The sequence below is a fragment of the Eublepharis macularius genome, chromosome 2, assembly GCF_028583425.1.
Source record: "Eublepharis macularius isolate TG4126 chromosome 2, MPM_Emac_v1.0, whole genome shotgun sequence".
In the NCBI taxonomy this organism is placed as follows: domain Eukaryota; kingdom Metazoa; phylum Chordata; class Lepidosauria; order Squamata; family Eublepharidae; genus Eublepharis; species Eublepharis macularius.
Genome location: NC_072791.1, coordinates 211,334,602 through 211,395,549, shown reverse-complemented (window position 1 = coordinate 211,395,549; position 60,948 = coordinate 211,334,602). Strand labels below are relative to the sequence as shown.

The following is a 60,948-nucleotide window of genomic DNA, read 5'->3' as shown; positions in this document are numbered from 1 at the left end:
ACCATGGTGGGGAAACTCATAGATTAATAAATCATCCAGATGTTCAGGGCTCTACTCTCACTCATACCTGCCTCTAGCATTGCTGCGCTCTTACGCTACACAAATTGTCTAAGTGGTTCTGTAAGACAACTCAGGAAGCAGCTGTGGAGCTATTCTTGCCATGTCCTGCTACAAGTCACAGACCTAAAAGAAATCCAGAGAGTAACTAGCAGACAGACAGATTCTCCATTTCCAACTCCATGACACGTTATGGACATGCCTTGTGCCAAGCCAATAGCATTATATTGATTTATGGGATTCACATATAACATGGGAGCTCGTAAAGAACACCCTGCCATGGTCCAATTGACAATTAGGCACCACACACCATGAATTCACTATAAAGAAATAATTTTTAATTGCAAAACCTTGCATTGAAAATGGCTGTTTAAGATATAGGCAAGATTCAAGAGTAATTCATTCACTGGACAAGTGTTCAAAAAAAGTTTAAACCAACATTTGCAGTAAACTACAATCTTAACAGAGGCTGTGGTGCTGAAATGCAACTGAATGTTTCCCCAATATTCAGTGTACTTTGAGTCCATGAAGGTATGGGGTGGGGAGAGACTAATAATCAGCTGGCTACCCGGCATAACTTGGTTGTACTGCCGTAAAGTTTCTTTACCAATGTTGCTTTCTTCAGTGCCTTCAACTGTGCCTCACGGAAGAGCTACTTTCACAGCAGTGTGTAGCCATTTTGAATGGGCACTGCTGAATGTGAACGGTAAGCCTGTACGACATCGTCTACTGTATCACCAGAGGATGCAAATAACATTCCAAACACTGTTATTTGGAATTTGGAGTATGCAAATATTTTTTCTTTAATGTATCTAAAATCGTCTTGTTTGTAATGTTGACTTGTTAATTAAATTTCTACTTCTCTATATTATGTACTGCCGGGTATGGAACAGACACTCGTGCTGCTCAGCTATAACCAAGTACACAGTTTTACATGTGTATAAGGCTTGGGGAAAGGTTTAAGCAAGTGGTGGCTTCCTCAATAACCTGTAATTGAGTGATAAAAATAAATTTTAAATTTAATATATATTTCAGAATAGCAGCTCCACCAGCATAGGATTTGGATGTCTCAATCCTTTCCGTTGTGAAATAAAGGGGAAAAATTATTTATGTTGATTTTCTGCTGCTCTGTGTAAAATGTTTAGGCTTTCCCTAGTGAGAGAATTCAGTAACTTTATGGTGCATCTCAGATGTGCAAAGGTTGATTCCTCACAAGGTAAAAAGCTTTACTTAAAGGGGGCAGTGTTTGGAGGCTACACAAGCTTACCAGCAACCCCAGCGCAATGCTGCGCAGCTTTTCTGAGGTCAGTTGAAATTGTTGCTTCACTAAATAGGAAAGCATTCTTTGCTACACTACATATGCTTGAACATCTGAAAAAAAGTGACGATTTTAAGATGCTGCTATAAGCGGTGGTTGCAGTTTAGGATCATCCATTTTTGACACAGAAGTGTTAGATTTCCAGACTGGAAGTATTTTCCTTGTGGTTCAGGAAAAAAAAGAAACTGCCCTTGTGGTCTTGTTCTGCCTGTCAAAAAAAAAAAAGACAAAACACGTGTGTGATAAGTATCCATATTCTGAGTCAGGCTGCTATTGCTTGTTTGGACAGGAAAATATTATACCTTGCGCATCCTTTGTCCAGACTGGCTTTCTCAATCAGCCCCATTCTTTTGGGTCACCTGGGTTTTCTTGTGCTGCTAATTCCCAAGGAAATGTGGTTGCAGTCTGCCACCTCATCAGCAGACCTTTTCTTGTGCAGTTCGTGGTGGTTCGGCAAGCAGAAGGCAGAGTGTAAAGGACAGTTCGAGTCACTGCGGGTGGTCACGGCATAACTTCCTTGATGAACTGAAATTCGCTCTTGGCTTATTAAAGCTTCTGCTTCTTTCTCCTTGAGTGGAAAAGTCCGATGTTCCCACAAAAGAGGCTGACGGGAACAAGAGAGAAGAGACTGAAGATGTTTACTAGGTAGAAAATGGTGATCACATACCATTCCTAACAATAAAAAGTAGGTGTGTGCAGCCCCCCCCCAAAAAAATCCCAATTAGGAATGTTGACAAACTAATTTTATGCAATTTTTATGGGTTTTCTCTGCTTACTTCTATTGCTTCTTTTTTTCTGACCCTAGTTTTACATTTTAAGCTTTATCTTGCCATGTAAATATATACTTAAGTTTAAACTCTTTTGATACGGCGTATTGCTACGTGGTAGGGCTGTGCTATTCGGGTTTCGCTTCGGGTAAAGATACCCGAAGCCGACCCAATTCGGCAAGCTTCAGTATTCCCGAAGTGGGGCCAGCACCAAATACCAAAGCAAAGCTTTCTGAAGCATTCGGAGATGTTTTGGAAAGCTTCGGGGTTTGTTTAAAGGGCCCTGCCGCTGCTTGCAAGCAGCGGCGGGGCCCTTTAAACATCAGCCCCCCCCCACCTACCTTGCAGTGGCTCTGGCCTGACTCCTTTGCTGCGCCGCCACCCGAGCTTGCGGAGTGGTGGGGAAGGCCGGAGCTGCCTCCTCCGGCTCTTCCTGCCCCTCAAATGGCCGCGGTGCACCAGCAGTGCAGCGGCCATTTGAGGGGCAGGAAGGGCCGGAGGAGGTGGAGAAAGCCCTTCCTGCCCCTCAAATGGCCGCCACGCCGCTACTGCGCCATGGCGATTTGAGGGGCAGGAAGGGCCGGAGGTGGCAGCTCCGGCCTTCCCCACCACCTCGCAGGCTTGGACGGCGGCGGCAGAGGAGCCAGGTGGCTCCAGGCTGCGCTGCCTTTTGCAGCAGCGGCGGCCCGCTGCCCAGCTGATGACCCGCCACCAGGTAAGTGGGTGGGGGTTGGAGGGGTCTACCCAGGGTTGAGTGGGGGTCTCCCCAGGGTTAGGTGGGGGGTGGAGGGGTCTCCCCAGGAGGGTGGGGGGTAGAAGGGATGCCCCAGGGAGGGTGGGTGGGGGTGGTGGGGAGTCCCCCCCCCTCACTTCAGTATGCTCCAAATCTTCACGGAGCATACCAAAGCGATTCCCGAACCCCGAATCCGAAGCAGCTTGCCACTTCGTATTTGTGGGTATTCCGAATCGGTTTCCCACTTTGGGTAAACCTGAAGCAGGAATACCGAATCTCCCCACCCGTGCACAGCCCTACTACGTGGTGTATATGCTGGTATGTTATGGCCTATAACTACAACAATAACAAACTATTACTACTGACTGTCCTCCAAATTTCAGGAAGAAATTTGACCCCCCAAATTTCAGGAAGATTGGACCCCATGGGCCAATTCTATGGACCCCCAAAGAAGGTGCCCTCATCAGCTGCTCTCCATTATTCTCTATGGGGGAAACTATCTGGGGGCTATCCATGGGGCTGAAAGGTGGTTTTTCAAGCAAACAAGGGAGTGGTTGGGGTCACCTTCTTTGGGGGGACCACAGAATTGGTGCCCAGGGTCCAATCTTCCTGAAACTTGGGGGCTCTTTAGAGGACAGTCAGGAGTAGGCAAATTTTGTGGAGTTTGGTTGAAAAATGACCCCCCCCCATCCCTCTCTGCAAAAAAGGCAGGAACTGCTGTTTCTTTGCAGAAGAGCCAAACCTTGTTTACTGAATTTTACAGGATAAATTTGTTTTAAAAAATGAGAACACTGAATCTAGTTCAGTATTCATTGTTTTGATCCAGACTACCTGGATTTCACCGAATCAGCCAAAATTTAGCATTTTAATCCGAATACTGAACCACATTACACACTCCTAATAGGTCTTCCTATGCCATTTGGCAACAAACTGGCTTGTGTAGCACATCCTCAAACGGACACATTCTAATCCCACCCTTTGAAGAATCACACCATTCTTGCTTCCCTTCTCTATCCTTGTGATAACCCTGTGTGGTTAGGCTGAGAGCAGAGGACTAGCCCAAGGTCACCAGGGAGCTTTATGGCCGAGTGGGGATCTGAACCTGGATCTCGCCACTCCCAGTTCAACAGACACTGTTACACTAAGTCATCAAACGTCTGCTTTGAAACCACCTGTTCCCAGTATGTTATATAGAGAACTCTGAGTGGCGGCTGAAACCGAGCGAAAGCAGCCTGCTGCAGCACTTTCGCAGTGGAGGCAAGTGCAGCCAGCTGATGCTCTTAGGGCCGAACTAGATGTAACAGTGATGCTGCTGCCATTTTAAAGTCGTTTAAAAATGCCACAATGGCTCAAGCCTGCCAAGCAGCATTCTTGAACACACCTTTTAAGTGCAAGAATGGGGGGGAGGGGGGGCTTTCAGCACTTGATAAGGCATGGGGGGGTATCAAGATCAGGCCCTTGCAGCATTCTTAAATCACTACATTTGGCCAACTCCTCTCCTTGCTAAGGTGTCAGCAGAGCTTAATAAACGCTTCCCAGCGAACATCGACTTCAATTTGTTAAGAATATGTTTAACATGCCACATTGTAGAACTTAAATTGATGCAATCAAAAACAGCTTGGCAAGACATTAAATCAATACATTTATTTTTCTTATGCCAAAAGGAATCTTCAGCCATCCACACAAACCCCACTATTATAAAATACATTTTTATTCTTACTTCTTGGTTTCTTTCTAATGACCGTGATACAGTCGAGCAGAGAGAACTGTCCATTTCTGAAGCGTCGACAGTATTTTCACCAAAACAGTGTGTGAAATCAGAGAGATCATGTTTCAGCGCTGTATCGTATCCCTCTGAACTTCTGCTGTATGTTCTAGAATGAAACAAAATAGAGCTCTAGTTTCTTCCAAACTAGATGGAGAATGAAAGTACGATACTCAACTATTTTAGGGGTAAAATACGTTTTTGAAAGACTGGCCAATACTGAAAGGCTCCTTTAGAAAAATGAAAGGAAGTCTCCCTATTTACATAAGACCTCTAAACAAAAGGAAAGCGTTTCCCTCACTGGAGGAGGTTCTACTGGCAAGGGTTGCTTCTATCAGTCAAGGCCACAGCCATTAAGAACAGCAAGATCTGACTCCAGTGATACCTTAAAGACCATCTGCACTCAAATCCTGCAGTTCTACTGCAGACCAACGCGGCTACTCTCTGAAGCCATTAAGAGGAGTCTCTTCCCCTTTCAGCAGAAAACTTAGACTCCCTGTAGTTAGCCAACTGCGATACTGGTTAATGATACCAAAGGTCTTGCTTACCTGCCAAAGTAAACTGAGAAAGCGCTCCCCTAGAGTTGATCTCTGGTTAATAACTACTTCAACAGTATCCCACAAATAAATATCTTCCTTTTGTATTGCCCAGACAGAAGTGAACATACATACGACGGGACAAAGAACAGAATGTCCATATTCCTCCTGAAACCTGAATACGAATGGGACTGAATTTGCTGTCAGCATGCCCTTAAACCACAACTTGAAATTGGAGCATTTGTGAAGGCAGGATGTTTGGCCCAGAGACCATGAGCCTTTAATAACGAGTGCAGATACAGAAAGAGACTGTTGAAAATACAGGGGACAAAACGAAATAGTTGCCCTTTTCCTAGGAACTGAGCAGTCTATGGGCAATGTGTGTGCCAGCAGGGGAAATGTGATTACCGGAGGAAGAACTGCAAAATGCCACGCTACAATCTTTATATATTTTCAACAATGGCTGTCAATCCAGCAGCAGTTGGGATAACAATGACCATTCTCTTATTAATATAGTCTCTTGTTGCGTGCACCCTTTCCCCCCAGACAAGCTGAACCATATTCTGCTATAAATTACTTTCTTTGTTCAGTTACTTGTTACTGGTTTTTGGTTCCTACAGTTGTTAAAGTAATAGATTTGACAGCATGGTGTTCATTCATTCTGTTCTCAAGTACTGAATGGTGACATTCCTTTCATAGGCCTCAATCCAAAGAGTGGTTTAAGCCTGAGTTTGTGCTAACCCACCAGAAATGCTGATTTTTATTTGTGAGATGATCTGTTTCAAATTCTGCTGAAGCTGCCTTTGTTTCAGCCATTCGTTTCAAATAGACAACAGTCTAAGGCCTGCTTGGGCTTCCCCAATTATTTAGAATCCGATTACAGCGACATCTAATTCTGAAGCCCTGGCCCCATATGGATAATAGAAAGGCAACAAAAGCCTCTGCATATGTGGGCACCCTCACATATGCAGAAAAATAGATTTGTGTGCCCAAATACAAAGAAAAAAACCCCTCAAAAAGTGTGATTGCTTTGGCAATCAAAATGGCAACTGAAATCTCGTGAGGCCATCTTGCAAGATCTTTGATGCCATTTTGGATTGCCCCCTCTCCCCACCAGCTCCTGCTTCACCTTCCCAGGTGACAGAAATTGGGAGAGAGGAAAATGGAGCTGGCAGAGGATTCTAGATTCCAAAATGCCTTGGGGGATCTTAGAATTCCAGATGCATGCTCCATGGAAGTTGCTGTAGGAATGGGGAATGCAAAGCTCCTTGAAGCTATTGACACCTCTGCACCTTGTCGACCCCTCTGGGACAGAAGCCAGCCCTGTGGTTTACCATAGAGCTGGCTGACCTAAAGAGGGTTGGAAGGCATCGAGAAAGACCCCGGTGAAAAACTTGCGCGGAAACTGATAGAGCGTGTTACGGGGCCGACTGGAGGACCTATGAAGTGGAAATGAAGACGGCAAAGAAACAGTATTTCTCAGCAGTTGTGTCAGCTAGTTCACGACCATCCCAATTGTTCAACATATCCAGACACCTTCTAACTCCTAAATGTGAACCTTTACAGTTCAAGGGACAGACAATTGCTAAGTTTTTCGCTGATAAAATAGCACAAATACGCTCTGATCTAGCTGCTAGCTGCAATGCAGACGAGATAGAAGAAATGCTTAATACACCATCTGCCTTACATTTGGACTCTCTGTTGTGGAGGCACATGTAGTCAAACAAGCAAAGCTTCCTTGGGCACTGTCTTATTTCCCTGTGACAGCTAGGGAATTGTGTGCTGGTACTCCTGGACCAGTTTTGGGTAAGAGAGGCGGCTAAGCTGAGGGTGCAGCCAAGGGGAAAGATGATGATGGGTTTTGGTTCTGAGTCACTGTTGCCAGTCTTCTCTGTAGCAAGAGGAGCACAAATGGTGGCGCCAAGGATTGAGCCTAGATGTCCATGTTCGCAAAACCACAGCTGAAACTAATTGTGGCTAGTCATCCAATTTAGGATTGAGAAGTTCACATTTCCCATTCATTACGATGCTGGGGCAGTTCAGCTTTACTGCATGTGCAGCTGCCGCCAGTACTGAAGGCAACGGGAAAACGTGCTCAGGCAGGCACGCTGCGTGAACAGTGAAACTCACCGGCACTGAATCCACAAGTTGGCACTGGTAAAATGACACAGCGACTGCCTCACAATTCGCAGAACCTGAGTCTTTGTTCTTGAAGGAACAAAGCAACACCCTCTCCTCAGCCCATAAGCAGTGAACAAGAACGGTTATACAGATCTGAAATTCAACCTGCCTGTTCCTTTTGGGCCACTGGCACTGCTCCCAGAGCGACCACCGTGCTCTCTCTTTCTCTTCATATTTTGCATGCCGTGAAGAATAGACGTCATCAGACACATCTTCCACCTGTATTTTAAGAGTCCAGATAGCAAATGTTATTAAAAGTGAAAAAGCAGTTTAAAAGGAAGACCACGGACAAGTTACCAGTGCAATACACGAATATGATATATATGGAAACATCTAGATAAAATCAAATCAAATGAATCCATTTTTGACCAATTAAGAACTCCCCAGAACACTGAGACATGACAAAAGATGACCAAGTATATTTTGTCCTTTAAAACAACATAAAAGCAGAACTGGCTGTTAAGACTCCAAGGGGAAGGAAAATGGGAAAGAACCCATAAAAGCAAAGTCCACGAGGTGATCAAATATATGGCTTAAATCTCCTCATGCAAACAGGAAAGAAATGAGGCAACAAAATGGTCGGAGATGTTTAGAAAAACAAGTAATAAAATAAGGTGCAATGTTAAGCAGTAATTGCCAGACGCATTAAGAAAAAATCTAAAATGCCATGCTGAAAGGTGTTTCCAGCTGAAAGATTTAAGAATGCATTTTGCAAAATTCCGCACATATATCTTACTTTGATCTTATCTCTGAAACCAAGAGCAATCAGAAATTATTCAGACTGCTAGATGAGGGCACATCTTCACTTTGACACCGTTACCTTCAAATTACTGAAGACCTTACAGTTCAACCTGTCAGTTTGGTGTAGTGGTTAAGAGTGACAGGACTCTAATCTGGACAACCGGGTTTGATTCCCCACTCCTCCACCTGAAGCCAGCTGGGTGACCTTGGGTCAGTCAAAGCTCTCTCAGCCCTACCCACCTCATAGGGTGATTGTTGTGGGATAACAACAACACACTTTGTAAACCGCTCTGAGTGGATGTTAAGTTGCCCTGAAGGGTGGTATATAAATTGAATGTTATTATTATTATAGGGTGTTGGGGCACTTCTGTTTGGGGCTTTCTAGACTTAGCCCAGAAGTTCTGAAAAGCACCCCTGATCAGCATTCTGGCAAGTTCTAAACAAAAGTTGCATACAGTGGTCCCTCGGTGCGGCCAGCTCCAAACCGTGGTCCTATAGTGCCTAGTGGCTGTGCTGTAGTGCTTCTTCTTGAGGGCTTGACTGCCTGAAACCTTTAACTTCACAGAGGTGGAGGGGAGTGGCACTAACCTGTTAAATGACATTTAAGAGGCTGCCCTGAATCCAAGCACTTTAATTACCTGAGCTGGTAATGGTATTCCTTCCTGACCAGGTTAAATTTCCCTATTTCCCTTATATTTCTCAATACACAGATGTCCCCCTCCCCAGGTATGCAGAAAACATACACCTTGTTTTTGAGCGGTCATCTTTCGTTGTGCTGCTATCCAGCATGAGAACATCCATTAGTGATAACTAAGAGTGCATCTTTTAATCGTCCCTCTAATGGCAATTTGTCACGCTGCAAGTTCTCACAAGCAGAGCCAAAGAACAATGGAAATTCTGATCTGACCATTTCATGAGAGAGGGAATTTTAAACTGTGCAGCCACCTTAGAGGGACAAATAGGCAAACGGGCACCTGAGTCTACTGCAGTGTTGTGCTTGCCAATTCCCACAAGCTGACAGTGTATCAGGCTTGCAGGCTCTGTACAGTATGGGCATCTGCCTGGCATCCGAGTACACTGAAGGCTAAGTTGGATTCTTCCTATCGTCAATCTTACATTTCCAGATTGTGAAATCTTTGGCACATCAATCCTTTCTGAATGCAAGCCATTCGACTGATTACACTCTCCTTCAGCTGAAGCAGAAACGATGGCAACATCAAGGCATGAGCCCATGAAGCTGCCTTACCCTGAACCAGACTCCTGGTCTATCAAGGTCAATACTGTCTGCTTAGACCGGCAGCGGCTCTCCAGGCTCTCCAGCAGAGGACTTTCACACAACCTCTCACCTGATCCTTTTAGCTGGAGATGCTGAGGACTGTACCTGGGGCCTTCTGCATGCCAAGTAGATGCTCTACCAATGAGCCATGCACCCCCCTCTAATCCTGCACCACAGGCATCATCTGATTTTGACCCCCCCTTTTGTTTATATTGTGGCTGGGGAAAAAGGAGGGGGCCACCTTCTTGAGACTCTGTGTATGAACTGTTGTTTGGTTATATGTATTTAAACGTTTTACTCATTGTATTAATTACTTTATTGTAACCTGCCCTGAGCCAGCCTGCAGGGAGGGTGGTCTAAAAATCAATACACACATACATAACCCTCCCTGAGAACCCAGAAATAACACTTAATAAGCCTGGCCAAGTGTTCGGTACAGATATTTCAGCCAAATTTTATGGCAAGTGTATTTGAAAGTAGCTTCTGAGAAGGGACGGGAAGCTCTGTGACTGTTTAAAAGTGAATTTATCTGCAAAATATATTATGCACAGTTGTCCAGGTTCAAAGTGCCACTTCAAGTCATTTCAAGCGACTGTGCATAACTTGTCTCAAATGTCATCATCAAACTTAATTGATGTTAGTATGAGAATTGGCCATTGGAGCTCCTCCTCGTCACTGGAGGAGTGAACCTGGGCCAGGTTCCTCCTCCCAATTGCAATGTAGAGGGGACCATGCAGATGAGCTGTTTGTTCTGCCGCTGGGAAGAGGGAGCTCACAGCAGGACTTGAGATGGCAGTGACAGAAAAGATTGCTTAGAAAAGGGCACATTTTAATATGGAAACACAGCAGGCCAGCACTATGAGAATACAGAAAACAGAGGAGATGCCAATCCTCCGGCACTGGTCCTAGAAGCAGTATCTGAGCAGGGGCTGCTCCTCTTGAAGAAACCAGCATGTGATTCAAGAAGGGGAGTTGGAGGAAATGTGTTCAGTAGCCTTGGAGGCCAGTCCTGGGTATCAGTCCGCACGGCTCCCCGAAATGGAAAACAGGAGAAGAACCTCTGAACTTTGTTCTAGTCTGGAGATGTCCAAAAGGGAGAGGGAGCTGGATCTCTTCTGTATAGGCTGTGTACACCAGAGTGTTGAGGTCCCATTCTACCTTTCTGTGCTGATTTAGCTAGTCTGCTATGGAGCAGAGAATTCTCTGACTCTTGTTGCCGTCTGTGTTTACAAAACTGAAAAAATATATTCCCGTCTACTAGCTCCATTCTATGAAGCATTTACTGTGATATTTTGTTCTCTGTAAGGCATGCTGCTGATGTTTTAGGCACTTCAGAGCTACTAGTGATGGGCAGAGCAGAGAAGCCAAGAGAGTTTCCATAATGACTTAATGAGATATCTCCTCTTCTTCTCATTTCCTTTAATTTTCTGATATTCCAGCCAAGGAAAGCAGGCGGAGGAGGAAAAGGAAGGAGGTATAGAAAAGAAAAATAGGAGGCAAGAATCTAGAAGGTAGAAATGAAAATCTGGGAGGGTTAAGGGGAACAGCAGGCAGGAGAAGAACAGAGAGGTCCCTAATCCCACTGGCGGACACGATAAACTCCCTTTTCATTTGTATGGACCTGCCTAGGGCGCAAGGAAAGGAATAACCCAGCCTAGACTCCCTCCTCCACAGACAGGGAAAAACAATAGTTATGTCATCTGATAACCATAACACTCTCTCTTGGTAATTTAAATGTATTTCAAGCTAGAACGAAAGAAAATACGGAAGCTTTGAGAACAGCATTGTAAGCAAGCACTAAAGTGTCCAATGTTCACACGCTGAGACCGCTAGCCTGCATAACTTCTATACTTGGGACACAAACTAGAAATAAAAGAGAACTACTATACAGATGCTATTAAATTTTATTTTGTGAAATCAGACTGCAGGAATTAAGATTAGAAGAATAAAGATGTATGCTTCAGCCAACCAGAATGCAAAAGAAACATGTATAGATGTACTATATGATTACTACAACATAATTAGGGATCAGGGACCTATCAGCCATTGCTTTAGGATGGTATACATGGCAGGCATAACACATGCTTGTATTTTGTTAAGTATGTTCTAAACATATAATACAGAAGTATTACCTAAACCATCACCTTTCACTTGCTAAGGGATATATTGACTACAAAATGGAAGCAAAGTTATAAATCATCCAAGAAAAAAAAAATCCAGCCTACCTTTTCATCTTCACGGAGACTTCCCAAAGGTGCAAAGCTCACAGTCCTCCAGCTGTTGGCGAGAAAAGCATCTTTAGTGCAGGGGGATCTGACTAGAATTCATTTCCTTTTGCAGTGTGAAGAATGAGTTCTCGCAACAAATGCACTTATTTGGCAAATGGACTAATTAAATCCGCTTGCGCAGCTAAAACTTGTGTAATTCAGAGCCACTGGCTGAAAGTGAACATGAATTTCTCTTTGGCCCCTAGCAAGGCAGCATTTTGCTTGTGAGCATGCTTACCTGTGATGACTTTTGGCGCATGTCCCAAAGGCAGGGGTGAGCAAGTGCCTTTCTGCACACATGCAGCTCCCCCCCCCCGCCCCAAAGTGTTGGCAGCAGGGAAGGCAGGCAGGTGGTAACTGCTGATCTGCCTCTTCCTAGTGCCACACAAACGGTTTCATAGCTTTTCTGAATTACAGAGTTCAGGGAAGGGCTCATAGCCCTCGTGTCCCTTGTTTTATCCTCACAACAATCCTGAGAGGTAAGCTGGGCTGAGAAGAAGTGACTGCCTGTGAGTGTCATGGCTGAGTGGGAATCTAAACCCAGATCTCTCCCAGTCCTAGCCTGGCATTCTAACTATTGTACCACACTCCCCCTGCATAATAATGGTTAGTGACAGACTCAGGGCCACAAATAGCCAGAACTATACGTTGGGCTGGGCCACAGAGCTCAGACCCAATAATGGGATCTCTCTCTCTTCAAAGATCTCTTTCAGAATCCAAGTGCTACTGCCTCCTTTTCTACTGTAATCTGCTCTGGCTTTAAAAAAGTTCAGAGCTCTCGGTCACTGACAGGATGTCAGAGAGGGATGGACAATTATTGAGGACCCAAAAGTAGACTGTGCACCAGCTGCGAGAGAGGACAAAGAAGATTTCTGTCTCCGGGAGCTGATATCAGGTGTGAAACTGACATTGATATCAAAGCCGATGGGATGGGATCCAAGCTCCTTTGACAGAGCAAGGCCTGGAGCTGAGAAATGCAATTTCCAGAACCTTACTTCTTAAATGGAGGGCAGCAAGGACAACATTTTGGGTTCCTCAACTAAGCAAAGGCACAAACCCATGGCTATCAGGAAGTTTGTGTCCTATCTCTGGGATTGCAAAGCAATCACGAAAAAGAAATACTTATTTGTGGGCATTCATAAAATTAATATAGGATTATGAAAATTATAATTTACCAAATGTTGGGCCACTTATAGTTACGACTATATCTGAGTTATCTTTATGGAATATCAGTGTAAATTTATTGAATATCAGCCTAATTTATTAATCCTTTGCTCATGTCCGTGGGACTAAGCTCCCACCGAACATAATGGGTTATTTTAAAAACAAGCTTAGAGAAGATCAAGCTGTATGAATCAGTCAGCGATGTTTTTATTGTTGTTTTCTTCAGCACTATGTCAACAGATTTTGCCACTCTTCTCACCTTCCGATGCAACAGAATAGCAAGATCTGCAGCATTTCACTGACGAAGATTAACATCACACCTACTGTGAACATGGAGAACTGAGGTTGAGAAACAAAGGGATGGAGCAAGAGTACATTTCCCACCAGTGGAAGAGAACTTTCTTGCTTCTCCCCTCCCACTGCAGCCCACTGATCTCCACAAAATTCTGCCCCTGGGGAAGAGGAGACCCTGATGGATATCATGAAGGGGGTCGGCAGCAGGAAGGGGGAATCGGTGGAAACTGCCAGTTAGATCCAACCCAATAAGCTTGCAAGGTCAACTGAAGAGCCAAGTCACACATTATCTTCTTAACAAGGGAATACACAGGAGGCCAGAATGAAGCGATGGAAACAGTCCCTGCATTCCCTCCCTGAGGAAAGTGCCGAGACCCAATCCCAGCAGTAATTTCTGGTTGCCAAAGGAAGGCAGCTTTACAAAAGATGGCTCTAGCCAAGGGCCAATCTGTGAAGCAGCCCTCCTTTCCCCAGACTTACATGCTATCAGGTGCCAATTACTTTTTACTATCAAAATATTCTGTTAATATATTTAGTTGAGGCTTTAAAATAGAGCGACAACCCATTTTTGCCCATAAATGGGTTGGGCGGGGGGGCAATTTGTTCAAGGGAGGCAAAACGTACCCTGAACAGCCCTATTCTCTTTTGGACATTGTGTCTCTGCTCTACTGCTGTTTCAGTGCCTTCCCCCCCACAAAACAAAACAGGCAGTGAAATCCTAAGCAGAGTTACTCCAGTCTAAGCCCACTGGGGTAACTCTGCTTAATATTTCACTGAGAGGGTCCTTTTTTTCCATGACACGAACTCAGCTACTCACAGATCACATGGCAAAGATGGTGACATCACAGAATCAACAAGGTATCTCCGTGTGGTGACATTAGTCAGGGCAAGCAAAGCCAAGCTGCCCTTGTTCTGAAGTCGAGCTCTGGCTCTAAGGCCCAGATGTGCACTTTGATGTCTCTCCAACCCCATGCCCCACGGAGATCGATATAGCACAGACAGGCATCATCTGCACTCAGTCATGCCAAACTTCATCCCCTCCGATTCTTCCTGTTTGCTGTGCTGTCCTGAGGCAGCCCCATCTCAGCACGACGGCAGGGCAAAACAGGGAGCGCTGGCCTAGCTGCCGAGGCAATAGCAATGCAGTCCTCCTCTTTGTTGCACCCTTTTGGGTCCACCCTACCTCCAATTATCAAAAATATGGGGCATTTTTCCAGAGGTAGGGTGAAAGCCTCCACGATGACACGGCCTCCCTCGCCCCACTCAGCTTGACTTTAAAACAGAATGTGCTTCTTGCAATAGCCCAGTGAATGAAAACTAAACAAACTAAATGTACCTTGGAGTGAGAATCTCTTTATACTGCAGCTTCTCCAATTTAGATGGTGCAACCAGCGACATCGGGATAACTATGTTATCTATGTCATAGGAACTCTCACTTCTTAGTCTCCGTCTTGAATTGAGCTGTTTAACAATTTGGGGAGATTTCGTGAGCTTATGGTATGTATAAAGTTAAAAGGATATTTTGATGCCTTAGAAGTAGTGAACAAACCAGCTTTTAAAATGTCAAAAAATCATTATGTTTATTGGACAGAATATTTTCACTATATCACAATATAATAAACTCTTTTTAACAATGTGTCACTTCTTTTTCTGTACAGCATAACATCAGTTGCTAGTTTGTTTCTTAAAATGTGATCTTAATGTCATCTTAAAATTCATCATTCTAATTACATCTCATACTTTCATTAAACCATCTGTCTTATTGGGGAGGGGAGCCCTGACCTGGACAGCCCAGGTGAGTCTGATCTCAGAAGCTAAGCAGGGTCAGCCTTGGTTAGTAATTGGATGGAAGACCTCCAAGGAAGATCAAGCTTGCAGAGGCAGGCAATAGCAAACCACCTCTGTTAGTCTCTTGCCATGGAAGCCCCACCAAGCCATAAGTCAGCTATGACTTGAGGGCACTCTCCACCACCACCTTATTAGGGGTGTATTTTGACTTCCAGTGACATGCCAAAGACAGACATTCTTGCTGCCATTAATAAGTTTGGTATCACTTCCCAGAGTTGTATATAAACCATTCTAAGAAAGTTCAGTTTTTAAAAAATTAGCTTTAATGTATAGTTCAGTTCTCAGTACATTTAATATAATGCTTGAGATCATTTTCCAAAACATCGAGGCTTTTTCACAAGATCACCACTTATGGCAGAAGTCTCCATTCTTCTTAGAACAAAACCAACACCCACATTATGATAAATTCTGAATGTATTCTTTTTAGGCTATACAGTCTGTTCTCATTTGTATTAGACTTGCTGATTTAAACTAACTTCTCCTTTTCACCAGTGCAATTCATAGATATAGGGTTTCCTCATTTAACGTATACAAAATATCCTTGGTCAAATATGGCCAAATGATTGTCAAGTATTTGAGCCCAAATTTGATTAGAACAAAAGAAATCTTGGAATTACATGGTTAGCCTAAGCAGCAAAAACGGTTAAAATGCCCTTTCTCTTCCCTGTAGTTGCTATCAGATGATACTATAATGCGATAAAAAGAAAAGTTGCCACCATGGAATCTTTGAATGGCATCCCAAACCCCAAGTGGAATTTTGACAAATGTAAATACGTCTATCACAGGGAAGGATCCTGAAAAGTTAGTCCTTGTTTTGAAGGTTTTTTTTAAAAAGTGTATAGAAATTGTCCAGATGTTTCATTTGTGCTGGAAAAAAATGCCATCTTCATATACATAGGTTCTTGTTTTTAAGGTAGTTTATCTTTTTCATTTAAATATGACCTCATCCATTTAAGAAACATAAAATATTGCACACTACAGTAGCAAAACTAAATGCAGACTTTGTTACTGACAGGCTTTCTTGTAGTTGAATCGTTTTAAATTATGCTTACCCCATCTAAGTCTTAAAGCCAACAGGCTGTTAGACCAGAATAATTTTAAATAGCGACAAGCTTTTTTTTGTGCGGTTATACTCTGAAGGTTTAGCAGAAGGGCCCTAGCTCCTCTCCAAAGCAAAATGTGTGTCACTTTTGCTGCAGCTGTTATGCAACTCAAATCCTAGAGCAGCAACTCCTGGCAGTGCTATGAAAAACACTGCGCTGGTCAAGGCAGGTATGGGGGTGTGAGAGACTCAGGAATGCCATCTCGCAGCACAATTCTAAGCAGACTGCACTCATCCTCCTCTTGAATTCTATTCAATGGTGCTCAGTCCTAAGAAAACTGTTCTTAGGATGGTATCGCTGGTCATGTACAAAGCTTTCACATAGGTGGGGCGCCTAAGTGGAGGGAGCATTGCCCTGGAGCAGAATGTTCTACCCCTACGTGCCAGGGTTGGTTAGCGGACTGCTATATCTGTGGGCCTTGAGGCCACACTTTGTGTCACATCGCTTGACTGGGCTGTCAATCACCAAGAGCACTAGTCTCAACATACCTGTGATGATACACTGTCACTAGACCGACACATGTCGCCAATGGCAGCTCCTGGAAAATGGTTGTGGGATTCCTGTTGTTGCTGGAAGGAAAACGTTTCAAATCTATTGTGGCTTTCTCCTGTCATTAAAAGAAAAATTCGATTCCTTTATTCAGGGCTTTTTTTCTGGGAAAAGAGGTGGTGGAACTTAGTGGCGGAACTCAGGACCGCACAATGACGTCACTTTTGGTCAGCTGGAACAAGGGGGCAGTTTTTAAAAGTTTATATCGCCCTTGGTGAAAATGGTTACATGGTCAGTGGCCCCACCCCCTGATCTCCAGACAGAGGAGAGTGTAGATCGCCCTCCGTGCCGCTCCAGCCGTGTGGAGGGTGATCTAAACTCCCCTCTGTCTGGAGATCAGGGGGCAGGGCCACCAACCATGTGACCATTTTCAAGAGGTGCCAGAACTCCATTCCACTGCCTTTATTTATCGGTAAGTGAAATTCTAAGTAACCAATCAATTATATATATTTAAAAAAATGAGAGCCTATATGGTGAAGTGGTTAGTGTCAGAATAGGATCTGGTGGACTCAGGTTTGAATTTTGCCGTGGACGGTTGCTGGGTGACCTTGGATCCACCCCTCTCTCACAGCTTAATCTAACTCACAAGGGTGCTGTTGTAAGCATGCAATGGAAGAAAGGTGAATGATGTCGTAAAAGGTTTTTGGTCCCAACTGGAAACTCTGTTTCCCTTTAACATTCGTATGTGAGATGACTCTATTCTGAACAGGCCACAGCATGACTGGAGGGAGGATTTCAAGTTGGCCATGACTGAATTTACTTTTTCATTCTAGAGTCCCAAATAAGATGAGAGTCCAACGGAGCAGGCTTTTGAGTCCATTATCTTGATTTTGGTCCATCTTATATCTATGGGACTGAATAGTTCTCACGTTTGAGACAAAATGGAGGAAAACATCAATATAAAATTTTCAACATGGCCCCATCTGTAGATACCTAAAGCTGGAGATTGGGGCCATGAACAGACAGGTGTTTCTACAAACATTATAAATACCTCTGTTTTGCAGAAAATTCTGAAATGAAAAAAGGGTGGTTCGATCCCCTCTCAAAATTATAAAAGGAGTGCCAGTAGCTTTAAGAAACAAATGCTCTCTGTGGCTGTTGTTAGGAAACCACAACAGTATTGTCAAGCCTTGGTTTCCGGCAGAAAACGGCAGGGTGAGGGGGCAGGACCCTTTCTAGGGCTGCTTTGGCCTTTGAGGGAGGATTCATCTGGGCCAGGCCAGGCAGCAACCATTGGGAGACTTGATACCACCCGAACTGCATGACTCCCCAAGGCCCAGCTACTTGCTCCTCTTCAACAGCAGCCACTCGACAAAAGTCGAGTACAAAGACACTTTGCACCAACTTAATTGTAGAAAACCCCTTGATTTAAGCTGAGTTATTCACACAGAAGTGATGATGACAACAGTCAAGTGCAGCGATTCAGATAATCTCTGATGCACGTAAGTGGGACGACTCCTGTGCAGGTATGTGAGGATTCTGATTAAACTACATTACAATTAGCTTTTCAGTGGAAAGATGACTGGTGATGTAGAAGACTGATTTTTTTAAAAAAAATGTTAGAATGTGTGGTAGTTGGAGCCATGCACTGTAAATCACTAGCTCCAAATATTTAAATCCTTCTTGAACTTTCAGTGTCATGCAGGCTGCAGCCATTATTTAGCTTCTTTTGTATACGGGGAAGGATCAACTGAAAAAGGGAAACGTTTATTAGCACGCAGTGCTTCACAGCTGGAAAAGAGGCTGTTTTATATGAAATGATCCACTTTGAGCCGTAGCCTGTTCATAAGAACCATCTCATTATGAATAGTGTTTTGCTTTAACATATCGCTTATTTCTTAGACAAAAAAAGCTCACCAATCGCTGTTTCGCTTAAATGTCTTTTCTTTCTGCCTTCTGGTATTAGCGCAGGTATTTCCAATGAAGCCTGATGGTTGGAACTGGGCTGATATCCACAGCTCCACTGCCGAAGAGAGGCTTTGTACTGACTACATTCTACAAGGGAATAAGCATTCTTTTATTACTCTTTCTTCTCTACTAAAAATAAGAACACAAAAAGGCTAAATACATGCTTGTGAAATTTCAAGCTACTGGCAGTCAGAAACACAAACACACCAAAGTGGTATGTGGATGATTTTTCAAAGTGGATAGATTTAATTCATTCTGTTACCACTTTTATGACACACATTCTGTAATTTTTATAACAGCATATGTACATCTCCAACAGTGACTTACGGTGAATGTGTACAAACAGCTACATCAGAAACATAAGATAAACCATAAAAGCCATGATTAGTTTTTATTTTAAATAAGACATGAATTAATATGATTTTTTAAAAAGCATTAAATCAGGAGCTATCTGCCATCGACAGATGGGATAAGTTTAGGATTGGTAAAAAACATCAAGAGTTTGGATGTGTTCTCGGACCCAGATTTATGATTAGAGAAAGCAGGTTGGCGCAGTGGATAAAGTGTGCCTTCCTTCTATTAATTCTTGCTTGCATGTTGTCAGCATTGCCCTTTGTGGATGTCTCTGATGTAGCCAAACTGATCCATGCTACTGTAAATTTCTAGGTCGAACAGTTGTAACAAACTGTATGTGGGGCTGCCATTGAAGACAAACTGGAAACCCCAATTCACAAAGAATGCAGCTGTCATTCTTTTAATTGGGGCGAGCGGCTGTGAACGCATCGTGCCTGATTCTGAAATATTCAGTCATTGCTTATCTGCTTTCAGGCTCAACTCAGAATATTTAAAACCCTTCATGATCTGCAACCGACACTTCTAAAGGATAACATCTCCCCTCCGGGTGCCAAATTAAGCTCTTCTAGTCAAGTCCGGCTCGTGGTGCCCTCCTGTGGATTTGTGTTCTCCTCTGTTCAATTCAGCTTATTGAGACCTCTGCCTGCTGGAAGAAGTTAGGTGTGTTCCATTGTTGCTGAACTGCATAGCTGTCCTATTTCAGCGTGTTTGGATTTAGACAATAGTCAGGATTGGGCAAGAATGGTTATACATTTTACCGTACACTTTTGCTTGTTGGTTACGTGTTCTCTAATTGTATTGTATTTAAATTTTTAATTAAAGATACAGCTTTTTTATCTTTAAGATTGACAGGCCCCTGCACAAAAATGGAAAAGTACAGTATTGCCTTCAATAGAGGACTGGATTGTGAATATGATGGAGTTAGCAGAGATGGCTAAACTTACAGCTCTGATCAGAGATAAAACAATGTCTACTTTTATGGTTAACCAGAAACCCCTTACTAACTTTCTGCATGAGATGAGAAAAAACAAACTGATGATTTGTGGATCTGATTTCTAAGAAGATAAATTTGGGAAAAATAAACAGAAAGGGGGCAGTATCAAAAAGGTAAATTTTCACAGTATCAGAACTACAAGCGTAATGTTTGTGAAGATATGACAGGTGTAGAGAAAAATGGGAAAATATGTATTGTTTTTCTTTTTTTCTCTTTAATTTTTGTTCTCTTTTCTCCTTTTCTTCTCTTTTTATGCTTTCTTTTCTTTGCCCTTTTATTGGGCTTTTAATTTTATCAATAAAATAAAAAGTATTCAGATCAAAGACTGACAGGCCCCAACTTCTGGGTATTCTGAAGAACAAAGAGGAAAAATGAGCTTCAGTCATTTGTTTCAGCTGCCAACTTTTACTCTCACATTTACAAACACAAAATCGACTAGGTCCCTTCCTTTTAAGAATGAAAGCTGCATGTCACCCTCAGGTTATGTACCCTATGAATTCTCACCAGTTAAGAATGTACATACACAGGAGAGAAACAGCATAAAAAGGGGAAATGAAAACACTGTATTGCATACCATTAGATGGAGACATTTCACACTCCAAGCTAAGGGCAGAAGTTTCAAAAGGGTCACTTTTGATATCACGCTTCTGAAGCAGGGCTTTCAAATGTACATGAAGAGGAATATCTGAAAAAGAGAGAGATAAGTTACACACAAATAAATAAAATTTCATACCAAAGTCTGTCTACAGCAACTTGTATGTGCTTTGAATGTGCATTTCATAGCTTATCCCAAGTACTAATTCACAGATTAAGAGCCTGATAGCCAGGTTGTATACAGCCATAATCTGCAGGAATTTCTGCAGTTGTGGCAGGATTTCTTCTCTTCACCTGATGGTGGGAATCAATCGGCTGTAACAGAGACAAATTCCAAGAGTTCCAACCTGTAACAAAGTTGCATATGAACCATGTCACTATTAAATTAGACATCTTCACAATAAGTTTATGAATTGCCAAGCTCTGAATTTTCCTTTGTATTAACACCTTGTTTCTTGCTCTCGCGTTGCTGAATGGCTGAGGAAGTTAAAAGATTTTGCAATTTCTTTTTTAAATTCATTCTCTCTTCTCATGTACCTGCTCTATCAATCTGACAATTCAATATGGCTTATCATCTCACATAAGCCAGAGGGTTATCCCTTCAAATGCAGTAAAAAATTATTCGTAACCCCAGAAAATATTTCAAATTTCTGGACGTCAGCAGTGAAGTGGAGGTGAGGTTCCACTAGAATTTTGTGAATGCATAAGGATGGATAAAACTGCACTTATGAAAAACAGGATGAGATTTCTTCTTTGTAGTCTCTGTGCACCGCACAAACGGAAACAGATTAGCAACCTCACCAACATGACAGTAGAGAAAAATACCCTGAATGGCCTTACTCTGCCATTCAGGATACAGTGCCTTACAAAGGGGGAACGTTAAGACCACACGATTACCTTGCACAATTTTGGTATCAGGACCTGTCTGCTGAAGGATGTGGCCATTGTTTTGACCCTAGTGCAATGGTTCTCAAACTTTTTCTGGCCACTGCCCCCTTGCTACCATAAACTCATCCCTAGTGTCTCCTACCCTACCCTATACAAAAACCATTATTCAGAATAGCAGTTTGCATGACCCACTGAGGAAGATGATAATAAAATTCAAAAAAGTAACAATTGATCGCACATCTAAAATTGTCCATGATGATAGTTTCTCAAGACATGGTATACTGGTCTGACTAGAGCACTGGTGTCAAGTTTACTAAAAATTCTAACAGTTTCTACCAGATTTCATCACCATGCTGCCCACGTCTCTACTGGGAATTTGAAGAATGTCATGGTGGAGAACAGGACCTCTTATGCAGTATCGTCTTATGTATCTGTGACTCCACAGCCATGCATGATAAATCAATGCCAGTATTCACTGGAATATCATGGCGCTGAACCGCCATGACACATGAGCTCTCTGATTTCTTCTATTATGAACCAGCCCCTTGGGACTAACCCGTAGCTGTTGCATCACACAAGGCCACTTCATCAACCACAATATTTCACATGCAGCAGGAGGCTAGGCAGCTGTGGCATCTTGGGGCTTCTTTCCTTGGTCCTGTGGTCTATCAGCCCCCTTCACCTGCTGCACCTTACATAGCTATACAATAACAGATCGGGGAGAAGAGCAGACAGAACTAGAAAGAAATAGTTGGAAGGAGCCACAGTGGTCCTTATTTCAATGGGTGATTTATAGTGCTATCCAAAGTAGGGGTACACCTTTCTATATCTGTTGACATTAATGGACTTAGGGTGTAGCTCTGCTTAGAATGGCACTATTTCAAGTCTATGTCAAGACTGCCTCTCTTAGCAGGTTTGAGCAATGTGGCAGAGGCAACAAAAAGTCTTTGCTGACTTTTCAGACAGTAGTTCCACATCATATGCTAATGGAGAAGCAGACTGTTGCTCGTGCTAGGGGTGCCTCCTTTCAGTTACATCGAGTTTGTTAGCTGGCCCCCTACCAACCCACCTATGCCAATTCATGCCACTGTAACCTCCAGATTGGACTGTTACAATGTGCTCTATGTGAGGTTGCCTTTTGAAGACATCTTGGAAGCTCCAACTGGGGGGAGGATGCAGTAACAAGGGATCAGCCACTCGGAACACACCGCTCCAGTGCTGTGTTACCTATTTACTTCTGGGCCCAATTCAGACTGTTGGTTATTATCTTTTCTGGCCTCAGACCCTCATACTTATTGAACGGCATCCTTCAGTATATTCTCCTGCACCATTTAAGCTCTTCGGACAGCTTCCTCCTTGTGAAGCCCTCCCTTAGACTGTCTGCACAGCCACAGATAACTCAATGGCCTTTTCCTTGGTGGGCCTAGTCTTTTCAAATGACCTGCCAGAGCAGGACATGAGGAGTCCTTCCCTTGCTCCAGTTAGGATGGCTTCTAAGGCAGTCCTCTTCCAGAAAGCATTTGGTGCTGGGTGAACTTTTCCAGCAGATCTGGCTGTAAGTTTGTTGGTCCTGTGTATTCTAACTCTTGGGTATGCAAAGTCTGAATGCTTTTAAATGAGTAAATTGTGTGTTTTAATCTGTTTCAAATTTGTTATTTTATGCCTTTGCAACCTGATTGCTATGTTGTACACTGCCTTGAGCCCAAGGAGATAAAGTGGGATAAAAATCTTTTTAAAAATACAATAAATAATGTTTATTCAACATACGCGTTACGTGGTTTTTCTCAAAGAAAACAGAAACAGCACAGACTCTGGTGACCCCGGTTGGGGTAAGGATATACAGGTGTTTGAAGCTGTTCACACATCACACATTTAAGAAACACCAATGTAAAACCAGCATACCTGTTGTATCTGTGTTTGCCACGTTATATACACAGGGCTAAATAGCACACAACATTTTTTATATGTGCCTGAGATGTTTTCTGTATATACATTAAAACGTGAAGTCCACAAACTTCTGCTTGTATTTATCAGGGAAATGTGACTGACTCTGCCTCATCTGACTTTGCTGCCATATAATGTGTGAAATAACCCTTAATGTGAATATTATTTATTCAGAATTCAGAGACTTCAGCAAGCCACCTCATCCTAACAGGAAGTCTGCCATATTGAATTATGCTGAAGGCCATATTCTAAATTTCCATAGGCTGCTTCACTGACAAACTCTCTTTCATACATGGACCAACCATGCATACAAGAGCCAACTTTCTGATGTCTCTTCCTTTTTTCCCATCTGCCAGTGAATCTAGGATCAAAGTGCAGCAACCATTTTCTGTTTTAGAACAAGATGTGGGTCCAGTAGCACCTTAAAGACCAACTAGATTTTGAGGGTATGAGCTTTTTAGAGTCAAAGGAGCTCTTCTACTACAGACCAACAAGGCTACCCACCTGAAACCATTTTCTGTGTGGATTATACATAAGGAAAGTTCAACAAATCAAATAAATGCTATCTTCTGCAACTCATTTTGTAATATTTTCCTTACACTATTTAAAGATTTCTTAAATATTATTTCACTGTTTCAAAACATTATCAGTGCCACAACCTATTATTAAGTAAAGATCCTATATATAGCAAGGACTCCCTTTACCTGATGGGAATGATAAGATAGGATGGAATGAAGAGTCAAGTTCTAACATAAACTGCTTGCTGAGGCGTTCGTAACTGTTCCAAGTGCAGGCTGGGACCACCTGGTCTGCGTTAGAATGAAGCAAAGCATCTCTCAATGGCATAGCCTGCAAGAAGTCGTATAGTTCATTTAAAACCAGACTAGACAGACAGACAGAAGAGGAAAACATATTTTATTTTCACATATAAAATCTGGTAATATGGTCAAGGGAACAAGTCTCATCTTTCATCACATCCTTTCTTGGTCTCAACTGAGCTACAGGAACTTCTGTTAGTTAAGATTTTAAAAACTATTTACCTCAGAACGGGAAGAAATGTTTACCAAACCATCAGGAGAAAAGTAGCACGATGGCTGCCAAGGCTACAGCAAGTGGCTGAAGCTTTAGTTTTCTAATTTTAAGCATACAGAAGTCTTTTTCAATCACTTGCCTCAAGTGCTGCAGAAAAATCAGCAAACACACTTAGTATGTACTGTTATTTCCAAAGACTCTCTTACCCTTCTCTGCAATTGAGTCCAGTATTTTAAGTAAAGTGACAAGTTCATACATTAATTTCACATATAAATTATGAAGAAAATTGATACGAACCAGTGTGAGAAACTAAATTTAGGTTTAATCGGCTAGCCTTAAAGCATAATTACCTGGCCTTAATGATTATCGTAGTGTAATACATTCTAAATTAAATATTAAAGACTATACTAGTAAGCCATGGGAATCGACAGTATCATTCCTCATGCAGTCCAATGCAGATCCTCACTGCATAATCAAAAATATTCTGAGATTCTGGCTTTCAAAACTAGCATACTTAGTGTCATATTATGATTGCATGTACAGAACTGATTTCTCTGATGAACAAGACATGTTGCAATTCAGGAGCAGCAACACAATTCAGAAATAATAATAATGATGGTGATGATAACGATGATAACAACAACAACATTCAATTTATATATCGCTCTTCAGGATGACTTAACACCCACTTAGAGTGGTTTACAAACTATGCCATTATTATCCCCACAACAAAACACCCTGTGAGGTGAGTAGCCAAGCGGAGTAGACAAGGATTGTGTTATTTATACTAACAGCACAAAACTTTCATTATATATCTACTCTCAGGGGAAAAAAAGACACTGGAAACATTTGCTCTAGAGATAAATTAGCACAAACAAGAAACGATCCTGCCATACTTTCTGCCATAGCGTAGCCACCTTCTACAATTCATACCCGATTTACTATGCAGTGCCTGAGCTTTTCCAACTGTTTACCCAAAGCCCCCTCCAAAGATATCTGTTGCCTCAGAAGCAACTTTCTTCAAGAGGCAGGCAGAAGGCAGACTCAAAGGGTACTGGCTGTTCAGAGATTAGGGTTGCCACACTCCAGGCGGGGAACTGGTAATCACTCAGAATTACAACTGTCCTCCAGACTACAGAGACCAGCTCTTCAGAAACCACGGCTGTGTCGGAGGGTGGACTCTATGGTGTTATACTCTGAGGAGGTCCCTCCAGGTTCCACCACCAAATCTCCAGGAATTTCCCCCTCTGGAGCTGGCAATCGTACTAGATACTGAGCAGGGAATCTCCATTTTGGAGGCTGGTGATTCAGATTTTGTTTTTAGTTGAAAGAAAGCTGGAATTTCATGGGTTGAGAGTAAGGCTGGATCTTCTTATCGAAATCAGTACCCCTAGAGAAAATGGCTGCTTTGGAGCGTGGACTATATGGCATAATACCCTACTGAGGTCCCTCCCTTCCTCTCCCCAAGCCCCAGCCTTCCCATGCTCCATCGCCAAAATCTCCAGGAATTTCCTAACCTGGAGCTGGCAACCCTTGCTGAGAGGCCTCTGTATGGAGTGGGGGTCTGAGTCAGTCATAATTCTCCCAGTGAAAGTAATTTTTTTTAAATTTACAAAAAATGTGAGGAGGATTAGTAAGGGATGGGATAACCGAAGTGGAGACAATATCTATATATGGGACAGGGCTGAGGATGGTTGAAGACGGAAACTGAATGTGACAAATTTTGTTAAAAGTATCTCAGTTGGTTTATACTTAACAATGTAGCCCTTAGTTAATACTGCTGATTTACATTTATTACTACTACTGGTATGTAATCCACAACACAAATCCAAAAGTCTTCGTATTGACAGAAATCTACGATGCTTATATTAAAATCTTTAATTTTCAATCAAACATTCAGTAATCTCACTAAAAAAAAGTCAGCCAGTCATTGAGAAAAGGCAATATACTAACTTATTTTGAGGGAGAGGAAGAAATAAAATAGGAGAATAAATTAAGGATCTGGAGAACATGAAAGGAAAATAGTTTTATATACAAGGCATTTATTACAGATGCTGTAAAGAAGCAGGTCAGGTTTATATTACTGGGAAACCTTCACTCATAGATTGATTTGCTGGCTAAAACTGCTGTATGAACAATCTTCTGCTGGCGGCAGTTTTATTCCTGTAGTGAAAACCATGTATTAACTTAGTGAAAATCATAAAACTGATGAGACTGGTATTGTTTTCTGCCTCAGGTTCTTTTATGTTTACAGAAAGAAAACTGCCAGTAGTGATTTGCTTGACTTTGGGGGGCTGTGTTTACCAATGTGTCAATGACTTAAAAGGACAATGTCACATTCTGCCAAAAAAAAAAAGAGCAACTGGGGTGGTCATTTATCACCAATGTAGTTCTTTTTTCAATAGAAACCTGAAACATAAATCCAGTGGCAATGTAATGTAAGTGTCACAGATCCTTTGTTGCGAAGAAGTTTATTGCTACGGATAGACACTGGTTATTTCCAGCCTCACAGCACAGAAACTTTGTCAGCTCATACTGTTACTTTCTCATTAACAACCAAGGAACATCACAGACAAACAGGAAACATTTGACATTTTCAGGGTGAAAAAATCCAAATTTTTTTCACAGAGGTAAAATAGAATATGTCACATCAACATTTACTTGAAACAAAAACTTGAACTAAAAAAAAAAGCAATGGCATTCCTCACAATCACAGCTTTTTCAAATTTCCTGTGCTACAATTCTGTTGCTGCCCCTGGATACATGACAACAGAATCGCTGAATAGAAATAGATGTTGGAGGGAGGAGGGGAAGCTTGCTGTGAAGGGGACAAGAGGCATCTCTGTAACATTTTTTATTCGAATGAAAAAATGTACTACACTAGCTGCGGTTTTAAATGATGTTTGTAAACAGTTTGAATAGTTTGAGAATAAGTGGCTTGAGACAACAAGCAGCCGCTGATACGCTACACATTTTTTAAAAAAAAACGTGAATTACATTATAAGCAAAACTCTTATAAGCTTATATGAAGAAAAAACAGTGACCTTTTAAATGCACGCACATCATGTTCCTTGGTTACCTTTTTTCTGATTCTGTTACTTCATCTTAATTTGACTAGGGCACTGCCTACTATTACATATAAACCAGCCACACCCAGATGTACGTGTTTCATAGTGGGGAAGCCCTGACAGACGATGCCCATGTACCCCTACGAGGTAATTGGTTTAGCCCAGTAGGGCGGAGTTAGTAGCTAGAGCCAGGCAGCTGAGGAAGCAGCTGGTTGCCGGGGAGCTCGGTAACAATTAATGTGCTCTTATCACCTTGAATAAGGTCATCAGAAATCTTGTACATGTACAATCTGACTAAAAGTGGTGTTTGTGTATTGTGTGTGGTTGGTGTTATTACTGGGGAAGTACTGTTCTTGCAGGGCTGTAATTCCCCAAGAAGAGGACAGAAGTCTGGGCTACAGTTGCTTCGAATTGGAAGGATAGTGAAAAAGGACTCTATCACTTGGTAGAATCAGACAAGTTGAATTTACCCTTTTCAAAGATGTTGGTTTAAAGTTTCTGTATGGTACTTATGAGTTTAGTTAAAAAAATAGTTGTATTTAGTTGTTAAAACGTTTTAAACAATTTTCTTCTTAAGTTTGTGTGAAAGTTGCTTACTAAGCACCATAGAACCCATACAAGGAGAAGTTATGCTGAGGTGATTATAAACTGTGTATTGTGTAAAAATAGGGTTGCCAGTCTCCAGGTAGTGGCTGGAGATCTCCCGGAATTACAACTGGTCTCCAGGCCACAGAGATCAGTTCACCTGGAGAAAATGGCTACTTTGGGGGGTGGACTCTATGGAATTATGCCATGCCAAGGTCCTTTCTCTCCCCAAACCCCATTTTCTCCAGGTTTCTCCAGGTTTCACCGCCCAAATCTCCAGGAATTTCCCAACTTGGAGCTGGCAATCCTATGTAAAAACGCTTCTCAACTGAAGAATTTAGTGGCCTTCAAGACTAAAGGAGGAAAAAAAGAATCCATAGTTTAGCTAGTTTCAATACATTGCTTGTTGGATAACCATTCATCATGCCCTGGGTAAAGCTATTTCTGAAAGTATTGCTCCATTCATGGCTATGGTAAATGGCTATGGAGGATAAATTAAGACAGCCAAGATTAATTTTATCTGGAAAATCAGTGTAATTATAGCAGGAGAAGGAAGGAGAAGGGAAGCTATTCAAATAAACCATCACTAAGATTTTCCGATACTACAATTATTTTAGGCTTTGTAAACTATGTAATTGCACGGCTCCTGAAAAAGCAACAGAATGCAAACCATTATTTGGTGACTAGTAAAAATAGTGGCTGGAAACACTGGTAAAAGTTTTACATTGCCAAAGAATACATTTATTTGAAACTTTACAAAAGAAAACCCAGCTATTATTTTTTTTTAAAAGTCAATCTCTCAATTTGCTTATTTTTACTGCATTAAATTCCAGACAGTTGAACTCTGTTCATGTCACATACTGATAACTACAGACAGTTATTTTTCTTTCTGTTGCCAGAATCACAAACTGAAGGAATACTGGATCCAAATTTAGAGGGTTTTTTTCCATCTAGACTATTTTAACCATGTTCCATAAGCAATGTTACCACTGTGCCGGGGGGGGGGGGGGGGAAAGCTCGATGATTTTCTTTGCAATTCTAGGCTAATGTTTGACTAAATGGTATGCTGAATGGGTATCTCACTGGAAATCCCCTTAGTTAGGATACTGGTAAGATGGACTTGTCTGAAAGTGTCCACTTGTGTTGAGTTTGGTGAGTTCTGTTGACAGCATCTGCCCTTGAGTTGTCTGTGCCTGCTATATGTATCGCATGGAGTGACATGTTGTTCCTTATCACCTATTTCCAAATGGTTGTTGCTTTGGAACAGAGAGAGAGACCATTCCCCCTTGCTTGTTCAAGTAATAAGAGTGCCGTGGTGTTGTCTGTCTGGACTTGCACCCTCTTGCTGCGTAGTATACTTGCAAATGAGACAAGGGTGAAATGGAAGGCTCTCAAGCTTTAGCATATTAAAGTGTAATTTATGCTCAGAAGGATCCCATATTCCCTGTATAGATGTGTTATTAGAATGAGCTCCCCGGCCCTGCAGAGATGTATCAGTGGTGATGCTTAATTCCACTAATGAGATACTGAATGGAACACCTGTAGCCAGGTTATCTTTCTCTGTCCACCCCAGCAAAGATCTGACTATGGTTCTTGAAATGGAGAACTTGATGTCCTGGGAGTGCTGAAGAGGGTTGTATTTTCTAATGAACCAGTTTTGGAGAGGCCTCATGTGTAAGCGTGCAAAAGGGACCACAGCTGTGGTAAAGGTCATAAACTTCTGTATCAATGTGATTGGTTGGAATTGTACTGCCATGAACACATGGGCCAAGGAACTCAAAGCCCATACCCTGTCTTCTGGGAGAAAGGCCCTACCCACCAGAGTCTAAGGCACCTATGAAGTATGTACTCTGAACCATGTGAGGCTGATTTTTTCCCCAATTGATAAGCAGTCCTAATTGAGAAATTGTTTGAGTAGTTGTTTTGATATGAGCACATAATTGGAATTCAGAGTGAACTAATGGGAGCCAAGAGGGTTTTTCCCATGTAGGGAGGCTTTAGCTGTCCGCTAGCTTTCTTCATTTGTGTGAGGGAGTCATCTGTCTCTTCAGCATAGAGTAGATGCCCTTCAAAAGGGAAGTCCTCAACCTCTGCTCTTTTTTCTTGTGGTAAGGCTGTAGAGCATAACCAGGCGTGTTGATGTAGCATAACAGCAGAGGCAGTGGATCTCGCTGAGCAGTCTGTAGCATGCTTGCCGGCACTCCTTTGCTGCTTTGCCAAGCGAGTGGCCTTGCCCTGCAGAACTTTGGCAAGAGACTTGCGGTCCTCTGGGATATCCTGCAGATAAGAGGATAAGTGTTCCCATAGAAATAGATTGTAATGAGCTTGGCAGTTAGTGCTGTGGAAGTCTAGTGCTGTCGAGGATTATATTTTTCTGCCCTCTCTATCACCTGGCACCGAATGTGAGCCGTATGTGAATTTTGCCTAGATCACTTCTGCCACCAGTCATGATGGGGTCGAGAGCGTAAATAGGAAACCGCAATCCCGTTGCCTTAATCTATGTAAGTTTTCATTTTTTCTTGAGGTGGCTGGCATTGAGGCAAGCTTCTCCCAGATGCCGTGTGCTAAGTTCAGGAAGTCTTCCACAACCGGGAAAGTGACAAATGCTGGGGTGTCTGAGTAAAGTGCTTGAAGAACCTTACTTTTGGGTTTAGGGGGTCAAAGAGGAGATAGCCCATTTGAGAGCTCTGGCCGTCCAAACCATTTGTTTAGAAAAAAGTCACAAATCCTTATTAGGGGGATGGAGATGCTGTTTCCCCAACTGTCTCATCTGGAGATGGATCTGCCAATGAGAAGGTAATGTCAGAGTGTGAAGCAATGAGTTGGAGAATGCTGCTGAGTTGGAGAATGCTGCTGGATGTGCCTGGAACCAACGGGGCCGACTGTGCAGGCAAATGCCCTTGTGCGGACAAGGAAGATGAGTGTTGCAGGAGTTTTAAGTAGCTCTTGCCAGCCTCCCATCTGGGACAGCTGTGGAATGGAGACGGACAGCCATGGAACCAACTGACTTCGCAGGGTCTGAGGGGCTCACGATGCTTCTGCTGGCGTTGCTTGTCAGAAAGCTACAGAAGGCATCATTACCTAGGGTGGAACTGATGTCTGATCCGTGGTTCCAAGCATTTTCTCTTCTTCTCCTCTGTGTATAGATGGCGTGCGGAGTGGAGATGGTACGCGCAGTACGATGGGGACTCCCTCCTCCTAAACTGACGCTGCCAAACTCTAGGTAAGTATAGCAGTTGGGTGCCTGTCTCTCCTGATATGGAAGGAGGTCGAAGAGGCCTGCTTAGAGTGTTTGCTCTTTGTTTTAGTCTTCTTTGCCTGTGGCTTAGAAGCAGCATGTTCTAAGGTTAAGCTGCCCTTATATAACTGATGATGCTGTTCTGGAGTTGTGACTCTCAGAACTTGCGAGGGTCTTTTGTTTGGGATCGGTGAAATGAAGGCCTATGCTTGGGTGGGTCTGAGGTCGGAACCAAAGGTGGATTGTCAGTTCCAGGAGCAGGCTCTCTCACGGCAGTTGCACTAGCTGCCAGTATTTCTGAGCTAGTTTTTCCAAAGCCTTTTCCCGCTTTGCGTAAACCCGAAGCAGGAAACCTGAAGCGTTTTTGGGTGCTGTCTAGAAGACATAAGGTTAACTGAGCTTTTTCCTTAGCTGTTTCCATATTATTTGTATGAGTGCTTTTCATATTAAGGAGAGGTAGATACAAAAAAGAATGATAAATATGGATTTCTTTAGCTTTAAAAGGCAAGTTATAGGTATGTTTGGCTCCAATCCTAATTGCATATGCATGGTGAGGTGCCTTCAACTTTTAATTTTGTTTTGCAAATCAAACATCTTCTCCTTATATCAAATGATGAAAAATGCTACGATTCATAATAAAACTGCCTAGTGGGTTGTGGGATTACACACAAGGAAATGGTAATGCATATTACTGTTTGGTTTTCCTCATGAATATAGACACATGCCCCTGCTGTTTTTATACTTCAGGAGGAAAAAAAACAATGAGTATCTTATTAAAATCTATTTTCCGAAAAGACTTTAGAATAAAGTACATTCTAGAAGTGATGTAAGAAACACTAGAAATGAATGTAAACAAGTACAATGATAATAAAGCAATTTTAAAAAATACTTGTCATGTTATTAGAGATGTGTATCTACTACGTTGGCTTTGGTCAAGTATCCACTATATTTTCCTTAAAGAAATAAAGACTCCTTATTTGCTGCTCAAGATCACTGGATCAAAGAAGCTTGAAAGAAAAGGAAGAAAAGAGATGTGCAGGAATCCTCTACCAAAGCGGGGGATCCTTAAGCAATATCCCTTGGTTGTTAAAAGGATAATCCCGAAGTATTACTAGGACAGTGAAATATGAAAAACATATTTACTAATGCTTAAGCACCTGCAATACACAATTAAGTAAATTCAATGCTTAGATATATTGCCTATTGTAAAACCAAATGGAGATCAATATATCAATTCAAGAAGGCACATTTAAACAGAAATAAATTATTTTTTCTTGGATGAAGATATCAGAAGTAACCCTTTCATGAGATGGAATTCTTTTGCAGCTTCAGCCGTTGGTTAGGCTTTGGTCCTAGGGTGTTGGGTTTTTTTTAAGGGAAAGCTATTCTTATTATAACATTTTGAGTAAATGAAAACCTGACCAGTGAAATTACATTGAAGTGGGGTATATATCTCCGAGTGTGTTGAGCAGAGTCCTTAATTAGATTACACTTTGGTTCTTTGTGCTATATGTTTGTTGGATGAGGTTCTAATTTTTGTTTTAAAGCTTTTTGTTTTAAAGGTGGAAGTATTTGGATTAACAGCAGAAAGATAAGATTTTTCCAAATTAAATATTTAACTCAATTCAGGTGGTATATAGCCATTTATTCTGGAAAGAATTTTAACTTAAGACAGATTAATTTAAAAGCACTGCTAAAACTTCAAAAAAGAAAGCTAATCTAGTCTGGAACAGCAAAAATGAGGAAAAGAATTACAATATACTATTTCAATTTCCTTGAAACTAAACACTGCCAGCTGTGTAAACTTTCCAGTTAAACAAAAATATATATAAAAATACATAGAGCTATATGGTAACATGTTTCCTCAGAAACAAAAGCTCTACAAAACCTTTATATTCCCATCTCCTTTCCTAAATTACAGAGTGAAGGTAAAACAAGGAACAAGGATGTTAATTTGATATGTAAGATTTTTAACGATTTATTAGTTTCAGGCCTTTGACTTTTCTCCAAATAAAACAGATGAGCTCAGTTATGAAGTATACGCTAAATTCAATGAATTTTTTAAAAAAACCACATAGATATTCTGGACTTCCCTCAAAGACCAAACAGTCAGACAAGTAAAAACAGCTTGCTTTGGAATAAGCTCTTCTTCCAGAGCAAGAAACAGGCAGTCTCACTCTGTTTAAAAAAAATCTCAAAAAGGAGCGATCTTGCTCTTTGATGTCTAGACCTTGCAGTGTCAAACGGTGCCTTCATTCTGACCTGCTTCATAAAAACTGGGTGGAAACTCACCTCATCAACTAGGGCAGTGATGAAGGAGCATTTGAATGCCTTAGACCCCGCCCCCACCCCACACACCCTGGATTATTTCCACCATCTTGTGGCCTTTGTTCATTCCCGTGCCCTGAATAGGATGCCACGGGTGGATAGACGCTGCTGACTGCTGCTGGCTGGGTTGAGAAAGGGCTGCAGAGAAAGAGCCTACCCTGGCCACTGCCTTGTGAGGGAAAAGAAGACTTTTTTTTGCTGTGCTCATTGGCAAAATTGCTCCCATGACAAATAGAGGAAATCATTGGGGAGCCAGCAAAGACCCCATTTCTCCCTGGGATATAAAATGAAACTGCTACTTTCTTGGCCCTGAAAAAGGTCCCATCCCAAAGCCAGCCATTTTCCTACCCTCATAGGCAGAATATATCTATTTATATATATATTCTGTTAAGAGCCTTCCTTCTCTCTAAGGTACTGGGTAATATACATAGTTAGATTTTTTTTAAAAAAAGGTGACAAGAACAAAGAAACAGAATTCCCTAAATATTCCATAATATTCCTTCCAGAGCCAGTGGAAGTTATTCAGCAAGCTTGACAACTGGGACAAACTTCCTAGAACACTTGGTCCTGAGTAGTGAGGGCTGCCAGTCCCGCCCCCAGTGGGGGATCCCTCACTTCCAACCCAAAGCTCCCGCCACCTCTCACCTGGCCCGTGGGGGGTGCGGTGGGGTACGGGAACAGGCTGGAAATTCCAGAGCACACTCTGGAATGCTCCTGTGTTGTGCTGGGAATGACATCATTCCTGGTGCAATGTGGGAGTGATGAATCATGCAAGTTAAGGGCTTGCCAGCAACCTCCCCAACCTCTCATCCCCCACTTTCATCTTGGCGGGGGCCTGGAAAAGTAGTGTTTGGGGTTGCAGTGTCCTTCCTTTCCCTACTGTAGCTGCAAGAGAGATGTGATGAAATTCTCTCTGGGAAGTTCACAGGCTCATTTTCCCCTTGCTTCAGTAGCCAACTTGGCACCCAATACAACCCCCACCACAACATGGGCTATCTGAAATATCGCTTTGTGCATCCTACCCTGGCACAATGCTAGGAGGGGTCTACCACTTCTGGCATGTTATTTTCCAAGCACCATTCATAGCTCTTGGCAGAGTTTTCAGACAAAGGTGAGAGTCATTGGGAAATGTTAATAACAAGATACCAAAACCTCAGGCTCATTTTCTGTAAGCGCAAGTTAGTACTCAGACATTATATTACATTAACAATTAAGAGATTAAAAAGAATCATAAAGCTGATTTAGGAGTGTTGAGCTGGTACACTGACTCTTTCACATGAAGCCTAAGAACTATTTTTAAAAAATTAAAGCTGGGCACAAAAGGATTTTAAGTACATCTTTCAAGTGCTTGAGGCAATACACTTCTAATATTTTGATGGACTTACAAAAGAACAATAGGGGCTTATCAAAACTGACTAGCTTTCAATTACCTTTTCCCCCAGCAATTGTTTATTTTTAAGAGATTAACATTGTGAATTCCAGTACTTCTTATTTTTAGTTATTTCAGTAAAGTCGTACAAAAAAGCTAATCTAAGAAAAATATTAGCAATTGGCGCAATACATACATAAAGAATATTAAAGGATGCTTATATTATATTATAATTAAAATATGTATTAATATTAACATACATTAGGTTACATAAATATGTGCTGTCAAGTTGCAAGTGGCTTATGGCGACCCCAGCAAGGGGCTTTCAAGGCAAGTGAGCAGCAGAGGTGGTTTGCCAGTGCCTTCCTCTGCAGTCTTCCTTGGTGATCCCCCGCCTTGCTTAGCTTCCAAGATCTGACAACTAGGACTATACCATGCAGGCTTTCCTCCCAATAAATTAGGCATCATGAAATATATCATTTGTACTGCCTTGAGCTCCGCAGAGAATGGCTGGATAAAAATCACAGAACTCAAAAACCAGTGGGAGAACATTTTTTATCTTCCAGGATATTCCATTGCTGTCCTCAAACAAAGAAGCTTCAGGGCAGAGCCAGATTACAAGATTGCTGAACTTGCAATCACTTCCAAGGTCAGAAAAATGGACACACACACCCCCGGGGGTGGGGGCTAAAGAGAGGCATAGGATTCTTATCTCACTACAGATGCTAATTTCTGCTCTAATCAAGCTGCATTGCACATTTACAGCTGGCCACCCTTCTTTGCTTCATCCCACCCACTTCCTGACTGGAATATAAAGGCTCAAGGATCTCTGCTCCTCCCTGTACTGACAGAGGGAGCTTCGACTCTTGAAAGTTCATACTCTGAAAATCTTGTTGATCTCTAAGGTGCTACGGGTCTCAAATCCTGCTGCCCTATTGCAGACCAACAGGGTTACCTACGTAAATTACAACTAATCTCCGGACTATAGTGTTCCATCTTCACCGGAGAAAATGGCTGCTTTGGAGGGTGGACTGTATGGCATTATAGCCCACTTAGGTCCCCTCCCCAGGGCTCCACCACCACATCTTTAGGAATTTCCCAACCTGGACTTGACAGCTCTACTGGTTGCTGAAAAGGAGCTGCCAAATTGTATAGGTAACTGTAACAGTTTATGACTAGTAGGTCTTCCCTGATCTGAAATACCTGCCTGGAAGATTTGAATGTGCTAACAGAGGAGCTGTTTTGTCTTACAGTTGAACTGAGATTTTAGACTGTGTTTGTACACTTTCTGAGGTCCGCCTAAGGAGTCCTCTTGCATTGTGAGAAGAGCCACTTAGTTTGGAGGAAGTTTCCTTAGGCCAGAGGAATGGTTTCAGACTTTGCTTAGTGTAGTGATGGGATACAGACCAAGGTATTAAAACTACAAAATACAGAGACAATGATCGGCATCCATCCTTTTTCAAGTGCAAAATCTTAATCCAGGTATTATGGAAAGAAAATTTCTTCAACATGTTTTTAGTACTAATTAAGACTTTAATACAAGCAGTAAACCTTAGGAAAATCTGACAGTTTTTCAGCAGTCTAGCGTGCCAATATCCTAACTTCACAAGGGAATGCAAAGCAGCAACATCATTTCATTCTTTAAAAAGTGTTTTATTTCCACCAACCTTTCCACTATTAGTTTATTTACAGTACAGTCATATAGCTCAGGGCCCCTGCACCTGTGTGAATGCTGAAAACACTTATTTGAAAGCAGCACGTAATACAGCTCAGAAACATCCTAAATGTAAAATAAACTCCTTAAATCCAAACAGCTTCCTTTATTTTTTCTTTTTTCCCCCTGGAATCTAATTATTAGCACGTAAACAGTGCAATCCTAAGCAGTTACTCCAGTCTAGGCCCACTGCAATCAATGGGCTTAGACTCGTTTAACTCTGTTCAGGATTGCACAGAAAGTCTACAATGTTAAGCAAATTAAATACATTATTCGGAGAACCAGAATGAAGCCTGGTGCCAGGTCTCAGCCCCAGTATTCAGGTAACAGTACCTGAATCCTAGGGAAAATTATAAAAAAACACTTGGGGGGAAATGTTCTGATAAGGCAAAAAGCTGTTTTCATTCTTGGAGTCACATAAAAAGCCACACGAATGGATCTGACTGTAATAATTGACCTATTCTCCCTCTTGCATGCCTTCTTCTCTCTTCTACCCTCTTCCCAACCAAAGGGGCAGACCTGAAAGATAATGTAGGGATGCCATCTAAACCCAATAATGTCTTGGACAAAAAGAAACTTAGAACTGCCTTATCTAGGTTTTAAGACAACGACATGCAGACCGCTTATTCCAAAACCAAAGGGTCCTTGGCAGGAATGGTCAGCAATATCACATCAAGGTCCTCACCTTGCATGTGACCAGCATATTTAACCTATTTATTCAGACTACGGTGCCTCATTTAGGATTCTGCAAGATAGGAGTGGGTATATGCTATTTAAGAAACAAGAGGAATATATTTTTACCTGCTGGTTTGAATTGCACACTGTCCTCAGTTTATACAATTTTCTCCTCTGGAAACTCCGAACGGGTCTGGTGCGAGCAGACGTGCTCATCACAAAAACAGACGATGTTTTAAGCCTTGTCTTCTCTTTCCTTCTTCTCTTCAGGTGTTGCTGGTCAACCAGCCAACTTCCAGAAGATGAGATTTCCTCATTACTCTCTGTTCCTCTGAAATGCACCAAATAATGAAAGTTATCGCAGGAAGTCAAGAATGCTCAAAAAACTAACACTTCAGTCACAGAAATCAGCAAAAACAAAGGCACAAATGTAACAATTGGGACTGATCCCCTTTGAGTTTTAACTTATTAATTTTGATACCAGGGGGCTAGTACTTATGCTCAGGAAGGCTTTTTGTGAGCCTTAAAAGTGTTTGTCAACATGTATTTATCGATTTACTTGTTGGTACAGGTGCTTCCTCCTCCTTTAATCAGTTTTAGTGGTCTATCAGCAAAACTCGTAGCCCTAATTCTAACCCTTCCAAACTTGGTTCCATAATTTCTCTATGGAAAAAAAAATCTTAAGAATTCAGGTTTTCAGAGGTACTTTGTCCAAGCACTCATACATATGCCCAAGGAGAACTGTATGGAGAAGTCTCAAGGGGGAGCGGGGTGGAATCAAACCACACCCCCGTAAATTTATTCTAATGATTCAACGATTAACATGGATACCCTCTGGAGTCCTTAAATGTTCACTAAGCCTGACATTTAAAAAAGAGGCATCTCTCGTTTGTTACTAAAGATGTATATCTAAGATAAAAACTGGAGAAATTATAGATAAGAATTAACAGTGCCATCCTAAGCAAAGTTATATCCATTGATTTCTATGGCTTAGGGTGGCATTGCTGGTCTTCTCAAATAAGACGGGGTTGCATTGACCTGTAACTGTTGTTCAAAGAGCATTCTTCTGTGCAGGCACACCACTGAACTGTGCATGTGCAGGCCAGCTACTGAGACAAACGTTCCAAAGCTTTCTAGTGTTTTTAAGAGCATGAGGAGCACTCATCCCTGGGAAACTCTTAAAGGATGACTCAGCCCAATCCCACCTTCCTGAGTAGATATAAATTACCTGCCAACATCTTTTCCACACTGTGACACTGAGAGATCTCTGTCTTTTGGTGCTACACCTCTGAAGATGCCAGTCATAGCTGCTGGTGAAACGTCATGAACTACAACGCCAAGACCACGGCAATACAGCCCGGAAAATACACAACAACCATCATTCTCCGGCCGTTAAAGCCTTCGACAATACATCATCCCTCCCCTGTTCACATGCTGAAGTTTCCCACCGAAAATGACAAGTGATGGGCAAGGGAGTGCATTCAGTTCTCCTTCTGCTACAAGGGAACTCGCAGGATGCATAAAGAGCCCAAGCGGGGAAGGAGAGAGGGAATGTGTGCCTGCACAGACGATCGCTCAGTGAACAACACCGTTTTCATCCTGGAGGTTTCTGTGCAGTCCCACACTGGCAGACTTACAAGCTCTTTGTTTCTAATGTTTAGCATTTTAATTCATTTTAGAGTATTATGTATTGTTTTTCTAACTGTATTCATTTTTAAATATTATTGTACCTCACCTACAATACCAATTTCCTGCTGAAAGCTGACTAACAAACTTCAGTCTTGGTTCATCTGTTATGTTGATTTTTTTCACACCTCTGTGGTATTTACCAATTTTATGACACATGTTGTAAGTCACTATTTTAATGCTCTGGCATTGACATGCAAAGCTTAAAAAAAAGATTAAAAGCACAGTTATGCTGTCATTTTATATTGTATCTCTTCAAACGGGAAAGCTGCTAAATTGCCCTGTGTTGTACCAGAATGTCACCTACCTTAGAGAGATGCCATTGACCAAATCTTTCTGTTTACAGGACTTTGAAGAGAGAGGAGAGGACGTAGGAGAAAGACTGAATGGAGCCATTAGACTGCTGATTATTTCACTCAGCTGAGCACTCTGAAACAGTTTCAAAGGAAAAGGGAAGTCTTTACATCTTAATCCATAGTTAGATAATCATAGGGTTGGAAGGTACCTCTAGGGTCATCTAGTCCAACCCCCTGCACAATGCAGGAAATTCAGTTACCTCCCCACTCCATACAGTGACTCTTACTACATGCGCAGAAGATGGTAAAACATCATCAGGATCTGTAGCCAAACTGGCCTGGGGAAAATTGCTACCTGATCTCAAAGTGGCAATCAGTATTATCCTGGGCATGTAAGAACAGGCCATAGGAACTAAGTACTGATGTAACCCTTCCTGCCCTCCCTCTCATGATCTGTCTAGATTCACAGAATTAGCACTGCTGTCAGATGGCCATCTAGCCTCTGCTTAAAAACCTCCAGAGAAGGGGAGCCCACCACCTCCTGAGGAAGCCTGTTCCACTGAGGGACTGTTCTGTTAGAAAGTTCTTCCTAAAGTTTGGGGCCATACAGACCATCTAGTCCAACCCCCTGCCCAGTGTAGGAACAGCCCAAAGCATCTCTGACAAGTATTCATCCAGCCTCTTCTTGAAAACTGCCAGTGAGGGGTTTTGCCCCATTATTAAAAAAATTTGACCTGCCACATTTCCTACGGAAGAATTGCTCCAAGTATTATTTTCATCTCATTTTGAAATCAAATTCAAAAACTTTTCAAGTACAGGTATGACACTCTATAACACTCTCCCTGCAAAATCTCACTGTCTCCTTCTGTTGCCATCTTCCGCCAGCAGGTGAAGATTTTTTTTTTAAATCAGACATTCCATCAGCAGCCCCTCCTTCTTGCCCTGTGTTTAAGTGTTGTTTTTACCTATGTATATTTTATTATATCGTATGTGTATTTTACTTTGGTTTTAATGTTTTTTAAGATGTGTTTTTTATTATGTATGTTTTTAATCTCTTAGCTGTCTTCATGGGTCTGATGAGGGGAGAAAGGCAGGTTATATATTCTGTAAATAAATGTAATTAATAAAAACCTTTACATAATTCTGTAAAAATTCAGAAAAAAGATGCTAGGACATGCAAGAAGCAAGATATAAGAAAACCTGTTTCATTTAACAGCAATAGTCATGTTACAAGATAAAATTGCGGTTGAGCACATTCTCTCTCTCTCTCTCAAAAACGTAATGGGCTAAACACAATTTACAGAGCAATCCCAAGTTGAGTTACACCCTTCTAAGCTGAGGAATGCACTGTTCATGTTTTCAGAAGAGATGCAAAAGAAAATGATGCTTTTAGTTAACAATTCAGCCTTTGCTTAAGTTTACAACTAGAAGCTACAGCTACACAATATTTTTGCTTGCATACTTAAGCATGCATTCAGTTGACCAAGTATTATTACCTCTGTTTCAGTAAAAATATACTGCATTCTTAATCTTTCTTTAAAAAGGTATTTATTGCACATAGATGTAGTTACAGCTGGTATAAAACACAGCATAGCACTGACATGTTAATAAGCAAAGCAAACCTCTTCCTTATTTAATGAACAAGAACTGCCTCTGGGTGTGTATAAAAAGATGCCCATAAAACTTGCATCCCAATTCTGTTCTCTTTAGCAGCAGCACAAACACGATCTTGCCGAGGAAAATGGGACAGAGACGTGCAGCCCTAAATTCCCCCCTATCAATTTTATAACACTGCCTTATAAATCCAGAGAAAAACCTCCTCCTTCTCTCGACTTCCCCAAATGTAGGGATTTCCCCAAATACTGGTTTGAGTGGAGTGAATCCTACCCCTATCCTACCACTCCACTGAGCAAAGTTTATTTATTTGTTAGGGATTTCCCCAAATACTGGTTTGAGTGGAGTGAATCCTACCCCTATCCTACCACTCCACTGAGCAAAGTTTATTTATTTGTTTTATTATTTCTTAATAAAATAATATTAAATATAAATACCCCACCTTTCCTTTTGGCCCAAGGAACCTTCCTCCAACTTAAGTGGCTCTTCTGTTGGATATTCATAAAAACGTATTTTGAATGCTAATATATCAATTTATTCAAGATTTAAGCACCAGCAAAATCATTGCCATTGAACAATGAACACAGAGAGAGTCCCCAATGAATGGAATACAAGGACGACTGAATAGCACACAAATTCATACAACGATGCCATTAAAAACAGAATCCCTTTGCCAGCCATTTAGGGGGATATAGCTCCATAGAAATATCAGAGAAAAAGAGATCGGGACCCGTATGTAGAATTCTCCTTCACCTCAAAGCTAGATGAACTGACTTGTGTGCCATATGATTACTTTTAACCTTAGTAAAGCCTTTATCATCCAGCACTTGATTTTCCAGAATGCTCAGTTAACTGGCATTGCACTGAGCGCATGCTCCTTCCTCTCAGCCACCGTACCCCTGCATCTTCAGACATGCATACAACCCACTCCTGCCCTTCTCCTATTTGCACTGGATAAATGGGACAGTCTCTGCATGAGAGAACCAATTAACACAAATCTGACAGAAGAAATCACAACATTCAGAAACCATTGCCGGGGGGCGGGGGGACACACGACATTTTAATCTCCCTGTACATACTGTTACAAATCTGAAACTTACTGAATTACGAATAAGCATCAAAGGAATACAGTGCAAAAGTACTGAATTAGAAGCTATCAAGAAATTAAAATCCACCCACCATCCTGGCTTTAAAAAAAAGACTTGAATTTCCTTCCTCCTTACAGTTCCTAATAAGTCTAGAGAGCCTACTTTTTAAAAACGTTAACCAGCTGTTTCTAACTAGTTTCATTATACTATGACCTTGTATTGGTATTAGTTAATTTTCTTAAACTTCAGCTTTCTACCTTGTTACTTTGTTTTATTTGTATCCCGAGAGAGGCTGAAATCTCTTACCTCTCTCATCACTACTCCTAATACATAACATGGCCCCATCTGTGAACACTTAAATCTATGGATCACGGCCACACTGGGAGAAGGGAGATTTTTCTTCAAACTTGGGGATGCTCCAGGTTTGCAGAAAAATCCTAAACATAAAAAAAGGGAAGAAGGTGTAACTCCCCCCCACAGTTGTCTGGACTTGTGCAGACAACTGTCTCCGCATCACCACTCTTCCTTGTCTTCCTTCTTCCACCGCTGTGGTGACAGCGCTGGACACAACAGCTGGGCAACGAGTAGAAGGAGCCTTCACCATAGACCTCCTGTCCCAACGCATCCCATATGCTGCTGACCTGCCTCCCTTCCCTGCCAAGGGCACTGGATGCAGGCAGGCAAGGGGGAGCAAGAGCCTCTGCCATTGATCCCCCAGTGAGAAAGATGGACTATAAATGACATAAATAAAAATAAAATAATAAAATAAATAACCAGGCTCCCTCCACCACTGAACAGGAGCTTCCACTGCCCCTCCACCAGTGATGACCCGTTGCATTCACCAGAACAGCTGCTGCCACTGTGGCATGATCTAGATGTCTGACCAGCTGGGTGAAGTGGGGGAGGGCATGTGGCCAGGTGGGCAGAGGGTAGGCAAGCTAAATTTCCCTCCTGAAAATCTTGCAGGTCCCCTTTTGAAACTACTAATTATGTTTCAGTTTATAACACAGATAAGTGTACACTAGAGATTTATGATGGGAATCACATCGAATATCTTTTTGCCTCAGCTCCTCCTTTCCCCCTCTTCTGTAATTGTCCCTGTCCCTATCTGAAGAACTGAGATCTAATATAATGAAAGCTCAGACTGAAATAAAAGTTAGTCTTCAGGGACCACTGGATTTTTGTTTAATTTTGCGACATGTGAACATGGCTGCCCCTCTGCAATCCTTCCTCTTCAGCCTACAGCAAGCTATTGGGAGCCAGCTACGCCACAGGGCTCCTGGGCAGCTGCCCCATTTGTCTGTCTGCTGCACAGACTGCTCCATAACTTGGGGGAGGTGCATGGGTGAGTCCCTGCTAGGAATACAGTCTGCTACCATGGCCCTCCCAATGGGGTGGGGTTTGATCACTGCAGACTCCTACAGGTAGGGGGCAGAGCAGAGCAATAAACCCAAATATCCAGCATAGTGGATTAACTGGCAACCTCCAATCTTCATGACTGGATAACAGAATTTCTACTCTCGCCCCGTGTAATCCGCCTTGAGTCTCAATGAGTAAGGCGGACTATAAATGGCATTACATAAACAAACTCATGGCAGTAATCATGAAGGTTATTTCATTTTATCCTGAGAACACCCAGCAAAGTATAGTGAGAAAGAGCCTCAACAGCCCCCAAGTAAGTTTCACAAGGAGGTATTTGAACCAGCTCTTCCCTTTGTACACAATATCACCATTACACATACTTAGGAAAACCACAGTAACATTTACTTTTTTGAAAGTGAACAAAACAGCAGCAGGTTCTCTCTATTGCAGTTTACGTTGACCTTGCTCGCAGAAATGAACATTATTTTTATATTGATGAATTAGTACTTATGTTACAAATGTAATGCAAGCTGTTTTCAAATTCCATTTAAAATCCCGTTCCCCCTTGAATACCTGTTTCTCTATGTTTTGGAGAAGCAGAGTTGGACTGCTTGGTGACATTTCAAAATCATTTTCTAGCCAAGCATCCTGCCTTTCAAGAGGGGCTTGAGAATTCCCTGTGGTGTGTAATAAAGCTTCTTCATCTGTCAATTGTGTTTGCTTCTTCAGGATGTCCTTTGGAGTTGGAAATTCTTCTAAGATCACCATCCCCTAGACAACAGCAACTGAACACAGTTAAAAACAACAAATTGACTTGCCTAAGTCAGCAACTTGCCTAAATCAACTGTAGTCCTCAGAGTATACTGCCTAAGCTTCCTGAAAAACTTTAATAAGCAACTAACAGTGATATCCTGAGCAGAGTTGCTCCAGTCTAAGACCACTGAAATCAATGGACTTAGACTGGAGTAACTCTGCTTAGGATTTTATTGTAAGAGCTCTAAGTGTAATTTGTGTGTAGACAACAGGTAAATAATGTCATCTAAATTATAGTGTGGCATTCATTTTTCACAAGAAACTAACAGTACTGTAACTGTCCAACCAAGTACCATAATATAGCATGCAATCTTTACCCTGGACATTTTATTTCAACCATATAATTTAATTACAGTGATATACATCCATGTTGCACAAACAACTATACTGATCAGGAGCAAGCTAAAGAATTGCACTCCCCCTTCCCCATCTCTCCCCTTTTGTGTTCAAATTCTCTAAATTTCCATTACCCATGGTTCAACATTATGTCCAGCAATGGTAAATGGGATTAAAGGTGTATCTAAGCCTATTTTGGATATCAGATTCTGACCATGATGGGGTGAAGAAAAAGAAGATCTCACAACCATCATCCAGTCACTGTATCTGGAGCTTTTTCTGTATGTTTCAAAAGCATATATTTTCTTTTTAATAGGAGTAAAACATCAGATCTACAAATAATTTAACACAAGTCCATTTGGAAACCGGCCTTCCACTCTACAGAGCATACACAATCTGGAATGATTTGGTTTTTCTATTCGTAGTGCAACTGGATGTATTTTATTTATATTTATGCATGTTTTTCTCTTTTGTATTATGGATTGATGTTGTGACCTGCCCTGAGCCAGCTTGCGGGAGGGTGGGATAAAAGTTCAATCAATCAAATCATTTTTTTTCATCTCAGACGGAACGAAAACTGCTCATTTCCGGTACACCTGGCCTGTATCCAAATGCTGTGAAAGCAACATTCTTATTTTGTTAATATGTAAATAGCATAAATTATTACTGGCTGGGATAACTGTTACTCAAACAAGACATCGTTATTAAAGCACTTACAAGCCAAATGAAATGTGATGGCGTGGTGGCCACGAGGGTGCCGCTACCATTTAAAAATGATGTTTAAAAACGTGAGGGCCAGCAGTGCAGCACTCTTGTTCCTTTCCACTCCTTTTCAAGTGCTGTGACAGCCACAAGTGCTGTGACAGCTTTTCAAGTGCTGTGACAGGGGCTTTTTGGCACTTGATAAGGTATGTGGGAGGGGACAATAGTACCTCAGCTTGTTGTGCTACATCTCCAGTCAGGACTGGGACTTTGTGGTATTTTTAAATCACTTTAAAATGCCAGCAGCATCCCTCTGGGGGCCATGAGTAAATCCCCATGTCTAGTTTGGCCCTATTGCATTAGCCATAAAAAGGACTGAAACCTTGAACCTAGGCCCATATCCCTCAGTGTAAAGTTCTCAAAAGTTCAAGATTTTACCACCTGAGAAACTGCATGCTGCCTTGACTCAGATTCTATTAGAAGAAAATTCTGTTTTTGATGGGCATTTTTCTGCCATGGCAAAAAGAAGCCACTGCAACTAGTCATGATCATCAGCCCACCAGTCAAATTATGTTGTTGTTGTTGTTTTACACTTCAGGAGATCCAAAGTCTCCCCCAAGATTTTAGGAAATTGGTCATGATAAGAGTTTGAAAAAAACTGCCCTATTTATTTGCTTGGTCAATACACTTACACCAGAGGCCTGCAGACAAGCATTTTGGACAATAAATAATGGATTCCACCTTTCTTCCGAGCAGTAAGGCATGTTATGCCAGGAGACAGTGACCTGTCCAGGGTTCCCCAGCAAACAAGTACTTTAGAACTTGTTCCCTACATTCAACCCCAGTAATCCAGGAATTCTACCTCACTATGTCTTGGAATAGTATCATACTTACCTTTGCAAATGTTAGATAATAAATTTTGTTTAGAAACCAGAAACCGTGGAATACAGGTAAAATATTGGGTTGGATCCAACCGGAACTTCCACTGGTGAGAAAGGGAGGAGTAAGTTCCCTTTGACCACTCAAAAGGCCATGCCAAGGACTTGCATTTGCAACCTGCATGTGGGAAGCTACACAGAATGAGAGCTGTAGTAAGGATCCCCTCCCCTTACTCAATGACAATACCTTAGTGGCACGGATCTGTCTATGAAGGTCAGTGAGTTGTTGAATTTTGTACTCTATCTCCGAAATCTGAGCTTGAAGCCATGTCCAACGGCAGCCAATTTTAGCTCTGTCCACCAGCCACTGCCAGTCAGATCTATAATTACTGGAAAGAAAACATAACTCTGATTAGCCAACAAAAAGATGGCACCCACCTTCACAAAGGCAACCTCAATATTCTACCTGGATACTGGTATTCAAGCAAATCTAGTATGGAACTCAGATGATTCATCAGTACCTCATCTATAAACAGCATATATGTTTCCCCTCTAAGTAATATACTCTACACTTGCCCCCAGTCAGTTGTAACAAGGTCCATTTTTTACTTCAAATAACTTAAAACAGAATCACTGGGATTAGTTAAAACTGGAGCATGTTAATGTCTTCTCTCTAGCATGACCAAAAATCTCTTTATCAATTCTTGTTAATCCTACCCAATCACAAGTCCCTAGCAATTCCCATTTTTAATGTGAAATCCAACAAGTAAAATGAAGACTACAAATACCTTGCTAAAAACACGGTATTCTTGTATAACTTGAGAAATGAGTAATGTTTAAGAGTGAACACTGCAATACAGACTGATGAAACGCAGAATATCCATCCAATAACATGTAAAAGAAAATGACAAGAGGGGAGCCACAAGAGCTCATGGGGGCATCTCATTCCCTCAGTATCATTTCCATTCCCTACACTATTCCCCCCACCCCACCCCTTGGCAGCCTCTGCCTGCATCCTTCTCTTCTTTCTACCCACTAGGGTTGCCATTTTCCAGGTGGGGACTGGAGATGTCCTCAAATTACAACTGATCTCCCGACTACAGGGAACAGTTCCCCTGGAGAAGAAGGCTGTTTTGGACAGTGGAATGTATCGCATTACAACCCGGTGAGGTCCCTCCCCTCCCGTACCACCACCTTCCCCAGGTAATGCCCCCAAATCTCCAGGAATTTCTCAACCCTGAGTTGGCAACCCTACCATCCACTCACCTTTTCCTGTGCTCTCCCCCTTTCAGCTTCTCTTTTTACTCTCCCTCTTCCCTATTTCCTTCCTTTTCTTCCATCTTTTTCAAACCACCCCTCCCCCAGACTGAAAGAGATAAACACTTGGAAGTCTTCAGTATACTGGTGCAGTTGTCTAACAACCCCCCAAAATGGCCACTGAGATCTTGGAAATGTGATCTCACAAAGTTTTTTTTGGGCATTAATTCCTTAAACCCATAGAGACTGCATTATAATGGGGGGGGGCACCCTCTTTCAAGATTTCAGATTTTTCTGTAAACTTGGGCCTTCCCACAGGTCCATAGAAAATTTTCCTATCTGCCCTCACCTCATTGTATGGATTTTTTCTTTCACACTCTAGGGCTTTGCTTAGAATTAGATGTAATGATTACACATTTGGAAAAGTATGTCAGGTAGCTATTTCATATCCATGGCATAAAAAAACATGTTAGTGGAGACATTCTTAACTGAACATCAAACACTATGAATAAAGATCTGGTAAATGGTGTGCCACATTACTGGTTAGAGATCATCTTGCTTTCAAAACATCTGGGTCTCTTCAAATAATTTATCTTGAGGGCGGGAAGGCCATTGCAAGCAAGCTTCAACAACAAACACTGTGACATATATAGAAAATAAACTGGCCTTATACAGGGAATTCTGAAACTCTACTTGCAAAACAGTTCATTAAAATTTAAGAAGTGAGGACTCCAGCCTAGAATTTGCTTTGTCACACACATTTCTGAAGATGCAAACTTCCACTAAGTTCAGCTCCTGTGGATTAAAATGACACACTAAAATAATGTAGTTTCTGCCTCTAACCGTTAAACAAAGGGATTCTTCATATCATAGGCTGCAAACTGCAACATGCTTCCTCACGGTTCCGTTTCTGCCTTTCTACTATAGCCTCCTAATGGTAACTGGATTCCAGCCCACGAGAAAAAAAATCCAATTGAAAATGCTGCACTGATAGATTATTTTTTTAAATAACTACTTGCAGAAAATAGTGAAGACTTGAAACTGCTACTGATGAAGGTTAAAGGAGAAAATGCCAAAGCAGGATTACAGCGGAACGTCAAGGAAACAAAAGTAATGATTACTGAGGAATTACACAATTTTAAGGCAGACAAAGAAGGAACTGAAATGGTTCATGATTTTCTATCCCTTGGCTCAATCATCAACCTAAAGGGAGACTGCACCCAAGAAACCAGGAGACTGAGACTCAAAACAGACGAGACAAAATACCTAGATTCAACTCGTGTTCTCTTACCTAAAGGTTTGTCGGGAAGTGTAGGCGTCCTTGCAGCTTAAAGTTTAGCATTTACAGAGCAGCAGGGAGAGAAGTGCAGGTGTCCTTGCAGCTTAAAGTTTAGCATTTACAGAGCAGCAGAGAGGAAAGTGCGGGGGGTCCTTGCAGCTTAAAGTCTCCCGGTACAGCCAGGTGTGCTCTGCAGGGCCAGGCCGGGTGAGGGGAAGGGAAAATGCTGTGATGCACCTTGAGATTGGGAGGAAAGGCGCCGCATGCCTGCACTTCCCTCCCTGCTGCTCTGTAAATGCTAAACTTTAAGCTGCAAGGACGCCTGCACTGTGAACTTTAAGCTGCAAGGACGCCTGCACTGTAAATGCTAAACTTTAAGCTGCAAGGACGCCTACACTTCCCGACAAACCTTTAGGTAAGAGAACACGAGTTGAATCTAGGTATTTTGTCTCGTTTGTTTCGGCTCTTAGATTTAGAAGATCCCTTAGGATAAGGAGGTCTCTCTGGGGACCAAGATCAAGATAATCCACACTATGGTATTCCCCACTACTATGTACGGATATAAAAGTTGGACATAAAGAGAGCTGACAAGAAGAAGGATGATTCATTTGAAATGTGGTGCTGGAGGAGAGTTTTACGGATACAATGGATGGCCAAAAAGACAAACATGTGGTTTCTAGATCAAATCAGGCCTGAATTCTCCCTAGAAGCTAAAATGACAAAACTGAGACTATTCTATTTTGGTCACATCATGAGAAGACAAGACTTAGTGGAAAATACATTAATGCTAGGAAAAGTGGAAGGCAGCAGGAAAAGAGGAAGACCCAAAAATGAGATGGCTCGACTCAGTGAAGGAAGCCACAGCCTCCCGTTTGCAAAATCTGGCTGTTAATGATAGAACGTTTTGGAGGTCTTTCATTCGTAGGGTTGCCGTAAGTCAGAAGGGACTTGATGGCAAATAACGCACACGCTTATAAACCATTCGTCTGCGTGTGTTTATGAGATACATCAATAAATCACACAGCCTCTTTGTGGCTTATCATCCAGAGGCAAAGAGAAAGAAAGTCACTAAGTCAAATCAACGGCAGTATTTTCAAAATGTCCCAGGGTTTGCAGCCACCAGAAGCAATCACTGCCCATGAAACCAGGAGTGCTTCCACTTCTGCAGCTTTCTATACAAACACATCAATATCGGTCATCTGCAGAACTGCAGCATGGGCTTCTGTTTACACCTTTATTATGTAATACAAACTGGACTTTTTTTTTTTGCCTGACTACCTTGTGCTTCCCACTTTCAATGGAGTTCGATGTGCAGACTCAGTTAAGAGCCATGGGGTTATACTGGATCCAGAACCACTGCTAAAAAGCAAACTAAGGCAGGTGCAAAAAAGGCTTTCTACAAACGCAGTCTACCCTGGAAGATGGTCCCCTACCTCAACAGGGCCCATCTTGCCTCGTGGATCCATGCCATGGTAACATCGAAACTTGACTACAGTAATGCATTGTACAAAGGTCTTCCTTCTAAGCTAACCTGGAGACTCTAGTTGATGCAGAATGCTGCAGCTCAGTTATTATTGGAAGCTAGGGGAGGAATGAATATTTCACCCACCCTGCAGTCACTGCACTGTGGCTACCTATCAGTTACCAGGCTTAATTCAAGGAATTGTCTATCATATACAAAACTCTTCATGGCGTTGGTCAGGCATATCTATGGGACTGCCTCTCTCTTTATGTTCCACCATGGCGGTTTCACTCATCTGAACAGGGCCTTCTGCAGGTGCCATCTTTCATCGTTTGTGGTGCCCTCCACCTTATGGAATGGCCTACTTACAGAGGTTAGGAAAACTCCCACGCTCCTGGCTTTCTGCAAACTATGCAAAACTGAATTATGCAAGAATGATTTTTATTCAGAAAGAACTATAGTGCAAGGAAGTAGTCTCAAAGAGATGCATTAGTAAAGGGATAAGGAGGACTATACATTTTACTACTGTTTACTGTCTTGCTGTAAGTATGATCCTACTGGGTAGTTTCTGTGTTAATATATCAGTCTTAGGACTGCTCGCATCACAGCCAGCCTCTCCAGGATACCGAGGTCAATGGTACTAAAAGCCACTTGAAAGGTCCAGAAGATTCCAAAGAGATGTACTCCGTCCCCATCGCCCTTCTGGCAAGGATCATCATTAAGGTGACCAAGGCCATTTCTCTCTGAAAACCAGGCTTAATCTGGATTGAGATCTCTCCCCTCCAAAACTGCCATCACCTGCTCAAGCAACCCTGCCCCAGAACTAGTCTTGCTGAACAAGGAGTCTAGGCAAGTGTTTGCCCATATGGCTCTAGCTGGACATTCAGTTCAGCACAGTTCTGTCCTTTACAGTGGAATAGTGAACTGGGGCTTCACAAACTGCATCTACTCCTCCAGCCTGTTCTACCTGCTCCATGCACCAGCTCAGGAGGGCAAGCTTCCTATGCATGTTGCTGGCCTGAAGAGCACCACGAGTCAACACATTTATGTGTTGTTGTACAACTGCTAAGTCAGTTGTTAGTAATCCAACCTTCAACCTTCCTGTTCATGATTTCAGAGACTTCTGAGGCAGGTTCCCTTCATCATGGGTTGGGGACTGCCCAGCTCAGGAACACTGTGTTAACTTTGGGTTGTACTGTTCCTAAGAACAGTGAAGTACAAGCTTGATGCAGTAGGTCCATGACCCTGGCTGAGCTGGGATATCTACCAGACTTTCCGATGTTGGGCTACAAGCATCTTTCAGTTTACTGTGCATTGATTTACCCTTTCTAACTCTGAAAGGAGCAGCACTAGTGATCTGGGAAGGGATTACTGAGAGACATGCTGGCCTGGTCGAAAGAAACCTTCTCAGCTAGTTTCTTTCTCTCCATGCTAAAGGAGAGGACGTGCAGATTGCTGTGTTGCAGCAGAGGTCTATGGCCAGCGGTCATTTCGTAGAAAAAGTGCTGGAGGAACTTATTAGCATATGCCACGCCTCTTGCCATCACCGGAAATGTGTCATTGGTATAACTGATTTGCATATGCCACACCCCCTGACATCACCTATTCTGGCCGTTTTGGACCCAATCCTGGCCATTCGGGCCCGAAATTGGGTCCCAAATGGCAAAAGGAGCTGAAAATGGCTGAAAAGGGGCACAAAATGGTCAGGATCGGGCCACTGCTGAGGGGAAGAGTGATCCACCACCTGTCAGAGGTCCGATCTGGGCTGTTTCGGCTCCAATCCAGGCCAAAACAGGCAGGGCCACCTGACATGTGACCTCTTTGGGGAACTGCTGGAACTGTGTTCCGGCGCGTTCCCCCTTGAAATGAGCCCTGTCTATGGCAGTATCTCCTTTAGTGCAGAAACAATTCTTTGGCCTGGGAGGGGTGAACAGCCCCAAAGTATGGGGTGAGAATAAACTTTGATATCATGATTAGTGGAGCTCAGCCCCTAAAATGTTTGGCTATGGAAAATATGGCTCCACGAGCTAGGAGTTTTTATAACGTTTTTAATGTTGCTGCCCCTCTGCTAAGAGAGGAATAAATAAATATCCACCCCTGGCCCAACCTTAAAACAAATTTAAAACAAGTTTAAAAACAAGTTAAGTTCAAGTTAAAATAAATTAGAAACAAATTATGAACAAATTAAAAACAGAGCAGGCTGTGAGTGAATTAAGATGCAACAAAGCAAAGTGAGGAAGGGTGGCTACAGCCCTGACATAGCAGACGCCATAACGCCTCATTCTTCATTAAGTGCAGCCCTTACTTAATCACACAACCTAAATTGCTCAGGGATTTTCCTTACTGTCGACAATTCTTACTGTCTATCTTCCTGAGCTATTATCTGCTCTAACCTGCGTTTTTTTTTTCTGGGAAAAGAGGTGGCAGAACTCTCAAGAGGGAAATGAGGAAGAAACATACGGGATTCTTTGAAATCATATTATTTTCAAGCACTATTGCTGAGTATTTTCAAGAGGTGCTGGAACTCCGTTCCCCCGCGTTCCCCCTGAAAAAAAGCCCTGGCTCTAACCAATTTTATCTGCTCTTCCGGAGAAAATCAAATTCAAAATAAACAGAAAGAACATGAAGGGCCTGGAAAATAATGAACTGGAGCACAAAACTCCCCCAAAGCTCTCTAAACTACACTTCATCACAATCACACCTAATGGGGGAGGGGGGGGGATGAGGGAGAAAGAAAGAAAATCAAAGAGAGAGACTTTGAAGGAACTTGTACCAAAGTTCCTCTCTTAGTAAATACGCAATACACTACAAACTCAAAATAAACTCAACTCAAAATCAAAAATAGAAATGTATAAAGCATATAAGCCTAGGGAAAAAAGGAGCAAAGAGGTTAACAGAGGTTAACAGAGAAGCTAACCAATGTTTATATACAGCCCTCCCACTTCTGATTAACAGGAGATGGGAGTGGAGAAAAACGTTATTGCTGTTGGATGGCTAATAAAAATAGGTTTAATGAGAGTATATCTAATATCTAAATGATATAGCTAATGATAGAGTAAATAAATAAATAAAGCAACAAAGCAACAAAGCGGAAATATAACACCCCCATAAAACTTAGGGGATAGAAAAGTGAAGGAAAAGAGGAAAAGGTAAAGAAAGAAGACAAATAGACTAAATAAAGTAAACTAGATGAGCTAGGCTAAATAAAATAATAAAAAACTAGATAAAATTACTAAAACAAAAACTCCTAGGAACGTAGCACTGCCGTAGGCGTCTGTAATCTCACACCAGACACCGGAAGTCCGAGTTTTTATAGCAATATCTTTTGTGTTTGTGCAGGCTTTTAAAAGGCTAGGCTGTATCTAGCAGGAGCAGAGTAATTTTAAACGGTTGTAAAATAAAGTACTATATAGAGCATACTGTCTGTACGCACTCAAAAGACAGCAGGAGATTCAAGTCAGTTACTTTCATCCAAATATAAAATCCGTGCAGTGTCGTTAGTGCATACGCCCCAATGGAACTTCCCCCACTTCTGATATATGTGCGAGTTGGTTAAGGGGCAGAGCCCTGCAAGGTTGTGTTTGTTAACTAGTGTGCATGAGCTCCCTTGTAGTGAAACCAGTCGCTCCCTCCCACCCCTGTATCTTGTTAACGAATGGATGTTGTTTTGAACACATCTGTCTCTGCTGTGTTAACCTGAGCGAGAAGAACCCTATTCCTGACTTGCATTCAATTGGGAACATCCTAATCTAAGAATATATTAAAGAAAGTTTTTAAAAAACTATTAATAGTAGTATCCTCATTTTTGAAGCAATTAACCAAACACTTGTTAAACGAACAGAGCATCTAATTTACCAGGAATGTCACTTCAAATTCTGAGTATTAGCAAACTCTGAAGCAAGGTACAATGGCAATTCATAGCAAGAAACTCATTATAGCCTCACATGCTGAAAACAAAGAACATAAATATCCTCAATGGTGTTGCAATTAAAATGTTGCAGTTAGGCACTATTTTCAGGGTCTTACAGCAACTCATATATTATTTGAGTATTTCATATCTCTTTATATACTGAAAAGGAAAGGCAAACTTATTCTTCTATTACACACCATGCCATACAGGTGAGACAAACAAAAGGGCCATTATTTTTTACCTTATTCCCTCCCCCAGTTCTTATTTCTTGAGAGGCATCTCAGTGCCAGTTTTTGTTGTATTTTACTTTATTAATCCAAAATGTGTTTTAAAGCTATTATTTTTGTATTTTATAAACTCAGTTATGCAGTGCATTTCTCCAATAAAAATTTGGTCTGAAGTGCTGCTTAAATATCACTTTGATGAATGTGTATTTAAGTATAAGAAGAGCACTGTAAATTCTGCCTTCCTCTATAATGAACATGTAAATAACTCAAATCCTGCCTAATTATGATCAACTTATCTCAGTGACTCTATCAACTGGGTAAAAGTGAGTTTAATAAAAAGCTCACAGATCCTGGCCTTACATTTCATTTATACTTTACAACTTCAATCTTGCAGGTACCCAAATTCCACTGATTTACTTGGAACTTTAGCACGTGTAACTGTGAGTAGGATTGCTGCTTAGAAACTTGGAAATTCTTTAACACTTACACTGCTACAGCTTTTCTGGAAATCTGCTCATCGTCCTCTTCACTGGAGCTGCTACAAGTGGCCTCAGAGTCCAAATCCTCTTCCACTTGAGACAGTAGTCCAGTGGCGGAGCATGCAAATACCTTAATTTCACTAGGGGTAACAGTGAAATCATGCCGTAGGTGTTTATTCACATTTGTCTTCAGAATATTGTTTTGTGTTTTGATTTCAGCATGCCTATGAAAACTGCCGTCCGATGTTCTGTTTGAATTATGAAAAGCTTTTATTCTCCGTAGCTGATGTCTAACAAAGCATTTCATCTGCTGGTCACAATGCTTGACAACATGTTTTGCCAAGAGTATCTGCAAATGTTTCTGAGTTCTTTTGGCACGGCTAAGCAAAACCTGCTGCTTGTTTACACACTGAAGTAAGCGAAAATTCAACTCCTGTTCTTTACTACTGGGACTGCAGTCCATTTTTGTTTCCAGGGTTTCGGGATGAAACTGATGGAATACATTTCCTTCTTTCATCTCAGTATTTACAAATAAAGCTTTATTTAAAAAGCCATTCTTCCCGTACCATTTACAGTTATGGAGCCGCCTTTCTTCTGCATGACTGGATCCGGTTATACATGGCTCCAATGGATCCCCCATTTCTGAAGAGTTCTGTGCCGTTGCCTCTACTAAAGTTTCCCCTTGGATCGGCTCCCTGGATTCTGAATTAATAAGCTGATGGAAGCATGTATTTGTGCTGTTACATAAAGGATTTCTCATCTTGTAACGATTTTGTTCTTCCAAGTTCCTCTGCATACGATGTTTATTGTATATGGGATATTGTTTAGAAGACTGGGAACCAAAGCACTTTAAATTAAAGAAATCGCCGTGGACGTTGGAGTGTGGCGTAGGAAACCCCAGCACTGAGTAAGTAATCTGTGCAACAGAATCCTCCTTTATCTTCTCTTTGATGGATTTGGTATTTCCCATGCCCAGCGTTTCATTGGACTCCATAGCTTTTGAAGAGGATAAACAGATACCAGGACCTTTCATTACTTTCTCTTGGAGAGCAGGTGTCATAGCTGCTCTCAGCAGTTTATACGAAACCTGCAAGAAAAACAAATAGCAACTGAGACTGTCATATTCCAGTTCCATTCCCAGAGTTCCATATAAGTATGAACGAATTTTAGATAATACAGTAATCGTATTGTTTTATATTGCTGGCTTTTGCTGTAATAAATTGGATTGGATTGGATAATACAGTGAAAGCTTTGTTATCCAGCACTTGATTATCCAGAATGCTCGGTTAACCAGCATCTCCCAGAAGGCAAGCTCTTCCCCTCATCCATCATATTCCTGCTTTTTTGGGTACACACAGGGCTTTTTTTCAGCAGGAACATGGTGGAACGGAGTTCCGGCACCTCTTAAAAATGCTCACATGGCCGGTGGCCCCTCCCTCTGATCTCCAGACAAAGCAGCGTGGAGGGCAATCTAAACTTCCCTCTGTCTGGCGATCAGGAGGCAGGGCCACCGGCCACGTGACCATTTTCACCAAGGGCGATTTAAACTTTAAAAAACTCCCCCCCCCCGTTCCAGCTGACCCAAAGTGACATCATTGTGCGGTCTTGAGTTCCGCCGCTGAGTTCTACCACCTCTTTTCCCAGAAAAAAAGCCCTGGGTACGCACATGCCCCACTCCCATCTCTACAGCCAGCTAGATGTCCTTGTCACTGCCAGCTGATATAATCCTTGGGTGCCTCTTTCCCTCTCAGCCTGCCCTAAGTTGTCAGGAGACAACTTCATCATGACTCCTGGGCTGCTGGCTCACTTACCTGCCTATTGTATAGGACGGCTGTGTGGCTCAGGAGAAAGGTTCCTGCCAGCCATAGGTGCTGTCATTGTGACATTTCCAATGGGATGGAGTCTGATGACTGAAGATTACTCTGGGTAGGGGGCAGGACAGAGCAATAAGTTTCATCATCCATCACCTCTGACTAAGCTTTTAAAGAATATAATCAAATCAATGAAGCCATGATACTCCAAGCTAACCCAGTATTTTAAAAGAATATAATCAAATCAATAAAGCCATGATACATCAAGTTAACCCAGGACATTTAGCAATGAGCTGTTAATAGGATTACAGGGTGCTTCCCACTTTCTGTGACACCATGTTGCCAAACCACTTAGGACTGAAGACTTCCTGTCACATGTAAGAAATTGAATAGAGTTTGATTGAATTGTATACTTTTGACTTAAAATCAGGAGTAGGAGGGCAAGAAAGGTTTGTTAGGATCAGTGACATAATGATTATATTTTAAAACAGAATTCCACAACATTTTGAGGAAGAGAATGGATGCCTCCAGCTGCCTTAAAAGCATTATCCCCAACTGGAGAAATCTTGAAGCCTGTAAGTGAAAAGCCCTGCTCTTGCCTATCCTAATTGTTCCTCAGCTAGCCTGTAAAAAAAAATAAACAAAGCAAAGAAGCCATGCAGGATATCCACCAGGGTAGTACTAGGGGCATTGATAAATCCAACCAATATTTCTCATCAACTTCATTGACTAGTTTTCTCCCTGTGAACTGACAAGCAAACAACTACTAGAAAGCTTCTTTTCTGAAAGCAGCCCTTTATCCACTCTCCATCCCATGCTGCTACCTGCATTTGCGTTTTATTTGGCCCATTTTGTCTTGACATCCTAAGGAACGTTCTGATGGCAACTCACAGATTTTTAAAGGCCACTGCCAAAAGGAAGAAGAATCATGTTCAGCATTCTGAGTAACTCCCTTCCTATGGTTAATACAAGCCATTCTAGACAGGAATATGGGGTTACAGGCATGCTCACACATAATGAAAAACTACGGCTTGTCCTTACAGGATCCAACCCATAAGGCTTGCATGCTCTTCTTGTGCACAATGGGAAACAGACATCTGCTTTTGTAGAACAGTAGAGTATTTCATGAAACCATACACTGTGGTTTGCTACCCCCCCCCCCCCAAAATCAGGATTCTAAGCAAAGAATCACAACAGAGTTTGGAGAGAACCAGTCCTGGCTTTGAGATAAGGGAACAAACCTCAGCTTGGAGACCATAGATAATGACAAACTGCCTCAGACTGGGGAGTGAAGGGGGTTCCACCACCTTGTTCCATCTCTTGCGTGTCACTGGCACTCCCATTTCTGTAGCATCAGGTCATTCCTTCCTCTTCAGCCTGCCTTTTGGCCCTCTTTATACAGGCAACAGGACTAATTCCACCTTCCTGTCCCTCTTTCTAGCCTCTTTCGCTGGCTGCCCACACCTCTTCCCCCATGGCCTCTCCGGCCATTGAGGAAAGCTCTGTTCTCCCCGTGGCTTGTGGCTGTCTCGTCCTTCCTTGCCCTCATTAGCTGCTGGCCCTGCCCTGCCCTTCCACAGGCTTCTGTGCCAGCTGTTGAGTCCTGTGGAACCCCCGCTGGCCACCACGCTAAGCTCTTTCAGTGATGGTCACCACTATAGTACAATATATACGGTGTATGTGGATAGATAGATCTAGATCTCCTTCCAAAGTCTTGTGTGTGGCACTCTCAGGAAAAAACATTTCAAGAATAGCCTAATACAGTAAAAGGACCACTCAACTTATACCAAGTCCTTGGTTGTATCTTTGGTACCTCCATTTAATGGACTGCAAGTAGCACAGCTTGGAAAGAGAGTCACCTGAAACCTTAGACACCTCCTGCCATTCAGCGTAGACCGTGCTGGGCTGGAAAAGCCAGTGCTCTGACAGTACCAAACAACAGTTAATCATCACCTGGGATTATTTACTTATTTAATCTCAAGAGTGGGAAGATACCACCAGGGTCATCTAGTTCAACACAGGAACTACAACTATAATGTCACTGACAACTAGGTATACAATTGACACTTAAAAACCTTTATATATTCAGTTAGGTTAGGAATGTTAGATTTGATTTTTATTCCATGCATTTTTTCAATATCAGATTAGCATTTGTATTCGCTTTTTCAGTTCTTCCTTAATTAAAGGAATTAAGTCTTTCTTTAATAAAAGCCATTCACTCCCAGAAAGTTTCTGTTGGTTTATCTGGCAATGAAACACAGTGCAATCCTAAGAAGAGTTCCTCCAGTCAAAGACTGGGCTTAGACTGGTGTAACTCTTATTAGGACTGCACTGTTTGACTCACAATTTTTTATTGTACTATACAGATAATTCTCTCTCTGTGGGTTTGATCTCATATAGCTCTGATTAGGTCTCTCTTGCTGCTTAGCTAACAAGAATTGTTCCAATCCCAGAACAGTGTTTCAGCTCCCGGGGAACATCATTCTACTCTAGGTTCTATTGTTCCATTCCCAGAATACTTACACTACTCCCAGGAAGCTCACTCCACTCTGGGGGCTGTCATTCTAGAACAGTTTTCTTCAAATCCTTTACCACATTCTCAATGCAACTTTTCTGTACTGTAATGTATTTCAATGGAGCCCGTGCACGGCACCTGGCATTCCTGGCTCCCATTCTATTCAGTAAGCTTTCAGGCATTTCCTACTGTTCCCGTCTGCATTCTTGTCATTCCTTTCAGTACATCCCATGCATGTCTTCATCCTGTGCTGGCTGAGTCAAGGCAAGGCTGGCAAGCAGAAACAAGGCAGTGCCTGGCTTTGCCAGGCTGGTGGGCCTCCATCAAGTGAGGAAGTGGCATGGTGGCAGAAGGGGGCATGGCTCTTTTCCAGGGACTCACTGGACTCTGAATCTGCCCCTGGTTGAAAAGGGGTGTAATGCAGGCCATCAAGCAACAGACCACTACAGGTCTTGCCATTTATCAATGAAATGATCAGCACATCCAAAACGAGAAACTCTTGAGCAGCCCCTTGTACTTAGCTGCACTATGAAAGACAGAACACAGATGCACACAGAATTGCCACAGAATTGGATGTGTCCCATCAAATTCTGCGGCAAGTCCGTCTGCATCTGTGTTCGGTGAATTTCACAGCAGTTCCCATGCAGCTGCGCCATCCAAGATTTTATGCAAATACCTTGCCCCTCCCTGGGGCATTGAGAGTCTTAAAAGGACGCACATGTTGCAGTTGAACTTACGACACACAACTCCGCGATTTTATGTGGTTGTTCCTTACAAGATGACGAAAGGAGCTCTGCCTCGCCAAAGCTCATACTCTGGAAATCTAGTTCGTTTCTAGGGTGCTATTGGACCCGAATCTTGATCCCCTACAACCGACCCACCTGAATCGATCTTTACAACGTGTGCATCGCTAAGGCAGCCTCTTCAAGGTATGCCATGCAACAAGCAGTGGGGATGAAATTTGGAGCCACAAAGCTCAACGTCTGGGAAAACAGCTCCAGCCTACCCAAGAAGACCCGCTCTCAAAGAGCAGTCACTGCCTCTGCCAAGCCGAGCGTCTTGATCCTGCATTCTGTCCGCTAGGAGCGCCGGCTGAAGCCAACGCAGGATCGCACAGCACGGAAAAGGCTAAAGCTAGATGCGCGGGGCGTGGCAGGGAAAAGTTGTCCCCATGACACGTGTCACGAAGCCGCCCTACAAGAGCTCCCCGGCCGCCCCGCCCCTCACGACTGACGTCACGCCCCGCCCCTCCTAGGCCAACCAATCACAGGCGCGCGCGCGCGGAGCCAGACTCGGTCTCCCTCTCCGTCCCACCTCCCACTGCCCCGCCCCCTCTTGGTGCCCCGCCCCCTCGGCCCCTCCTCCAACCTCCTCTCGCCGCCGTTAAAATCCTAAAGCGGGGGAGGGGGTGATCTGGTCAACTGTCTCTCGTCTGCTTTCTGAGGGGAACCTTCGGGCCAAGTGCGACGCCGTCCAACGCCCAACTTGCCTCCTGTTCTCCTGCGGTCGCCCCTCCGCTCTTCCCCGGCGGCGGCGGCGCCTCCTCGCTGCTTCTCCCGCTCTCTTTCTCGGGCTCCTTCAACAACCGCTCAGCTCCAACTAGCCGCCTCAGCCGCCAAGCGAAGGGATGCGTAGGTGGGGCTCTGAAGCGCCGGCCTCCATTGACCAATCGCGCGGCGAGGGGGGCGGAGTTATGCAAATAAGGGGCGAGCTGGGGCGTCTGAGGATTCCAGACAGGAGGGGGCGGGGCTTGTCTTCCTGGACTTTCTGCAACTTCGTGAACTTTTTCCTGACTGTGGTTGCCAAACTGCAGGTGGTGGCTGGAGGGCTCCCGGCATTTCAACTGAGATGAGTTCCCCGGGATGATTTCCCCTGACAGCTTTGGAGGGTGGTCTGTCCCTCCGCAAACCCTGCCCTCTTCTGACTCCACCCTCAAAATTTCC

General features: G+C 42.4%; 1 protein-coding gene across 1 annotated transcript; it reads right to left on the bottom strand.

Moving 5' to 3' along the window:
- Positions 1 to 373: 373 nt before the first annotated feature.
- Positions 374 to 55,760, bottom strand: KANSL1L (KAT8 regulatory NSL complex subunit 1 like). The gene is made up of 15 exons (XM_054972871.1): positions 54,688 to 55,760; positions 46,313 to 46,454; positions 43,910 to 44,107; positions 39,284 to 39,405; positions 37,417 to 37,621; positions 23,986 to 24,130; positions 20,430 to 20,540; positions 18,457 to 18,594; positions 16,539 to 16,657; positions 14,436 to 14,560; positions 11,600 to 11,651; positions 7,467 to 7,576; positions 4,596 to 4,749; positions 1,678 to 1,979; positions 374 to 1,583 (listed from the first exon to the last, which is right to left on the bottom strand). Exons 1-14 carry the CDS (start codon positions 55,737 to 55,739, stop codon positions 1,731 to 1,733), a joined length of 2,922 nt encoding a protein of 973 aa, XP_054828846.1. The 5' UTR covers positions 55,740 to 55,760; the 3' UTR covers positions 374 to 1,583; positions 1,678 to 1,730.
- Between the last annotated feature and the right edge of the window lie 5,188 nt (positions 55,761 to 60,948).

Coding starts and splice junctions, on each gene's coding strand:
- KANSL1L (XM_054972871.1), bottom strand. CDS start 55,739: ATGACACCTGCTCTCCAAGAGAAAGTAATGAAAGGTCCTGGTATCTGT. Junction 18,595..20,429: donor TGAAATGTCTCCATCTAATG/GTATGCAATACA, acceptor ATTCCCTTGTAG/AATGTAGTCAGTACAAAGCC. Junction 4,750..7,466: donor CAGTGGCCCAAAAGGAACAG/GCAGGTTGAATT, acceptor GTTTCATTCTAG/AACATACAGCAGAAGTTCAG.